Source organism: Dreissena polymorpha, chromosome 2 (genome assembly GCF_020536995.1).
Source record: "Dreissena polymorpha isolate Duluth1 chromosome 2, UMN_Dpol_1.0, whole genome shotgun sequence".
Classification (NCBI taxonomy): Eukaryota; Metazoa; Mollusca; class Bivalvia; order Myida; family Dreissenidae; genus Dreissena; species Dreissena polymorpha.
Genome location: NC_068356.1, coordinates 33,437,046 through 33,509,134, shown reverse-complemented (window position 1 = coordinate 33,509,134; position 72,089 = coordinate 33,437,046). Strand labels below are relative to the sequence as shown.

General features: G+C 33.3%; 1 long non-coding RNA gene across 2 annotated transcripts; it reads right to left on the bottom strand.

Moving 5' to 3' along the window:
- Nucleotides 1–38,361: 38,361 nt before the first annotated feature.
- Nucleotides 38,362–55,785, bottom strand: LOC127866527 (uncharacterized). 2 transcript variants are annotated; one of them, XR_008043025.1, is made up of 2 exons: nucleotides 55,348–55,785; nucleotides 38,362–39,131 (listed from the first exon to the last, which is right to left on the bottom strand). It is a non-coding gene; the product is annotated as an uncharacterized LOC127866527 (long non-coding RNA). The 2 variants fall into 2 exon arrangements; XR_008043026.1 differs by lacking the exon at nucleotides 55,348–55,785 and adding an exon at nucleotides 52,117–52,414.
- Nucleotides 55,786–72,089: the final 16,304 nt, after the last annotated feature.

Sequence of the window (72,089 nt, the reverse complement as noted above, 5' to 3'; positions counted from 1 at the left end):
TTTTTTCACTTTTATATTTGTTACATATGATTTTGATTTTTTTTTAATCAAATATAAAAAGCTTTATGTGTGTTCTTTAATATAAAAAAGCAATAATTATTACTGTTTGTATTGCTCTGGTCTCATGGCATTTCTCAGAAAAGCACCTATCGATTCGTCAAATGAGACTTCACCTGATGCTATCAATAATTACAATTAAATTTGAAACGCTAATATTATCATACTTTTTTAATACCTAAGCACACTTTTTATGTCTGTTATAGAAAATACTCGTCTTTGTTCACATTGAGTAAGTGTTGCGTCGTGAATTAACGATTGCCGTAAATAACCCATCGCAGATAACTGTTGAGTGTTTTACTATTAGTGACAGCTTATCATTTCTATAGAAGGGGGAAATTAAACGCCTTATAAATTCGGAATATGAGTTTTCTTTTCTGATGATAAATGCCACTTTGTAAAAATTAAAACCTAAAATGTCCAATAGATCTCGAACAACTCATTCTTCAATGATGTCAACGGCGATCGGAGCAAACGACACTTGTTCGCGTGTCTAAACTCGTCCGATTGTAACTGATACTCCCTGTTGTGGTTTTGCTTCTCCTATGTTACACATGTTATTATGTATTCAAGCACTGTCCACTACAAATGAATTGGTCATCAGTCTGATGTTGAAGCACGATTTATATAAATTCAGTGAGACGCTTTGATATTATTCAGCTGGTAATGGAGTGCTCTGAGTCAGAGTTGGTTTGACCGATTTCGGAGTTGACTCGAAGTTGAAACTCATTCGAACACAGCTCGTGTTTATTTTAGCGGCATTCAATCAACATTACAAAATTAATTGGGGTTAGTATAGCAAAGAAGAATGAAAAGTGCTTAACAATATCAAACCATGAATCAAAACCTTTAATACTACTCAGTTGTAAAAGCATTTAGCTTAATTTTCTAAATACATTATAAGAATTGTTATAATTTGCAATATAATGCAACAAGTTCAATTAAAACAAAACAATACATATAGGTTTTGATGTAAATCTATGTAATAGATTTGTTATTCAATTAAATAACTCTGTAATACCATGGGACCGTTAAGTAAAAATATTCTATTATACTACATATATATACAAGGGATACAACTGTGAAAATTCCTGCACACAACCATGGTGTAAACAATAGCGAAAGATTTGCTTCCAAATGCAATAAATACACCAATTAAACTGTATTACAACAGCCAAGACATTTATCTTTCAGAAAATAATACACTTGGCAATAAAGTACAAGCTTTTCATTGAACTAAGAGAGAAAGTTTCATTCAAAATGCTCAAAAATCCTTACTTGGACACAGGTGTGCACAGCTGAAAACTGAGAATTCCAGAAGTAATTTTCGTATTCCTTTGTTATAAAGCTCTTTTGCTGGTACATATTCCTTGGATAGTTTTTTTTCATAGTGAAATAGAACATAGTTACTATTTAGTGAGCATATTTTGCTAGAAATTCATATCAATCTGCTTCAATTTCACAATGACAATGTTTTACTTTCATTTTGGATAGTTCACATGTATTTCTAACATGCGATTTGATTGGTTGAAATTCCACTGCAGTAATAAATCCAGCCATTCACGTTCCACGTAACATTACCTGACAAATTGCATACAAATCCTTTAAGATGGTAGAAATGTAAACAAATTTAATATTTACGGTGTTTTACATATATGCAGTTACATGCAATTATGGAAAGTGTCTACTTTGATTAATAAAATGTCTATGGATAATAAAACAAGGTAAAATTTCCTCAACTTCTCTGTAATTATTAAATTATGAAACAAAATGTGTCAAAGTGGGTGTGCACACCTGTGTCGCATTTCGAAAATTTTACCGTTTTTCATGAAACTTTCGTTTCAAACACAACTATGAACACTTTTACTGCTATAAACGTAGTTATTATCTGATAGATAAATGTCTGAGCTGTTGTTATACAGTTTTTTTGGTGTAAGTATTGCTTTTGGAAGCGATTTTTTTGCTATTGTTCAGACCATGATGTTGTGCAGGAAATTTGACAGTTGTATCCCTTGTATATATTTATATAGTATAATAGAGTATTTTTTACCTAACGATCCCTGTGTGTAATACCACCCACTTCTGCTTGCGGCGAAACGAAGTAAAGGGAATGGCACGTTTCGTACGACCAGTCGTAAATTCGTAAACAGGAGATGGGCGTCGCCAAGATTTCCTCAAGTACATGAATGACAGGAAACACACCGTTCAATCAACTAACGCAACGTCTTTGGTTCATCCATCGGCTGAGGTACTGTATACATGTCGGTTAAAAGTGGAGTTTATTTGCCTATGCTTTATATTTTACCTATTGAATTAAGCAGGTGTGCGTGTGTTCTTTGAGAGCATAAGTAAGACGGACTTTGTGAACGTAATCCCTACACTCTTAGCTGCTTACTTTTAAAGAAATCCGTTAGAATGTGGTCAAAAATCAAACACAATTCACGACCTTCTCTGTCAAACTCTAATTACACAGGATTTAGACCAAAGATAATGGGAAATGAAAGGAAATGACTAATAACAGTTTACATACGTTTGTCATGCACCGGCCACGTGGTGCATGTTTTGTTAATGCAGTGTATGTTTATATACACGTTTAAGATGTTAGCTTGTGCTTCATGATTTGTATTTTCCCTTTACTGTCCAGCTCAGTGGTAACATTTGTTACCTCCGGGTAGGTGTTAGACTTAAAAAGCCCATTATTTCGTCATCAAGTGTAATGAAACAATCTTCGGTAGCATAATTAAAATCATTTCTTTAGCGCAAACTATATAACATAACATGTTCAATATATAGACACAATAAGATTGATATTAACTTCAATACAGTTTAAGCCAAAGAAAACGTATACAAGCAAATGAACGTTTTTAATATCGATAATTATTATTGTCGGCGACAGTATATCAATCAATGTTCACTCCTCATTTTACGGATATTATGCACTGCGCTGACAACATATTGCAACTTGTTAATATTTTCAGAAATTGCAAGTAAGACGACAAGGCTTGAAAACTTCAGATAAATGCGCGACGTAATTTGAAACATGTTTCATAGGAAAAACATTCACAACAAACAAACTATATTCACAAGGATTTGCTATTTTGAAAAGGCAATCTCGTGGTTACGTTATTACTGAACGCAATAAAATACTTTTGCTCGTGAATAATAACACATGTTCTTCAATTGACCACGTGCGAATTGTATATGGACCAACGTTAATCACAATAGCATGAACTGGATCAATACTGCTGCACATTATGTATCAATAGTTCAAACAGAAAAAAGGAAGAGACGTGTACTTCAAACAAAAAGATTTAAGAATAAATGGCAAATCAAGTTGTCGAGTATTTATTTCGCCAAAAGCAATAACTGTGTTATCTGATACTGAAGGATTACGATACAATAACATATAATGATGTACGTGGCGTGTAATAAAGCGTGTTGGAAAGACACGATAATGAAAGGAACTATTTGATTGTAAAAAGGCTTACGCTCCATGTACAAAACCTTACACAAACACGTAAGCTTAACTGATTGTGAAATCGCTATAGTTTCAATAAAAGGCGTCGTTCTTTTATCACATGGGTATAATTCCTTATATTTTCCAGGTAATTCCTATTTTCCGATGTTGATTTAAAAGGCATGTTTTGAATATTAGGTGATGTAATTTATGATTGTGAACTAATTTACCGTCAATTCTTTCAAAAAGGAATACATTTTACATCTTCATTCAATACCTATTGACGTTGAACAATAAACTGACCTCATTCATAAGCTAGCATCAAATGACAATTCAGTTATACTCAGACTGGGCTATCATTTTGTGTATTAATTTCAACAAAGGTACTACAAAATGTTATCATGGGTTGTCTTTAGTAAACTTTTGTATGTCATCCAAGAATACTGTCGTCATTGCATACTGCAAATGAATACAATATAGTATTTTGCTGAGAATAATACAATGCGAAATGATAAAGTTATGAATATTATTAAATAAAATAAATATGGAAGCGATTTGTAGTTATAATGATATTTATTGAAAGCAACACTAAATATCGCGTAAGTATAACTTTTACTACTCTTCCTTCTCTGTTAAGGCACGGTTTTAAGAACCAAACAAACGTTATCGGTTCAAATAAAAAGAAAAAACTGTATGTGTTAAGTTCAAATAAAATGCAAAAAGAATTTGAAACCATGAGGTCATATTCAAGTTTGCTGTCGTTATTTTGCAGTTGAATAAAGAATACCTAAACACGTGTAGGTGCCATTCTACAGGTGGGTGGGGATTCAACGACTGATTCATAAATAAGCACAATCATAGCTGCTCAGATGTTTCTGAAGAAAAAATCAACGATTAATCCGATACGACCAAAGATTTCGACCTTTTGTAGTTTACCGGTTATGGGTTTTTGTATGTTAAATAATAAACACTCATTTGCCTTCAATGATTGTTAGACTACGTTTTTGTCATAATGTTTTAACATAAATATTTATTGTTGAACGTATACAAAGATTGAATTTGAATTGCCTTTTCCCACAAAATATAACACAAACTTGTTTTTCCTAAATACATTTCAACGATAATTACCAGAATGAAATTTGAAATGCATTGTATACGTTTACAGACTTAATTAAACGTTTCATTACCCTCATCGTATAAACAATTGACATTATTTTATATTGCATATAACATACTAACTTTTGCGTCACGGGAGTAATCGTTTTGCACGATTTGCACGAATTTGGCTTACTCTTGTGCATACCATATTAATTCTTTGTTATATGTGTCCAGTTTGTCGTATTATAAAAAAATACACTTGATACGCATGCCTTCAAGGCCGACACGTTAGTCTTTCTAATGTTACATGCAGTGTCGTTTTGTAAATGTGGGATTGAGTAATAGATTAGGGAATGTTATACGTACCACTACTTGTTTCATTCATGACAGTAGATGATTGTATCAAGTGAAGCAAATATTCTGAATACAACTTTAAGAAACATTCCGCGACATAAATGTGCATTATAGTTAATGTTAACAAACAGGTCAGAACGTTCAAGACGCCCTCCGGAATATAATAATGCGAGAGTAAAACATTTGACATGCATGGATTTTAGTACAAATTTATTTAGTAAATATTCACTGGCTATTAAATCTGTACATGCTGATCCGGTGGAAACATTTCGTCAATACCGTACAACAACTTAAATACAAAGCAAGATCCAATCAACTAAAACTTTATTTTGTTCGTAACGCATGATCGGATCAACCGATGTTTTCTGTTTTGTCCTAACGCATCCGTCTAGAAGGAATTAAGAATAATGTGACTACAGCGAACATATCACAGGATAAATTCCTATTTCCATCAAGCGAATGTTAATTATGCAATTAATAAAAGGCAACAAAACAAGCTCGTGTACTCTGCAGTTCAGTCCACGAAACCAACAATAAAATAAACTTTGTTAAACCTGCGGTCACCGAATTGGAAATGTTAATGCAATGAATTGAAGTTTGAACAGGTTGAACTTTCACGCTTATCTCTTTCTTGTTGCTTTGCTTTTCATCACCCAACACCGATGAACCGTCTACAGACTGGTTATCAACGTGTTTAGTTTGATTAATATTATAATAATAACAGGCCGGTCAGACCTTAGTTAATCAAAATATCAAGACATTATTATTTTTATATTCAAATTCGAATTTCGTTCTTATGGGGAAGGCGATTTAAAACGCCTTCACCTAGTGGTTTCTGTATATCCAAAGTATTTTAGCATAAATAAACACCTGTTAATTTTCTCGTTGATATATCAACCTTTAATGATTAAATTTTAATAAATAAGAAATACACATAAAGAAAGTCATGTTGCAAATATCAACTTGTCTGACAGAGTGCATCACATCATGTTAACATTTAAGAAAAAAAAAACATATAACTGTTCTTCAATATATGATATGTTCTAATTTTGGTCTTCAATACAATAATTGATATAGACCGGTTATTTATAAAGAGAATTTTGTTATCATGGTCACCCTTGATAAACGACTGATTTGAAATGGAAGATGTCTTAAAACAATGTCTAACCATTCGGTATAACGGAATATCTATAAACCTATAGAACCATATAGCTATATAAAAAATAAACATTAAAATTAGTTATGTTATTGAGTAGAACTTAGCCATACCGTACAAATGAAAGGATTGTAGGGGGCAGAAAATGGGCAGGGTTAACTCTTTCGGCAAAAAATCGTTGGTTAACTTTGTAAATTGTTTGTCACTTTATTGTGCTGTTTCCACTTGAGTTACGACTTGAGTTACGAGTACTAAATTAATTGATTGGAATCATCTATTCAGCCTATTCTCTCTTATGTGTATTTTTTATTTAAAATGATGTTGATTTGTTTAAGTTATAGTTTAAGTTAAACTGTATGTTACTCTTTACAATCGTCAATATCCATATATAGGGTGTGTTTTTATTAATACAAACATATACGAATAGAAAAGTTACAAAAGGCGATGCATACACATGGAAAAAAAAACATCACAATTCCGCTTAAGTTAAAGCCTATTTAGTCAGCATGATCAGTATTGAATCATAAAATTCTTGCCCACCATAAAATTTCCATCATAGTTCACTTCTCTACTTTGAGCCGATGCAATCAGACTTCTTTATAAGACGTCATTTCAATTTCATGATGGGTGTTTCTACGGAAATTGTGCAATTCGCAGAAAAAATCCTCAAGGGGCTTCTCCACTTCACAGCGTGAATTAGTAAATGCCAATTCAGTATGAAATGCAAGGAAGTTTTAGACAATTGCACATTAGTCATCTAAATGTTGCACATGTAAGAAAACAAGAAGGTCATAAATTGCCTAATGACTCCCTTGACTAATGTTACTATTGTGACTTACTTGGACATAAATGGTGATGTACGTTATAATGTCCTTCCTGCAAAATATTGTTCATGACATGTTTATGTTGTAGCAAACTTATGACGTCCTAGTCGTTCTTTTATTGTTGTGTGTGTTTTTTTTTCACTTGTATAAGAGAAACTCTCCTTCAATCAGCTGATGATGTTGACCGTTTAAAACGTGATCATGACATCATACGAATAATGTTTAATTTTCTTAAATTCAAGAAAATAAGGGAAACTGTGAGTGATCACATGTGTGTGTCCTCATTTCAACGACGCGACCTATTTTTCTAGACCCAATTTAAACCAGAACGGACCTCAGATGATATATCATTTGGACAAATGGAAACCAATTTCCTCTAGGAAGTTCAGTGTTTGTAATAAACGGACTCCGAATGTCTTCCCTACGTTTTGTACTGAAAAACGTTTGATTTAACCAAGTTGTTAATTTAGCGTGCATTTGCTAGTATCGCATCAATAAAAGCCGTCTACAGGATGTTTTACATCAAGTACAGTACATTCAGATTATAATTTTCATGTTTGTTCATTTTGTCCAAAGAGTAAGACTGTTAATCTCATGTTCGACATTATTAAAATTAAACTAAACATAAAAAAAGATTTATTATCTCTAACAAAAAATGATAAAAGTCCGGGTTTCTTCTCGACGGTTTGTACAAAAAAAAATGGTTTAATTTACCACACTATTAAGTTTTTATCGTACCTTTACAAGCATCAAATCAATCAATGCAGCCGCCCGCTGTACTACAGTAACAATTGTAAATAGCATAAAATCCATGAATGTCCGTTGTACGGTAGCTATCTATGCAGCTTTATTCCATCAGAAAGGAATACATTTGTTTTGATTTCAAGTGAATAACGCGTTCAGATGAACTTATATATTATAACAGATGTATATACAAATCACTTTAAAAGTCAGATATATTAGGGAGTGTGTAATTTAAATTTTTGATACACCTACTTTGCTTTAATCCTTACTGCAATTTTATCATACCACCGCATTGATATCTGCCTGATATAACGTTGCCTGATATATTTTTTATATCATGGTCAACAGGAAGTTCTTATATCAGTCAATGTTCGGAGTTACGTGGGATTTGCATTAAAGTCAACAATTTCTATCAACATTATTCAGGTTCAATAAAACAAACAATTTGATACCAAGAACGCATATATTTTATTCTAGTTTAAAGTCATAAATCACAAAAACGTTTTTTTAATAACCACAGCCCGCACTACAAAGTTAAACGACATCATCAATGGGACAATAAGTCTTTAATATCGATATAGTCATTCACTCGCAATTGTTGCACAGAAAGTCAAGGAAAATGATAACTGTATGCTAATCCTCAACGTTTTAACAAACGATTTAACACGCTTATGTCCATATTGACATCATCATCAAAATGTCAATTTCAATACACATCTTCAAAATGGCGTCTTCAAATTATTCGATGAAGTGTGTTCTTCGATTAAATTTGTCGCTGCAGTCCATTCCTGATCTCCAATTCAAGACGTTAATAATTAAAGCGGGTGTACTCATGTGTAGTGCAAACAGCTTTTTTTCTCTATACGATGTTTAAAATAAGCGATTATTCGTGTCGTCTTTTCGAACGCCGTTGCTACATTTATGTCAACGTGTAAAAGCCGGATCAGCAAAAAGAGCGGGGATCCGTACATTTTAAATTTAAAAATGGATCGTTTTGCAGATTTTTAGAAACAGGTGGTATGATAAACAGAAAAACAGGTTACTGTCTCATCGTTTTGTAATATATCAGGCTCGGCACGAATAAAATAACGGCTCGGCAAGCCTCGCCGTTATATTATTCTAAGCCTTGCCTGATATATTACAAAACGATGGGACAGTAACCTGTTATTCTCTATATATAACATAAAACACGAAAACATCGCAATGCAATATAAGTAAAATTTCAACTAATGAATCAAAATCGGTTGGCAAACATTTGCAAACTTTGTGTTGTGTTAATAAGCAGAAAAAACGTAAAGAAATCTGACTTGCACTTTGTCTACGTTTATCGTGTGTCGATGACTATGTCTTACAGTTTGACATAATTCACCTAATTGTTTAAATGTAGCGAACATTTACTAGCATCATTAATTACGCACTTTAAATCTATTCTTCGGCATTAAAGACATAATACCAAAAACGCCAACCGATACATTCTTTTCTAAAAATTATCCGACATTTTGCTCCACGTGTTTTATTGCAAATCCTTAAAGAAGAAACAGAAGAGGAAGAAGAAGACAAAGAAGAAGCAAAAGAAGAGCGACACAGAAGGTGACAAATGGAACTTAGAAGTAAACTAAGAAATTTAGAAAAACAAGAGCTCCAGATGCCTCCCTTAAAACCCAGCCTTGACACAGGATTGTTTGCAACCACAATAGTAATTCTTATCAAATAATGTGACTTAGCCACTTAAATAAGTTTTTAGTTGACACAGAATAATGCACTACTGTATATAAATAGTAAATTGGTTGATAATATTTACGTATTATAACTAGTGATGTCACGATGGTCAAATAAAATCGAATAATCGTTGTTAGATGAGAAAGTCAGCGATAATCGATTCTCTTTCCGGAAAAATCGTTGTCACTAATTATGTAATAAATCATTGAAAAGATTGAAATTTATAAGATTCAGTCGGCAGTTATTGGTTAGCATATGCGTTCGTTTATTTCACAGATTAAAACCATTCCCTGTGTTCATATTGTTTTACATATCGACATATAGCGCAAAACAGTCGTAACAGACTTTTTGTAAACTTTTCAGTACGACAAAAAAAATAATTTATTAATTTTTATCAGTAATAAAAACATATTTTGCATGAATGTAGTTATTGTACGTTTATACAAAGTTCACTATATATTTTATTGGCATGATTGTAATCGGAGATATTTGTAAAATATCAAGATACGACTGTTTTGCGCTTAATATCTTGTAATGGTTCATTTTGTTTTTTTATGCAAAAGGTCTTATCTGAAAATCAGATCAATTTTTTTCTGTTCATATGTCTTAATATGAAGACTTTTATTCTGAATACTTAAAATATGTGTTTATTGAAATATTTTATAATAATGAAAGAAAATACAAAAATTTACATTTATTTGAATTTAAGTTGGATTACCTGGAGTACATGAAATGCATTTCATTGTGCTTGTATTTAACCAATAACTATAACTAATAAGTAGTATCACTTTATTTTACTTTTTATTATTTAAATGTATGCAGACAAACTAGTAACAGAAAAATGATCATTAAACAGTGACTGGGGGCCTGTACAGAATTATTAAGTAGATGACCAATACATAAGAAGAAAAAAGTTATTGTCATATCTTTAAATCTTTCATTAAGCATTTATTATTTGTATTGTGATTATTATAATTCAATAGAGTTCAAGTCAGAAGAAGTCTTATCAGCTTATTTTAATTTAAAAAAAATGAACTTTGTAATTAAAAGCAGGCCTATAACCCTCTTTCTGAATTCAAATACAAACTACAAAGTATTCAAATATATTTATTGTGATATACGAAAAATGTTAAGACAAAAACTAGTACAAAATCCTATTGATCTTTTTCCTACCTTTTGAGCATTATTTTTATAATTGTCTCAGTCTGACATGTTACACATTGATACCATTGTCTCAGTCTGACATGCTATGTACTGGTACCATTGTCAAAGTTTGGCATGATACATACCGGTACAATTGTCTTAGTCTGACATGCTAGTACCATTGCAACAGTCTCACATGCTACTTACTGGTATATTTGCTACAGTCTGACATGCCACGCACTGGTACCATGTCACAGTCTCAGATGCTTCGCATTGGTACCATTATCACCATCGGACATGCTACGTACTGGTATAATTGTCACAGTTTGACATGACATGTACTGGTACAATTGTCACAGTCTTACATTCCACGTAGTGGTACCATGTCACAGTCTCAGATGCCACCTACTGGTATCATTGTCACAATCTGACATACCACGTACTGGAATAATTATCACAGTCTGACATGCTACCTACTGGTACAATAGTCACAGTCTCACATGCTACCTACTGGTACCAGTGTCACAATCTGACATGCTACGTAATGGTATTATTGTCACAGTCTTACATGCTCCTTGCGAGTAAAATTGTCACAGTCTGACATGCTAAGTACTGGTATAATTACCACAGTCTACCATGCTATGCACTGGTACTATTGTCACAGTCTAACATGCTATGTACTAGTACCATTGTAACAGTGTGACATGCTAGGTACTGGTACCATTGTCACTGTCTGACATGCTATGTACTGGTACCATTGTCTTAGTGTAACATGCTACATACTGGTACCATTGTCACAGTCTCACATGCTACTTACTAGTATAATTGTCTCAATCTAACATGCTACATACTGGTATACTTGTCACAGTCTCACATGCTACGAACTGGTACCATTTTAAAAGACTTAAATGCTATGTAATGGTACCGTTGTAACAGTCTGACATGCTACATACTGGTTATATTGTCACAGTTTGACTAGCTGTGTACTGATTCAATTGTCACAGTCTGACATGCTACATACTGGTATAATTGTCACAGTCTGACAGGCTACGTAGTGGTACAATTGTCACAGTCTAACATGCTACGTACTGGTACCATTGAAATAGTTTGAAATGCCATGTACTGGTACCATTGTCACAGTCTCATAAGCTGCGTACTGGTATAATTGTCTCAATCTCACATGCTACATGCAGGAATAATTGTCACAGTCTAACATGCTATGTACTAGTACCATTGTAACAGTGTGACATGCTAGGTACTGGTACCATTGTCACTGTCTGACATGCTATGTACTGGTACCATTGTCTCAGTGTAACATGCTACATACTGGTACCATTGTCACAGTCTCACATGCTACTTACTAGTAAAATTGTCTCAATCTAACATGCTACATACTGGTATAACTGTCACAGTCTCACATGCTACGAACTGGTACCATTTTAAAAGACTTAAATGCTATGTAATGGTACCGTTGTAACAGTCTGACATGCTACATACTGGTTATATTGTCACAGTTTGACTAGCTATGTACTGGTTCAATTGTCACAATCTGACATGCTACATACTGGTATAATTGTCACAGTCTAACAGGCTACGTACTGGTAAAATTGTCACAGTCTCACATGCTACGTACTGGTACCATTGAAATAGTTTGAAATGCCATGTACTGGTACCATTGTCACAGTCTCATAAGCTGCGTACTGGTATAATTGTCTCAATCTCACATGCTACATGCAGGAATAATTGTCACAGTCTTACATGCTACGTACTGGTACCATTGAAACAGTCTGATGTGACACCTACTGGTACCATTGTAACAGTCTGACATGCTTGGTACTGGTACCATTGTCACAGTCTTACTTGCTACGTACTTGTATCATTGAAACAGTCAGACATGCTAGGTACTGGTACCATTGTTACAGTCTTACTTGCTACGTACTGGTATCATTGAAACAGTCTGACATGCTAGGTACTGGTATCATTGTCACTGTCTGACATGCCACGTACTGGTATCATTGAAACAGTCTGACATGCTAGGTGCTGGTACCATTGTCACAGTCTTACATGCTAAGTACTGGTATAATTGTCACAGTCTAACATGCTATGTACTGGTACCATTGTCACAGTCTAACATGCTATGTACTGGTACAATTGTAACTGTCTGACATGCCACGTACTGGTATCATTGAAACAGTCTGATATGCTACTCACTGGTACTATTGTCACAGTATCACATGCTAGGTACTGGAACAATCGTAACAGTCTGACATGCTACGTACTGGTACCATTGTCACAGTCTGAACTGTTACTTACTGGTATAATTGTCACAGTCTGAACTGCTAGGTACTGGAACCTTTGTCACAGTCTGAAATGCTCCGTACTTGTACCATTGTAACAGTCTGAAATGCTAAGTAATGGTATCGTTGTAACAGTCTGACTGGCTAATTGTGCTGGGACAATTGTCACAGTCTGACAAGCTACTTACTGGTACCATTGTCACAGTCTATCATGCTACATACTGGTATTATTGTCACAGTCTTACATGATACATACCGGTACCATTTTCACAGTCTGACATACTAGTACTACTACAATTGTAGCTTTTTTATTTATTTTTTATAAAGTACCAGAAGTGGCATTTTACAATTAGGAAAAAAACTACAAATTACCCAATTGCTGTAAAAAAACAATCAAAGAAAACTAAAAAAAAAAATTTAATTAGTTTTCCTATGCAGCTTTATGGTATGACAACTTGACAACATTTAATTATTTATTTTTAAGTTTTTGGGAGCAAAATATCAAATATACCAATTTCCCAATATGAAGACTTCACAACGTGAATTTTCCCAATTTCTGGGTTTTTCTCACACAATTTGGCTGGTATCAATACTTTTCCCAATAGGTAACACAAATCACGGCATTGTCTCAGTCTGTATGTACTGCTACCATGGTCTCAGTCTCACATTATAGGTACTGGTACCATTACACTATCATGTTTATATTCTTTTTCAGTTGCAAAACGGTTGCAACTGCAGATACGACCGTTTTGCAATGAAAATAATTTCATTTTCAGACACGACCTTTTGTCAAATGACGGTTTTAGGGGGTTTTTTTAAGCAGAATTTAGCTTAAATATTTTTTCAGATTATAAATATTGACATTATAGTACAAAATATGCAATAAAGTCATTTTTGTAAATTAAGTCAGTTACGACCGTTTTGCGCTAAGCCCACGATATAAGCCATTTATTGTGATATGGCTATCATTTTTCAACATTAACAATTATATTAATTTATGTTTTCGCAATATATTTCATGTCATTGTCCTTAAAGTCTCAATAACGCTCAAAATCAACGAAAATTTCGTTAAGTATTTCGTAAAATAAAGTTAACACCTTATCAATCAGTGTTTCTTATAGCAATAGCCAAAATTTCAACGCTAGATGTGGTATGATTACATAGATTTTTGTAGATACAAAATGCTCGTTTTTATTTATTTGTGGCCACAATTAATTCCCGCGAATATATCTATTCATACGACACACGAACAGTGTTCATGTGTCGTATGAATAGATATGCAAAACAGTAATAAAAACGAGCATTTTGTATCTACAAACATCTATTTTACCAGACCACATCCGGCGTTGAAATTTCGGCAATTGCCATAAGGAACAATGATTTTTTATTGGTTAAGTTTATTTTACGAACAATTGTACGAAATGTTCGTTGATTTTGAGTAGTAATGTTACTTTAACATGCCAATGCTCTGTGATATTATTTTTAATATTACACGAGTTATAATCGAGGATGTGTGTTTGATTTGATTCGATAATGTTTGTCTTATTGTGCATCACTTATTAAAAGTAATTATAACTGATGTTGCTCTTATATTTCTAACAAAGAATTTGACCCTCACGTGTGATCGTAATCATGCACTGCATGCCATGTTTTGAAATTTTACACTTGAAAATGTGTGGGTAACATAGATAACAACCGAAATTAATATTTAGTTTTAACCTTATTATTTAAGTTTGACTGTATCGAAAGACTTAGCCTTATTGAAACACTCTCGAGCCCGTTTGCTGGGAAGAACCAGTACTTGGTGTATTTAGAGGAGATAATGATAATGCTCCTTTAGGAGGAATCGATACCACGAACTTTCGATCGCAAGGCGAATACATCCACTACACCACTGCGACCTAAATTAATATTTGACACAAGGTTAACACTAAAAGGGATGTAAACATATGTAACATTTATTATCTCAAGACTATAATATCCGATTATCAAATATGCAAACCTGAGGCTCATCACTCAATCATTTGATGACATATCGAACGGAAACCAACTGAACAATTAATGTCGCAATGATCTGGACCTGTAAACTAGTGACACCAATTTAAATAGAGATTATCTACTTTTCAAGGCCAATGCATGTGAGAAGTATCAAGTCAATCGGTCAATTCGTTCACGCGCTTTTGATCGGAAACAATCTTCACTCTTAGTGTGACAGATAGTGACCCCAATTTTAATAGGGGTTATCTACTTTCAACGGCCAATGCACAAGGGAAGTATCAAATTAAACGGTGAATCCGTTGACAAGTTATTGATCAGAAACGATTTTCACACTAAGTGCGACAGTGACCTTGACGTAAGACCAAGTGACTCCAATTTAATATACTATCCAATTCCAATACACATGGTGTATATCAAGCAAATCGGTTTCTCGGTTCACAAGTAATTGATCGGAAACAATCTTCGATAATAGTGTGACAGTGACCTTTGACCTTGTGACATCAATTTTAATAGAGTTCATCAACAGGCAAAGGCTAATGCACTTGGGAAGTATCAAACCCAATCGGTAAATCCGCCCACAGGTTATTTATCGGAAACGAACTTGTCTACCGACAGACCGACATCATGCAAAACAATATACCCACTCTTCTTTGAAGCTGGGCCTATGAAAAGTGGATTAAAGAACAGGTCCACGACATTCATGAAAACCTGAAGAACAACAACAGCAAGAATTTTTTTCCAGCTGGGGGAAGATCTGACAAGCTTAAAAAAGGACAACCCACCACAAGCCAGATCTAAGATGGAAATGTATGGCGGAGGAACAAAATATCCTAAAGAGATGGAATGGTTCGCTCCGTGGACGCAATCACTCATCATCACCATCCCTAAGAAATTCAACTTACAGCTATGCCAGAACTATAGAATTATCAGCCACATCAACCACCCAAGCAAAGCCAAGCTTAAGATTTTGCTGAACAGATTGATGACGCAAGCGGAAAGCATCATCGTTGAAGAACCGGCAGGCTTTAGTAAGGGCGCAGTACTACAGAGCAGGTCTTCAACCTTAGGATAGTGTGCGAGAGGTACCTACAAAACTAACAAGATTTCCACCACGTATTCAATGCTGTTCAGTGGACATTTAGCAGGGTAGTGCATGTGCATTGTGGGCAACCATGAGGCGGCAGAACATCAACGCAAACTAACCCGAGTCATTAAACACCTCTATGGCAAAGCAATCAGTTCTGTCTTATCATAAGGGATTGGTTCAAAACCACAGTCGGAGTGAGACAATGCCGATTCTCTCTCTCGTCTCTTCAACATCTTCCTGGAAAAAATCATGACCGGCGCATTGGAAGACTACGAGGGGACAGTCAGCATTGGCGGCAGACCAATCATGAAATTAATTTTAGCCGATGACAAAGATGACCTAGCCGGAAGCGTAAATGAATAAAAAAATAACCCAGTGGAGCGACTGTACAATATACTCTCAGCCTTCGACATGCATAGCAGTGCAGAAAAGACCAAACAGATGACCAACACCACCAACGGCATCAACACTGACACTCAGGGTCATTGACGAAAAACTAGAAGCCGTCAACAGCTTCAAATACCTAGGAGCAATTGGCACACATGCAGAAAATATTTGCCACAGTCGCACAAAATGAAGACCACCTGGAAGAACAGAAACATAGTGCTCAGCTCTAAAATCAGACTGATGCGCGCACTAGTCAAGTCCATATTTGTGTACACATGCGAGTCATGGGCATTAACCGTGGAATTGGGGATAAGGGTACATGCCATTGAAATGCGATGCTTACAAAGACCTATCAAAATCTCATTAAAAAAAACACATAATCATAGAGGATGTCCAAAACAGAGTCAAGAAAGCCACCGGATCCCACGAAGATCTGCTGACAACTATCAAAATACGAAATCTTAATTGGTATGGGCATGTCTCACGATTATAAGGGCTCACCAAGACAGCGCTTCCAGCTACATTTCAGGAAGGGAAAAAGAAATAGGAGACAAAGGAAACGATGGTAAGATAACATCTCATTGCGGAATGGGCTGATACTTAGTGAGGCCTTGACACTGTCCAAAAGACGAGAAAAATGGAGAAGAGATGGTTGTTTAGTCTCCAGAGGTGCCTCAACGGTCGCCAAAGGTACGGACCAGGCGAAGAAGTAAGTGAGAAACAAGTTGTACTGTTGTTACTTTGCATTTTTTATAATGTGTTAATGTTCACCGCAATAATACAATAATAACGATGATACTTGAATAAGTACATTGAATGTTCAAAAAAAAAATTATTGTAAACAACAATGCATGGATAAAGTGATGTTTCCTAGTAGGGGTTCTGTCGGCTTATCATTTAAAGTAGCATTACTACTCAAAATCAACGAACATTTCGTACAATTGTTCGTAAAATAAACTTAACCAATTAAAAATCAGTGTTCCTTATGGCAATTGCCGAAATTTCAACGCCTGATGTGGTCTGGTGAAATAGATGTTTGTAGATACAAAATGCTCGTTTTTATTATTGTTTTGCATATCTATTCATACGACACATGAACACTGTTCGTGTGTCGTATGAATAGATAAATTCGCGGGAATTAATTGTGGCCACAAATAAATAAAAATGAGCATTTTGTATCTACAAAAATCTATGTAATCACACCACATCTAGCGTTGAAATTTTGGCTATTGCTATAAGGAACGCTGATTGTTAAGGTGTTTACTTTATTTTACGAAATACTTAACGAAATTTTCGTTGATTTTGAGTGTAATAGAGACTTTAAGCACTTTCAAACAACATACCCTTTGAAGCCATTTACGCCCTACAGTATCCGTGCAAAGTCGATGAGGGTAAAATTACAAGGATGACAATGAAGGTGTATGACATGTTTTGCTGCCATGGGAACAACATATGGTAAATCCGATAGGACCTGTTTAAAGCGGGTATATACGATCTTGTAAAATATTTATTTATTAATATAAAATGTGTAAAAACTTATTATACATATATTTCAATATAAACTAAAATAAAAGTTAAGAAGAACATGTGTCGAAAAATGCTAAATAAGCCAGATATTAAATTCTGAAATCGAAAAAGGCTGTACAGCCGAATTCGCCAGCATGTATATCATGCATGTACGATGTGAATCTAAATTTAGTTTAACGGTTCATTTGAAATTCCTGCAGCGATATCGATTCATACGACACACGAACACTTACTAAAAAGACGAATGCATCGGTTATTGTAGGAAAATAATTACGAATTATCTTCGTCACAATCGGCTCGGGGCGCTAATTTGTATTTGCTGTATTTTATAAATTTCGTCTTAAATGTATCATTTTTCTTGCATATTGTGTGTTATTATAACATATTTGTATCAATATTTTACAATTCAGCACATATAAAAATCGTTTATACCCGCTTTAAATGTTAACGATTTGATTAATGTTTTCTCAAATCGATTTGAGTTATATATGTGATTAATCCTTTTCTTGTTTATGCATAAAATGGTGGTAAGCTATATTGGTACTTTGATATCATAAAATAAATTATCATTACCGTTCGTTTATTGCTCTAGTTTGATTTCTGTTCTCAGACAACTTTTTATTGATTCTTCTTATGAACGTTCACCTGATGCAAGCAGAAAATAAATTAAATTCCTAAGCACACTTTATTAAATGCCACTACACGTTTTTACAGTGCTTGCTCCTGCTTAAGCATGTAAATGTTTCACAGCTCTTCAATAAGCCATCGCAGTAACTGTCAAGTAAAGCGCAAACCGTTGCGTGCTGTTCTATGAGTTACTTCAGACATATCTATAGAAAGAGAAAATATGTGTGTTTCATCAATACATACGCCACATGAATTCGGAATATGCGTTGTAAATCCGATGATATCAATGCCAAGTGTTGAAAATGAAAACTAAAATATTCCAACTATATAGCGAACTCCTGAGCTGTCGATAGCGACCAGTAGAACTTTCGACATCACGCTTTGTAGGTATCCTATTGTCATTATAATATGTTTGCCTCGTAAAGGGATTTGGGTTGAGGTAGTACTTGCATATAAACATGCTCAAAAATTAGCTTCCGGTTAATCTGGTAGTTGAACTATATTTGTTTTTATTTGATATATGATATATCAGTAACGATATAAACATTTAAACATGTTAAATGGGTACAGTATTTATATTTATTTTCATCAATTCTATTAATATGAACGGTTCATACAGTAAAACGATACAATACGTTGAAGAAGTATATGTGTTACCCAACGTGTGTCAGAACGGTGATAGACATCAGTTGAACTTTTGTGAACATGATTTAACGGACACCGATCTGACCACATAACGGACACCTCTGACCAAATAAAGAAAACCGATCTGACCTCATAACGGACACCGATCTGAGTCAATAACGGACACCGATCTCACCACATAACGGACACCTGTCTGATCACACAACGAACACCTATGTGACCACATAACGGACACTGATCTGACCACACATTGTACACTCTCAGAGAAGTACACACAAAAACTCAACTACAACACAGAGACATAAAGCAATCATTCAAGACCTTTACATTTTTATGATAAACACTTTCGTTCCGCCATTTTTTCTTCACAACACGTTTTATTGCAAACCACATACACATTTTTTGCCTAAGTATCGTAGTACACTAGTAAAATGTTAAATGTCATTGCTTACGGTGAAACTAATTCTCGATAACTTGCTTTGGCATTTTTGCTCAAACTTCTTTTAATTGTCAGACTATGTCTCTGCTTTTTTATTTGGAATCATTGACAATATTGTAAGTCCAGTATCTGTCAGGGTTATTGACGTTTAACCATTTCAACTATTCGCACTCATTAGTTTAACCATTTCAATTGTATATATGATCAATTGAACTATTCGCGCCGCGATAATGACTTTTAGAAAATAAGTATGTGGTTAATATGGTAGAGTGTTCTGATGTGCGTGTCTTTTTTAGATAAAAATTCAATTTCGTCGAGCATTTAGTTTTCAAGAATTTTCGTCTAACTTAACATTGAAGATTAGTAAGTTCTACTAGGTTGTTTCGAAGTGCAAAATATCTGTAAAACACAAAGCACCAATTATTAATCTAGCATGACAGCTTGTACACCAGTCTGTCATTGAAATGCCGATGTTAAAAGAAGAGGAGTGAACATTCATTGAAATATTGTTGCGACCAATAATGATTTTTGATATTTAAAATGTTAATACGCACTCTTCATAGGTCGTTTGCATGCATACGTTATGTTTAGCTTAAATGTGTAGTGAAGTAAATATAAATCGTAATGTGTCTATTTTTCGAAGTGTTATAGATTTTTTTGCGCGAAAGACATAATGTATACTACGGCAAAGACCCTCAATTTTATTACCATCAATGGCGCGATATTCCGCATTTTGAATCTTTACTTCGATCCAGAAACAAACACAAAGTAATTCACTGCGGTGAACAGTAAACACCTGTAAAGTATATACATATAAACAAATTGCGCGTACAAAACTTAGTTGTAACCGGTATATGACAAGAAACTCTCATTAGTCAAGACATCACTCTTAGTTGAAACAAAAGGCATGGCGTAAACGTATGTTATCATATCACAGTTCATTAAACTGGTTACTAATTCAATTTCAAATATTTACATCCGAACTTGTGGGTATTGTTTATTTTAGGAATTGCATATGTCATAATGCACTTCACAATATAGCTTAGATTGATAATGAAAATACATGTATTAAAAAAAACGTTTGTAAAACTAAGTAATACTGAAGAATGAGATTTATAGTTCGGTGTAGTTAAACGAAACTGTTCCTTCCTCGTTTCTATAATTACCTTAAAGTGTGTGCGACTGATGCTTCAATGCTGCTATACACAAGCAGTTGTCGAATTAGTTCGAATGTCCTTACGTTTGTTGAAGTCCAAAATCAGTCAAGAAAACTGTGTCCCAGGGCACTCCATTACCAGTTGAATATTATCAATGTGACTGCATGACGTATATACAATTGTAATTCAAAATCAGACTGGTGGCCAGTTCTTAGAGACATATTAACTTGTATAAGATTAGATTGAATAACAGAGAAGCAAATACCTCGAAAAGGAGTCCCCATTACAAATGAAACAGTTTAGACACGCGAACAAATTTAGTTTGTTCCAATCGAAGTAAACATAATGGCAAAAGGAATGTTTCGAGGTATTGGTTGGTACTTTAAGTGTTTAGCATGTGCTAATATTATAACGGACCAGAAGTAACGCAATTCAGAATCGTGCTGTATGGCTAGTTGATCTGAATAAATGCGTATATTATTCAGTGCAAAGGCGCTAATTTTAAAATATGCTTGAATTATCCGCTTCTATTATTTTGGACTGACTCTTTGTTTAGATGCACTATCACGCTGAATCTGGTTTAAAGAATGTTAGTTGTGGTTTATTGCGCCATGAATCCTGCTCTATTGACTTAACCATATCAAGCCCAGGCGGCTCATTGTGTGGGAGAAAGTTAAGCATACGTGTTTTTTTATTTCTAAATATATTGAATTAAAAACAGGTCATACTAGACTGTTGTAAATTTCAGGTTAATTTTTGACTTACTGAATACCACAAGAGTTTTTTGCGCATTATCATAACTCGAAATTTCATTGCAATATTCCTTTTTTTCTCAGATCATACCTCTTGACAATCTGTTCACATACAAAAATAAAATGCCGATTGATAAAGAAATGCAAAATTATTTTATAAAAACATAAAACTTAAAATGAACCCATATTATGTTAGAAAGATATACACTTATCATAAAACCCTAGTAAACTATACTAAATATGTCATTTTCCATTTGACTATCATACCTTGAACGAAAGCAAACCGTCATTTGATTGTCTGTAAACGAACATTGATGTTGTCATATATTGATATTTGTACAAAAAGGCACATATTTCATATGAGTGACAAATAAATAAAAGTTGTTATCTTGTTATTAATGTTTCATTCACTAATAACATGCCATCTGAATATTTAAATAAAAAATGATTTTATCTACATCTTGTGATTTTCGGTTGCAAATGAAACAGGATTTACGGACACAAAGATACATTCTTTATAGGTTTGAGTTGCGTAAGTATCAGTGTTATTCATGTGTCATAAATATAGCTATGCTGTTAAGTTCACTAGTTCGAGTAACAACAAACGTTAACAGTTTTAACACAAAATACACCTTTAAAAATATGTGCATTTGTTTGAATAAAATGCAACAAAAAATGTTAAACGATGTGTTCTTTCTCACATTTGCTGTCGTTTGCCTCCATTTCAAAAAAGTTCAACTATCAGACCTGTTTGAAACCAGTCTTGAAGTTTATGAAGATTTTACGTCTGAATCACAAATAAGCTTCTGTTCATTTTGGCTGTTTCCGATGCAAAGACCTAATGTTATCCGATGGCACCTTAGAGTTCAGCCATGTTTTAATTTGATTTATTTTTGTGTTATATAATATTAAGTACAAACTTAAGCCTAAAATGCGTAAAATACTTTGTTTTCGTCTAAATATTTTGAATCCAATAATAACGGTTGAATGTAATATTCGGTTCTATTGAACTGTTTCTATTTTAATTGTTTTATTCTACACAAAAAAGAATACAAAATTTATCTTTCAAATGACCTTTTAAAGATAAATACAACAATGAAATTTGAATTACATAAACAAAATCGTTAAATGTAATCAGTATACTTATTGTATACACAAAGTGCTTGGTCCTGCAAAATATACATTTTAAATAAAATATGTAAATTGCATAAAACACACTACTTTTCGCGTGGCGGGAGTCAACGTTTTGCATAGATTTGGCATATACCAGTACCTGTTGAACAAATGCAGATGTATTGTTTTTTATATCGAGGTTGTCGTAATGTGAATGAGCGTTAGGTGGCATCTTAATCTTAAAAAGCGGAAATTATATAATATGTTAGGATATCAAAAACTCACTTAACACATATACATCTGTAGAATAAGACATACGCGTTGGTTTTTCTAGTGTGACCTATTCGCCGTGTCTTTTTTAATTGGGATTCAAAACTGGATAAGAGAATGTAAAATGTACTTTTACTTATTTTATTTATTTCAGTTTGGTATTAAACTGTTACGCTTGTCGATTTTTTGAGCAAGTGATGTATGTCAATCGATTTCGATCAAGATGACAAATTAGATCAATGTTGCAATATAAAAAATAAAACGTTTGATTAAACACCCAGCGTGGTTGTTAAACGATACAAATGACATTCCATAAGCACAGTCACCCGAATCGCTCATTCCAAAACTGCAAATACAACTTATTTTGTTCTTGACATAATATTCGGATAATGTTAGAGCATGCGCGAACATATGTGTCAACACATTAATTTGACATACACGATAGTCACAAACAAATAAACAGAACTGTACCAATGACTTTTGTTGACAGTTTTAATTTTAATCTGTGTTTCGTTTACTCCGAACCAAAAGCTTACTCATATTTTCCCACACAACATGTTTCCTCAAAACGCGTGATTTCATATAAACAAGTTTGTCTCAATGTGGGATTATGGTATAGACCGACGCCTATATACATTGTATCGACAATATAACGCCAGTGAATGGAAACAGGTAAACAGAGATTTTCTCAGCCAGCTGTACATATCAGTTTATCACTGATTTGTATACATTGCTCTGTAATTATGGTGTTTTATTGTTGTGTTCCTAATTGCAAAGCTTCATGAATTGATGAAATTGTTTCAATGCACAAATTTCCAGATAGTGAAAAACAAAGAAAGGAAAGGTATTAATTATTTCTTTATCTTAAGACCAAATTTATGCGTAAGAAACACATATGTAGCATACTGCCGTTAAGGTTCAGAACATATATAAGCTATACATTTATGTTATGTTTTAATCAAACTAATATGCTTTAGGTTCAATATATGCCTGGGCAGGATCCAAAGATAAGGTCTGATTTAATTTAAATAATCTAAACCTTTAAGACATAAGTATCAGAGAAATTCATATGTTTATGAGTAGCACAGCCATGAGTAAAACTGCTTATTTTCTATGATCACAGGTAAATAGTAAATACCTAACCCAACACATTTTACTTTTATTTATTCGTGCTTTTTCCTCCATTTATATTACATGTGTAAAACTAGAGATTTTCTAAATTTATGACTTCATGACATTTGAAAAACACATAATTGCAAAGTAAAACAGTGACAATTGTCTGTAATTTTTACGGTTATTTGTCACTGTTGAAAAATGCAAATTATTGTTCTTAAATCACTGTTATTTCGTTAAAACCATAGAAAAGGAGTAAATAAATATTATTTGTATAGACTAGTGCATTAAATAAGGTGTGTCACAGGATGTTACAAATGCCTACAAAGTATATGCTTATATAATGTAAGGCAAGCACTTCATTTATAACTGAATAAGGAACTTCAAACACTTATCATAACATTTTTAACCTAAATTGTCTTTCAATGTTGCTTTTGTTTTTGTGTTTTTGTGTATATATTTTTTTTAAAGAAAACAATCTCTTTGAAGTTAACTGTAACCAAGATTGCATTTGAATATATCTTCAAATGTACAAATACAGTCAAAATGAGAGTCTGCACAGGCTAATCAGGGAAATTTCTTTCTGCCTAAACTGGATTTTGACTAAGAAGAGAAAAATTAAAAAGAAAAATTCCATAAAAGCAGAAAGTCCGTGATAAGCCTGTGCAGACTGAGCTAATTTTGGACAACATTTAATGGGCATGAATAAAGCCAAGTTTTCGCAGAATGACCTGCAATTATTTGCAATGACAAATCTGAAAAATACGAAAAACCTTTAAGTCAAACAAAAATCTTGAAATTTAGTATTAAGTATAGCATAAAATGGTTCATTAATTCATTTATAACCTTTTTAGCGTTTGTTATAGCAACTTGAAGCGGATATTGTAAATGTTGACCTTTTTAAAGATGTCAGGTTTTGCTGACAATTTAAGTTGTCTGTTAAAATAGTATCCTATTCACCTGGCAATACAAATATTCTAATGAATAGCATAATAGCATGAAAATGCGTTTTTAAATGCACTTTCGTTATATAATTATTCATATAATTGCATTTATTATAGTGAAACAAAATAAGAACAAGGGACAAAATTGTCACATTTTCAATTTAAAATTTACATTGTTACCCCCTTGTTTCAAATTAAATCCATTTTTACTCGTGGCGACATTGATTTCAAATTTATTTTTTTTAATCTGATTAAGGATAACAACTCAAAATGTGCATTGTTAGTTACTGATTGTTCATCATATTTACCCCCTCGCTTCAAATTCAATCTATCTTTAGTCGTGGCGACATTGACCTTGGAGATATCGACGTAATTCTTTCGCGCGACACACTGTCCAATGATGGTGAACAGTTGTGCCAAATGATTTTAAAATCTGACAATGAATGCCATAGTTATGGCCCGGACAAGCTCATTTATGGCCATTTTTGACCTTTGAACTCAAATTCTTCATGCATGTATGATTATGTGGTGTTAAGTGATTATTTATTACCGTTTCTTATAAGCATGGCCAATTGTTGATAATACATCTTAACCCCATTCAACAGTTGTAAACCACTACAGTGTAGTTATGTAGTGTATTGGAGAGATGATTCTCTCATGTTTACCTGTTTCGCTGGCGCGGGAACATTGTTGATACAGAGTATACCGAGTACAGCTTTAACAAACATTCCTCGACATAAATATTCATTCAAGTATACATTAACTACAAATGGTATAAGTCGCTATCCGAAATCAAAATACAATCCGAGAGAAAAAACTGCAATGTGACAAACATACACTTAATTACGACTTCATTAAGTCAAAATGGTGGGTATGTTTGTATTTACAATGACAATGACAATTCGTGAAAATGTGAAGCCCATGACACATCGCTTAAATTAAATCCTTAGTTGTCATAATATGTTAACTCTACGTATGTTGAAAGTACCGGAAAATTAGTATATATGGTTGACATATATAATACCTTGATATTTCCATGATATTTCCATAATGGTTCTTTTCTTTACCAGCTTCCATGCATATTTCATGTTTAGTGTTTCTACGGAAATTGTGCAATTCGCAAAACATAATTACAGTAGGGCTCCCCCATTTATCTCAGTAGGAAATTTGGGGCAGTTGCAGACAATTGCTCGGCATAACTCATCAAAAGTTTGCGCATATATGCGTGGACATTCCTTAAAAAAACAAGGAGGCCACAAGTAGCCAATGACAATTATGATAAATGTAACAAATGTAACAGACTTGAACACAATTGGCTTACATTATAATCTTCGTCATAATAACACATGATCAAAACACATAATTTTCATTTGGGAAAACTTATGATAAATTGTTAGTTTTTCTTCAGACATATAAGATAAACTGACCAATTTGTATAACTGATGACTATTTTTCTGGCGGATTATGTTCGCCGCTTTGAACGCACTCAAAACACCATATACATAATTATATATTGTCTTATAGACAAGAAATGTGTTTGTCGCAAGCACTTTGTCCCCTTCTGCGCCGCTTTGATTTTTTTTAACCTTTGACCTTGAAGGATGACCTTGACCTTTCACCACTCAAAAGGTGCAGCTTAATGAGATACACATGCATGCCAAGTATGAAGTTTCTATCTTCGATATTGCAAAAGTTATGGCAAAATGATAAAGTTGGAGCAAACAAACCAACAGGCAGACCAACAGACAGACAGGGCAAAAACAATATGTCCCCCACTATAGTGGTGGTGGACATAAAAATCGAGACGAAAGAAGAAAGTGTGGATGAAGTTGTTTCTCTCTTTTATCCAAGCGAACTTTTATACCAATTGAACCAGATTCTTCCACAGGCGGGATATCGTTTGTACAAATGGCACTCAATTTCCGCTCTGAATTTAAGTGTTTGCAATAAACGGAAAAGTTCGACGTTCTTCTTTACGATTTGTACTGAAAATGGTTCAATCTAACCACTTTTTGTTAATTTTAGCGTACATTTAGCAGCTACGAATCAATAATTGCCTTTCACCGGCTGTTTAAAGCGGGTATATACGATTTTTATATGTGCTGAATTGTAAAATATTGATACAAATATGTTATAATAACACACAATATGCAAGAAAAATGATACATTTAAGACGAATTTTATCAAATATAGCAAATACAAATTAGCGCCCTGAGCCGATTGTGACGAAGATAATTCGTAATTATTTTCCTACAATAACCGATGCATTCGTCTTTTTAGTAAGTGTTTGTGTGTCGTATGAATCGATATCGCTGCAGGAATTTCAAATGAACCGTTAAACTAAATTTAGATTCACATCGTACATGCATGATATACATGCTGGCGAATTCGGCTGTACAGCCTTTTTCGATTTCAGAATTAAATATCTGGCTTATTTAGCATTTTTCGACACATGTTCTTCTTAACTTTTATTTTAGTTCATATTGAAATATATGTATAATAAGTTTTTACACATTTTATATTAATAAATAAATATTTGACAAGATCGTATATACCCGCTTTAACATTAACTACGGCAAGTGCACATACAAAATTCCATGTTTATTCATTTTGTTCAAAGAATAATTATGCAACACTTGACATCTCCTCTTCGGCATTAATTACATAAAATTATAAGTTAGAACAGATTCATTCTTTCAATAAGTATTTAATAATAATTCGACTTCGGTCTCGTCGTTTTATACTGAAAAAGGTTCAATTTACCCAACTTTTATTTCGCACATTTATTAGCAGCAAATCAGTAAATGCTCTAAAAAGACTGTACTGCAGTTAGAACGGTAACTACAAACGAATAATTACGCAAAATGTAATATTTTCTTCGGCATTTTTGACACAACTATAAATAGAAACAGATTAATACATTCTAAATATACTTAAAGTACGGAATACGGATAGTGCCATCTATAATCTCGCCCTTCTTTCATCAATGGCGACACTAGACACACGAAGCGATACACGATACTTTTCGCGACAGTCGCCTCGACGCACGATATTTTTCGCGACAGTCGCGGCGACGTACGACAGTTTGCGCGACAGTCGCGGCGACACATGATATATTTAACACGACATATCGCCCTTGTGTCGGTAGCCCAGGTATTATGCGAATCTAACAGTATATGCTATGTTTATAGGTGTCTATCGCAACCGTAGTTTATTTTTGGTGTTTTCACTTCATCTACACTTATAATATTTGTTAAAGTGATATTATTGGCATCTTACAGTTTTTAAGTGTCTATCGCAACCGTTGTTTATTTTTGGTGTCTTCACTTCATAAACACTTATATTTGTTAAATGCAGCATCAACATACTTAAAAAATACCCCGGAAAGAGAAAAATAATGCATTGGAATATCAACCGTACTTTCGTTTTGACAACTGACGACAAAAATGATTCGATGTACGATGTGAATCTAAATTTAGTTTTAGTGCAGATTCGTTTACACGAACACTAACTCCGATTCTAATACAAAGACAGTTCCGCTCGGCTTTGTGGAATGTACAGTTATGTAAAATATCGAATATTATATGTTTTTTTATAAACAACTGGTAGCAAGATGAGTTGCAGATAATTGGTCAGTAACCACATTTTAACTAACTCTATTGACTCTATTTGTATTATACATTCTGTCACAAATGTGGATGCAGGAGCCATTTTGTTTTAATGACGATTTTCTTATCATGTCTCAGCTCCATATAAACATTTAAAATAGCAGGCACACGACGCACTTATTAAATAAGTTTTCTTTAAATTAAACTTGTAATTATGTCTATTTGCAAACTAATTTGATAACGCGTGTCTTTTCAAGAGACTTCATATGTCGTTTATCACGTGCATTTATTACATGAGCGAATATTGCTGTATCCGTAGAAATTTGATCTTTTCCTGCAGAGTCCAGAGTCGTAATATAGAGACAATAATGCGTGTACATCTCTGCATCAATGAAATCTTTTCAAGATACCAAGTAAGCATCGGAAATTATGCTTTTTCTATGAATGTTTGTACGTTTCGCGCATGTTAGCGTGTATTGAGTAAAAATCAAATAGCAAAATTATTTTCTTTAATATATTAACGTTAAAGAATCTCCATTTATGGTAAATCCAGGTTTGTGTCTGGACTTAATACCAGGCAGGTTAAGTTTTGAAGTTGTTCAAATTGTTCGTGTGCAATATTATACGAGAGATGCTCAAGAGAAAGCATATTATGTATTTGAGTGTTTAAAGTAAACATTACTACTCAAAATCAACGAAAATTTCGTACAATATTTCGTAAAACAACGCTAAACAATTAAAAATCATTGTTCCTTATGGCCATTGCCGAAATTTCAACACCTGATGTGGTTTGGTAAAATAGATGTTTGTGGATACAAAATGCTCATTTTTATAATGGTTTTAACATAGTACCTTTTAGTGTTCGTGTGTTGTATGAATAGATATATACGCAGGAAATTAGCATGGAATTGATTGTGGTCACAAATAAATTAAAACGAGCATTTTATATCTACAAAAATCTATGTAATCATACCACATCTAGCGTTGAAAGTGTGGCTATTGCTTTAAGGAACACTGATTGTTTAGGTGTAAACTTTATTTTAAGAAATACTTTACGAAATTTTCGTTGATTTTGAGCTTTATAGAGACTTAAAGTGTTATCAATTCTACAAGACTACTCATATGTTGTTATCCGGGCGATAATTTCCATTAAAAAACAACTAGCTGCATTTGTCTTGATCTCTTGATATTAAATAACGTATTAATTTATGTTTTAGTCCACTTGTTCTGCCATGGCTCGAGCGAAGCTAATTATAGCTTGGCTATCAACTCTTTGGCTCTCATTGATGAACGCTTTGGTGAACGCAAGCTTGTCTCTTTCGTATATGCACGGTATGCTGTCATGGCCCTCATTTGTAGTTCTCTCTTTGTTCAGCTACATAACCTTTATAACTCAAAAAAAGTTTTATTTATTTGACACAGTTTGATGCATAGTTCTGTGCTCGGTGCGTTTTATTTTCGTTGTATATGATGTTATTTTTAAGTGTAACACTATTGAGCATTTATTTATTCGCTATGAGTGACGAACCACGTTCTGTAATACAATTTATCTGCTATTGCTCCGGTTAAAGTTACATATTGTTTATCTTTATTGATAACAAAAGATAACAATAAATTGTATTGACATTGTAGTGCATTTGCTTAAGTTTAATATGTTGAAAAATATTTTAAATATATAATCATTCCCATTGATGAAAATGTGATTAAACAGGCAAGATAACGTCCATGTACTTATGGTTGCGGTTGTCTCAGATACCACCCCATGAAGTCGCCCATTAACAACTTAACACGATGCAATATCAATATCGGCAACAGCCAATGCTTGCACTGCCCAACTATATCTATGAATACTATACGGTTTGTTCCCCAAACAAACTCTCACATTTGGTTTGATTTATTCTACCGTATTTATAACAACGTTGTAAAGAAATAGAGCTACGTCGTTTACCGACGACGCAGTTTCATGTTACCACGACACGCGAGACGAGAAGCCTTAAAACAGAGAAGTATATATCACAGTGTATAAACCAATTGTATCATCCCCGGATATTGCGATGTGATTGCCATGCCGAAATGAATATTTGGCATACGTGCGTTGCTAGAAAGGTAAGTTATTTTCTTTTTTTGTCATTATGATTGTCTTCAAACAGTAACAAATATTCAGATTTGAATGAAGATTTCTCGGACACGATGTTATGCATTGTATATATTGAAATAAGAATTAATGCGTTAATGATCACCGAACATCTCGTCAAATTGTCATGATCTAGTTTTGAAATCGTTGTTGCACTGGCGTTTTAACAACTAACAAGAACTATTTATACATCAGATGTTAGATTAAGAATATGCACTTTCGATACGTACAACGAATTTTGTTAGGGATTCTTTCTTACATCAGAAATATGCATTTAAAGCGGGTATATACGATCTTGTCAAATATTTATTTATTAATATAAAATGTGTAAAAACTTATTATACATATATTTCAATATGAACTAAAATAAAAGTTAAGAAGAACATGTGTCGAAAAATGCTAAATAAGCCAGATATTTAATTCTGAAATCGAAAAAGGCTGTACAGCCGAATTCGCCAGCATGTATATCATGCATGTACGATGTGAATCTAAATTTAGTTTAACGGTTCATTTGAAATTCCTGCAGCGATATCGATTCATACGACACACAAACACTAACTAAAAAGACGAATGCATCGGTTATTGTAGGAAAATAATTACGAATTATCTTCGTCACAATCGGCTCAGGGCCCTAATTTGTATTTGCTGTATTTTATGAAATTCGTCTTAAATGTATCATTTTTCTTGCATATTGTGTGTTATTATAACATATTTGTATCAATATTTTACAATTCAGCACATATAAAAATCGTATATACCCGCTTTAATACTACACACGTGTGCTTCGACTTCTGTATCAATTATTGCATAAACTTAATCATTTGTATGATTATAGCGATAATTATGTATCAATTATTGACATTTTTTCAATATTTAAGTTAGCATGTCATTATTTCGTCCTCCTTAATGGTTAAAACACCTACAAACAGTTTCATTCAATTCGTTGATTACCTATGTTTAAATTGGGTATATACGATCTTGTCAAATATTTATTAATAAATATAAAATGTGTAAAAAAAACTTATTATACATATATTTCAATATAAACTAAAGTGAAAGTTAAGAAGAACATGTGTCGAAAAATGTGAAATAAGCCAGATATTTAATTCTGAAACCGAAAAAGGCTGTACAGCCGAATTCGCCAGCATGTATATCATGCATGTACGATGTGAATCTAAATTTAGTTTAACAGTCCATTTGAAATTCCTGCAGCGATATCGATTCATACGACACACGAACACTTACTAAAAAGACGAATACATCGGTTATTGTAGGAAAATATAACAGTATCCAGATTAAGTTTGCAAATCCAGATTATTTGCAAACTTATTTTTTTTATTTATTGAACAATTGTTATGAAATTTTGCATATTTGTAGGAGGCATTGTGTACATACATATAATTGAAAAAAAAGAGTTAAAATGTTTTTGGAAAGTAGAGTTATTTGATGATAAAGTTACCATCCCCCGTGGGATCCCAACGGGGTTTTGGTTCCCCCGTTAAGAATTGCAATTTTCCAACGGGAGATTTTTCCAGACGGGAGATTTTTACCTATATTTTACAAAAAATGCAATTTAAATGTTATGCTTTGTTTTCTGTTTAAATGTTTACAAATACACATGCTGAAGTCATAATTGTAAGAAATAAGTACTTAAATAAGAAAATAAAGTGTTTGTAGATTTTCTTCCCCCGTTGGAGTTTTACGGGAGCTCCCGTGAAACTCCCATTTCCATTAAACATCCGTGGGAGGTTTGACGGGGGACCCCGTCAATCCCCCATTGTCAATAAAATCCAACGGGTGTTTGACGGGGGACCCCCGTCTAACTCCCATTTAACAAGGACTCCAATGGGACTTTTACGGGGGGGGGGTAGGAATTACAATTCATTTAACAGTTAATACACATAGCAATATATTACATTGTATAAAGACACCAAACTTTATTAAATAATTGATGTTTTCTTTTTAAGGTGTCGGAATCAAATAATAATTTTAGAGTTTTCTTAAATCAGTACCAAAATTTACGTTGAATATAATGTTTTTTTGGTAAAAGATTAGACCCCGATATTTCTGTATAGATGAATATAAAACGTTCCGACCATAATTTTGCAACACTCACTGTATATATAAAGTGACTTGTCTCGAAAATATATTGCATTTACCTTTTGATAATCCAAACGTTGCTTTTATCCATTACTGTGATGATAATTTATATACAATCCAGGAAGACAATTACATTGGAAGCATAATTATTGTCATTCGGAATTGTATTTCTTTTGCTGTTTATTCCCGTGTAACAGTTTTGGAGGTTTTTTTTCCTAGAAATTTAGCTTGCAAACATTTTCGGTGCAATGTCGTACCTTAGTGTACCGGTTACATTCCACAAGTTGTTTTTTTACACAAAATGCCTGAATAGGGCAGTGTGTTAGGTTCATTGTTTTGTTATTGTAGTTGTTTGTTTTTTATCTTTCACAACACCGTGCACTGGGAGCGTTATTAGCAGAGACATGCGGGAGTCTTCTTGAAACATACTGTACTGGCTAGTTTCAAATATGGGACACAACACCACTTCTCCAATAGAATCGATGATGTTTAAATACATTTGAGTTATATTTGCAGTTTCAGTTATTAACTGTTTTGTTTTCTGATAAGGATATGATATCCCAGACGTTAGTTCCTGTGCTGTCTTTTTCCCTCTAAACAAACAGACATATAACACCAAGGACTTATATCACTTTTCATTATTGTGTATAAAATACAAAATACCACACACAACTGAAATATTTGATATAACCCATATAAGCAGTATGATTTCCTTTCTAAATGTAATAAAAACTTAATTTTCAATCATGAACTAGTAGTTTCAGGAAAACAGGAAACCAAGAAAAAATGTGAAACCAACAAAGGCATAGAATTGTGAAATATGCAAGCCAGAGTTCTCGACTTATGATTGTTGAACGCTGCACTTCTATACACCACAACCTACCTTTGTTCGAAGTTTGATGTAAATGGGTCTTATTGTAATTACGTTATGACCCGGACAATAAAAAAGTGAGATAAATAAAGTAATGAAGGGGCTATAGCTATAGTTCTTGTGCACTGAACTTCTCATCAGTGAGATCTATCCATATATGCATATATGAAGTTTCATGTGAATAGGTGATATAGTTAAAGACTAATACTCCGGACAAAGTACTGGAAGCTGCCCGACCCCAGGCATGACATAATCCCTTAATATGGACTCCATTGGTCATTGTCGACTCGGGTACTACTTACGTGTACCCCGGGTACTCTTAAGTATACTTACATGTACCCCGGGTACGGTAAATATACTAAATCGTACCCTGTCGATATTAGACTGTACTCGAGTTGTATTCCCGCCTAAAATCCTATGTCATTAAACGCGCTACCGATTATCTTAAACAAACTTCTATTTAAAAAAAACTGCCTCAACATGCTTTGTGAATATGAGTTTCGATAATATAGAGGCCATTTTACAGAAAATTGACATAAATGTGAATACATTGTATATTTAATTAAAAACAAGATGTGTTTGTGAAACACAATGTCCCCCTATATGACGTTTGACCTTGAAGGATGACCTTGACCTTTCACCACTCAAAATGTGCAGCTCCATGAGATACACATGCATGCCAAATATCAATTTGCTATCTTCGTGAAACACAATGTCCCCCTATATGACGTTTGACCTTGAAGGATGACCTTGACCTTGTGAAGGATGACCTTGACCTTTCACCACTCAAAATGTGAAGCTCCATGAGATACACATGCATGCCAAATATCAAGTTGCTATCTTCAATATTGCAAAAGTATTTATAAAATAAGCGATTTGGGCCTCATATATTTGACCTCTGACCTTGAAGGATGACCTTGACCTTTCACCACTCAAAATGTGCAGCTCCATGAGATACACATGCATGCCAAATATCAAGTTGCTATCTTCAATAATGCAAAAGTATTCATAAAATGAGCGATTTTGGCCACATATATTTGACCTCTGACCTTAAAGGATGACCTTGACCTTTCACCACTCAAAATGTGCAGCTTCATGAGATACACAAGCATGCCAAATATGAAGTTGCTATCTTCAATATAGCAAAAGTTATTGCAAAATGTTTAAGTTGGCGCAAACAGACAGACCAACAGACAGACCAATAGACAGGGCAAAAACAATATGTCCCCCACTACTATAGTGGGGGACATAAAAATAGCCGACAACGACCGATTCAGCTTTAAATTTCCCGCGTACGTTTTAGTATATTTACCGTACCCGGGGTACATGTAAGTATACTTAAGAGTACCCGGGGTACATGTAAGTAGTACCCGAGCCGACAATGACCAATCGAGCCTTAATATGCCCTGTATTTGACAGACATATAAGAGACAAATGGAAAGGATGAAAAAAACAACACAGCTGTAATTAGTTTTATCAGAGACATAGATAACAGAGATAGGCAGCTTGCCAAATATCGGCAAACTCTCGCGCATCCAGTGGTTTTGGCGAGATAGGTTTAAACGCGCAACTGTTTGACGGTTGCAACGGTAGTAAACACGCTTATCAACATTTCTATAACTCGCTTTCGCATTCCAGTTTTTGCGATTTGAAACAAATATGTTATGTATTATTAAAATGAGAATGTATGCCGTATTATCACTCAACGGTAATGTGTCAATTAAAATAAATCACATGCCGCATTGTTTTATTAAGCGATTTTATCTGGCTCCAGTTTGAAAAAAAAACAATGCTTACCGGTATATAAAGATGGCCTTTGTAATGAGATAAAGGAGCGATAAGAATCTTACGACAAACAACTAATAATAGGTTGTTTTAATTAGGTTTTTGTTTTTCATTTTAATTGCATTTTTCAAATTTGAATAATCCGAATGCCATTTACCTGTAGTATAATTTGAATAAAGCTCTGAACAAGTTTTTCTTCTTATGGAGAGAATCTGTTCTTGGTCTGCTCTAATATGCTGTTTGTGTTCTTTGCTCTCTTAAATTACCGCTCAATTCAATGCACAATTTTACCAATAATAAATAACATTACAACCTAGAGTATATGTATAGAAATCTTCAGACCTGTATACTGTGCCATTCTCCGATATTTAGCATATCGATCAAGTTATTAAGTGACTTTTCTGTTTTTCTTCAACATGTCTTAGGCGGATTTTGTGTCATGGGATGACGAGGATGAACATTGTGATAGTGAATTTGTTGAGGACATTAATCAGTCCGTTGTGTATGAGTGCCCAGAATGCAAAAAGTTAATGAAAAGAACATATGGATTCCATGTGTTGTTAAAAAGCACAATCAAAACGTTAAAAGTAAGCCCCCTTATGTACATAATGATAAACTAAATGAAATGTGTTCCGGCTTCTACAGAGGAGCTTATGCAACCATTTATGTGATACAGTCTCTAGGTAAACCTCTGTAGTAACAATTTTAGTCTGTGCAATAAAAGAATGCATGAACAAAGTTTTTACAATTTAATGATATTTCATCAAAACTTCATCATTCATAAACACATATCAATACACCTGGCATAAAAAAATAAGCAATTTAGTACACGTATTAAGCAAGTTGTTGATATTACAAAAATTAATAACATATCGGGAGAAAACAGCTAATATTCTGCAGAGATGCAGGCAACAAACATGTAAGCATAAGAGCCATTATCGTATGGGGCAGAAAATTCATAATCACATAAGAATTTTTCATCATGGAGATTGGACTATAAATGCGACTGAGAGTGTTAACATGTTTTTACCATAGTCATGTAAGGAAAAAAGCCCCGCCCCTTGGTGGCCATGTTTTTCATGATATCATTGGGACACTCTATAGAGTGTTAAAAAGGTTTTTCGAATCCCGGACAATCGCTCCTACGGACAATCGCTCCTACGCTAAATTTGACAAGGCGGACAGTCGCTCCTACGATGTTTTGACAGGGCGGACAGTCGCTCCTACGATGTTTTGACAGGGCGGAAAGTCGCTCCTACGATGTTTTGACAGGGCGGACAGTCGCTCCTACATTATTTTGCCAACCCGGACAATTACTCCTACATTATTTTGTCAACCCGGACAATCGCTCCTACATTATTTTTGACTCCACGGCAAAACATATTATTCGCTGATCAAAGGCTTACACCTTTAATTAACCAACAATTAAAATTGCCAACCTGTTAACAGAAAGCCAATTTAACATGAGCCGATCAATTTGATTTTAATTAATTAATTTACTTACTGACAAACTATGTTACAGTTTGTCGATTCTGTAAATATAAGGTAGTTATAAGGGCACTTTGGACAATGGTTCCTACATTATTCCTATCGGGTACATTCGTTCCGATATTACATTTATTGGAATAAGTGCCATTTTGCGAATGGAATAAACATAAAAACCGCATTAAATCAATAATTGCTATAACAAAAATGGTAGTATCAATTGATAATGACCACTTTGACACCTATGATGTGCAAACCGTGCATAAAGATTACAGAATGGCGTCACATTAAAGGGGCCTTTTCACAGATTTTGGCATGTTTTGAAGTTTGTCATTAAATGCTTTATATTGATAAATGTAAACATTAAATTTTAAAAGCTCCAGTAAAAAATCAAAAATAAAATTTAAAAAAGGAAAACAAAAGTAGCCCGCAGCAGGACTCTAAGTAAAAACGCATTAGCCAACTGAGCTATCCTGCCAAGGATACATAAGATGCGTATTTTATACCTTATATCATCGTAGTTTCACAAATTTAAACGACATCACTAGAACTTTCCAAATTATTCAATCGCTTCGCGTTGCAACGCTTAATAATTTTTAGGTTTTTAAATCGTCAAAAGATGCATATAATGACTATATTAGACCATGGCAAATGTTCAGTAATACTGTTTCCTCACAAATATCATAACTAAACCGAAAATTTGCGAATCTGAAACAACTTTTCTCAATTTTGTCAATTTACCAAACCGTCAAAAGATCCCTTTAAAGTGAATTAAGGTTAGTAAACAATTGGCTAGGTCATTGTTTTCACATTTGACCCATTGATTGATATGACACTGAACAATTTCTTAATCGGTATTTCTATGATTATTAAAATACTGAACGATTTTTGTATGTGTTGAATTGTAATATATTGATAAAATGTTATATGTATATGTTACAATAACACAAAATAGACAAGAACAATTATACATTGAATACAAAATTCATGAAATGCAACATGCCGGCGAATTCAAATGTACAGACATTTTCGATTTCAAATTTAAATATCTGGCTTATTTCGCATTTTTCGACACAAGTTGGCAATTTTAATTGTCGGTTAATCATAGGTGTTAGCCTTTGATCGGCGTACACTACATTTTGCCGTGGAGTCAAAATAATGTAGGAGCGACTGTCCGGGTTGACAAAATAATTTAGGAGTGATTGTCCGGGTTGGCAAAATAATGTAGGAGCGACTGTCCGCCCTGTCAAAACATCGTAGGAGCGACTGTCCGCCCTGTCAAAACATCATAGGAGCGACTGTCCGCCCTGTCAAAACACCGTAGGAGCGACCGTCCGCCCTGTCAAATTTAGCGTAGGAGCGATTGTCTGTAGGAGCAATTGTCCGGATACCAGGTTTTTCTATAGCTATATATAGACATATAAGGAAAAATGCCCCACCCCCTGGTGCCCATGTTTTTGAACCAACCGGAACCATTTTTGAACTTGCCCAAGATATCATTTTGACAAATCTTCTGACCAAGTTTCATGATGACGGACAATAAACCGGAACAATTTTTTAACTTGTCCAAGATTTCATTTGGAAAAATGTTCTGACCAAATTTCATGAAGTTTGGACAATTAATGTGGCCTCAAGATTGTTTACAAGGCAAATGTTGACGCCACACAACACGCACTCCACGACTGCCAAAAGGCGATCAAAAAAGCTCACCATTAGCACATTGTGCTCAGGTGAGCTAAAGGGCAAAAAGATAATCACTAGAAATTTGTTCCCACAAAAAATGGTTCTGGGCAACTTCCTAACCATGAACATGTTCAGTAGTGTGTCCTGCTTCATTAACACATACTTTCATCCTTAAATATGTTTTGCCATGCTTTGATCTGAATGTAAAAAAGCGAATGTCCAGGTCTCTAGCGTGCGTATTGACAATAAATTGCTTTGGATCACTTCGTTCAGTATGTAACACTCAATCCTGATAGGCACAGTGATCTCAACTTGACAGTCTCCAACGTCAGCTGAGTCTGGTTCTGTTGTTGACGATGACTAACCACACTGAGTTGCTTTGTCTTCATACAATGCAGTGTTGAGAGAAGTATCATCCTCAGTTCTCAGTTATGGATTCATCCTCATTGAGCAGGAAACCATCCTCAAGCGCTGTTGGGGATGATTCATCATGTCGAGATGGCTTGTGCTTCTTCTGCACCCCATAACTCAGTCACTCCCTCCTGGGCATGGCCAAACTGAAATTACAAATGAGCATATCAGATGAACACCAAATAATATGAAATGTATTATATGCTATTCTAAATTTAGATAAAACAAGAGATGTGTTCATCAGAAACACAATGCCCCCTACTGCGCCGCAATTTGACCTTTGACCTTGAAGAATGACCTTGACCTTGAACTTCCACCACTCAAAATGTGCGGATTCATGAGATACACATGCATGCCAAATATCAAGTTGCTATCTTCAATATTGCAAAAGTTATGGCCAACGTTAATTTTTTTTTCGGACGGACGGACAGACTGACATACTGACAGTTCAACTGCTATATGCCACCCTACCGGGGGCATAAAATATAAAGGCCTCATGGAATTTATAAAGAAGGCACATAAGCATGCAATTTATAATGTTTCATATGTGAATTCTTTTTCTTTCTATCAGCATTTTAACCATTTTAACCCAACAACATTCAGGCTGTTTAGTTGACTTGTTACTGCATAATGTAATAATGGCAATTTCTCCATAAGATATAACAGACTACTGCAGTTGACGGCCAGTTACCTTTAAAATAGGATTTATGTGTGTTACATGAATATTGTAACTTAAAAACTCTTCCATTATACAAAATTCCTTTTCTTGTAATAGAATGAGCTTCATTTTTATAAATTCATTGTCATATTTCAGCAAATGAACACAGAAAGACAATAAACAACCAATCCACCATTTACACCACACAATAACTGGTAATAAGACAAAATGCTGTCTTATTTCCAGGTATTGTGTGGTATTTAATATTACCTGAGCTAAGACACCTTATTAAATTATCTTCCTGTATTATAAATTGATCAACAAGCACCTGTTTTAAATTAAATTCTTAGATTTAATATTCCTTGATCAATGGATTAAAATTAAATTATTAATTAAATTCTTATCTTAATTATTAAATGACTCTTGTTTCAAAACTAAATTTATAAATTAAATCATATATTAAATGATCAATTTAATAAAACTTTCCTTTACTTATAAAACTGAAGCACTTTTTTAATTAAGCACATTCTTCGATGATTTTAACTACACAAAATAAACAAACCATTATTTATACTAATTTACACAAAGTAAGATTGTGAATGAGAATGAAGTCAAATTATAAATGTTTAAATTATTATAAAAAGTTGATTTAATTGGGGAGGGCTAATCTCTTATCTGGCACCATACTGTGTCTGCCATTATAACTTTGATATACATCAAATGATATACATCACCATTCGGTGGACGGACGGACTGACCGACATGTACAAAAAATCTACCCCCTCTTCTTTGAAGGGGGCATAAATATGGGAAACCATAAAACTATTGAAATCAGAAATTTGCTTATATATAAATGCATAATATATTATAGATTGATTATTAAATGAGGCATGTATTGATACGTCTTGCTAATTACAGCATTTAAACTTAGAGCAGATAATATAAAGATTTTTTAGAGAGTAAATTTTCCCCCCACAACTAAAATTTTGTACATAACATCTAACTGTATTTTTTTCTTTATCAATTGTGGATTTTAAAAATTCACTTAACTTTGTTAAAACAGAAAGAGCTTTCTCTTACATCATACATTCTCACAAGTCGTATATTTGTACAAAATGCATAAACATATTTTTGGTGTTATTTTGATGCATGTGTATTGTGTATTTATTATTATGGTAGTTTGATGTTTAGCTGTATATGCTTATGTCGCAAATAAACTCGCTGTTCTGTTCTGTTAATTTTATAATATTGGGATTTATTGTGCTCGAATCAAAGTCAGGGGAAGTCTACACTGTGTATTAGCAACCTGCTGTGTTGATCACTATCTTATTAGCTCAATACACAGGCACCTGGCTACTGTACTGGAAAAATTGGATTTACTGCCAAAATAACTGATTTCATTTATTGCTAAATTGTTGTGTACCTTAAAAAAACTTCAATAAATAGTAAACGCTCTACCATTGTCTTATATTTATACCGTTTGAAAAAGTTAATGACAATTATTGCAAGCGTCCGTTTTATTTACCATTATTATTTTAAATATGCGTTCAATGGCAAATAATACAGGTAAAATCATTATTTGATGTGGATATCAGTACAGTTAATAAATGTTAATAAATGTCTATATATTCTAAGCATAGCATACGCAATTGTATAATTCCGAACTAATATTATTTACTTAAATATGATCTAGCTAGAATCAACATCAACATGGATCAACATCACCGTTGTACTTTTTATTTAGTTTTCAGTAATCTGTCCTTGAAATAGAGGTAGCCTTATTAAAGACAGCGCTAAGTGTGAAAGTGGAGATTAAGAAATAAGATCTATTGCATCGCACTGGCCGTATAGCATGTAGTCTTAAATAAGACACATTTAAGACATGGATAAAATACAAATATGACACATATGAATCTTTCATTTCTTCAAAAAATAAGCACGTAGTCACATATAAATAAGACACATTTAAAACACAGAAACAATATGAATAAGACACATTTGAATCTTTCATTTCTTAAAAAAAGCATGTGAATCTTTAGAATACAATATAAAATAACATGTATTACTGACACATTATTCTCAAACAACATGTTTAATTAAAAAAATGTATCCGTACAATACTCAATATACTTTTACAATGAATTTAACAAGTTTTCTTTAATGACCGATTCATCAAAGAAACACAAATTCCCAACCATTAACAACATGTTCAATTAAAAAAAAAAATGTTTCCGTACAATACTCAATATCCTTAAAAAAATATTGCTCAAAAATCTGTTTTACTATATAACGTCTGGCATTTTTACCTATGGCATTTTTACCTGTGGCATTTTTACCAATTTACCTCTGGCATTTTTAACGCTGGCATTTTTACCTCTGGCATTTTTACCTATGGCATTTTTACCGCACACCATATAAATGGGTATCAAAAAGTAAATTTCAGTAGCGGGAAAGATATAATAGCAAATTCAATAAGTATACTGTATTGATATGACAGAAATTAAAATTCAAGTATGAAATGTGTCCACTTTATCAAATTCTAGTATTTAAATGGGTCCAGTTTATAAAACTTCTTGTATTGAAATGGGACCACATTCTCAATGTTGTCGTATACAAATGGGTATGCTTTAAAAAAAAATCTTGTATCACAGCAATTGCTAGGGATGGGGGGGCTACATCTTGTTCGGATTACAATAATTTTAATGTTTAAGTGGTCATTATTTTATGTTATTTTCTATTGATGCAAAGAAATACTTAAATTACTTCCCAAAATGTATAATATATTATAACATTATTATTTTTGTGCAAGCATTCCCCACACATTTGGCAACGTCAATATGGTGAAATAATCAAAAATAATATTTTCATGATATTGTTGAAAACACAATCAGAATCTTTTATTGACATACCATATATATATATCGCTCAAATCAGCCAATGAAATAAATGAAGTGTCTTTATTTGTGTCTAGCCGCAGGAAATTTTATTGGACAGTCTGTCTTACAAAGGTCAGGTAAGGTGAAAAGCTGGCTTAGACAGCTTCCACGAGAAAGTACAATTGAAACATATACATGTAACTGTTAAGCATGTGCTAATTATAGCAAAAAACAAAACCTGCATATTTAATTGGCTCTGGAGATAATCTGTCTACTGGGGTCGGTGATGTCCCCCAATAGCTTATCTTATCAGTTAATTTATAAACTGCAGTGTGATAGCTCTTATAATGAGGTGAAGCAAAATGTCTATGTCACAAAAGAATGTTACTTTCAGTTGCAACTGGGCAGACATGTGGTCAATTACACGAAAAAAAATCAATGAAATTAATGATTTTAACTTATTTTTTAACATGATTAATGTTTTTTTTCATTGATATATTATTAATTGGTAATCTCAACCAAAGTGATCAAATTGATTACAGATGTATTAATTCATCCATTTAATAATATTTGGGCTTCTAGACCCTTTATCAACCACTGTTCATCTATAAAAAAAAATCCTATTCTTATTACGGGTGTCACGATACGCTCCCCTTCATTACTATACGTATCGCGGTACAGTGTGTACAATACAATATGTACCGGGATACGTATTGTCAGATGGAAACAACATACAAACCATTTTAAACCATTTTTTCAATTTTATTTAAAGACCTCTACATACATTCATTTCTTTAATTTGTAAAAAATGTAATTTTATTTTAAATTCATGATTACAAAATTTGTCATTTAAAAATGTGATATGAGATGATATTGGGAGAATTTCCGTTAACATTGATCCAATTACTGTGCCACATATTTTATTGATTGCGCCAATGGAATCTTTCTTGCCGCGTATTGTTACAACATCCAAACATTAAAAGTTTACTTGGCGCGTTGGCGCATATGAAAAATGCTGTACCGTACCATACGCACTCGAAGGCGTATCATGCACTGTACTGAGAGGAGACTATTACCATATACCGTCCCACACAGTACCGTGACACCCTTAATTCTTATCCTATTAACTTGCACAAAAAAGAAAGATGCATAGTACTGCACGATTATTGCATTTGATGTTCATGGGCATTTGAAAAGTGCGGTCACTCATTCAACTTCTATCAGAAAGGAAAGAAAATGCCAGAGTCTCTCCACTGGTGCAGAAGTTGCATGAATTGCTTTTTCAAAATGTAACTTGTATACATGGGTTAACATGGTTCACTAAAATTCTCATGAAATCAATTATTTGACTGATTACTTAACTGTTCCCACACCTAATTAAGCTCCAACACTTATTTTTTGCATAAATGCAGATCATCAATGCAATAGACTGTATTCGGAACTCCACTAATCGTTAGGTACAATAAACTTTTTACCATTATGACCCTAGTGTCACATGAATATTCTGGTACCGTACTTGCTTAGTTTGAACAAGACTATTTCCAAGCAATATAAGTCCAATACCGATGAAACTCCACCATTTTCAGCAATATTTCTAGTCTATTTGTTGCCATACCAATCAGAATTATTGACATTGGAACACAATGAATTGACATGCATAATCTCCATGTTGCCTTCTATCCATGTTTCAAGTTTCATGAAAAAATATGTAGAACTTTTAAAATTATCGCAGGATCCACTATTTTCAGCAATATTTCTAATCTATTTGTTGCCATAGAAACCAGAATTCTTGACGTAGGAACAAAATGAAATGACGTGCATAATCTCCATATTGCCATCTATCCATATTTTCAAGTTTCATGAAAAAATATGAAGAACTTTTAAAGTTATCACAGGATCCAGAAAAGTGTGACTGACAGACAGAGCAAAAACCATAAGTCCCCTCCATTTTCACCTGTAGGGGGAATAACAATACGCATTCCCGTGGATCTAGGTCAATTTTATTTGTAACTCATGTAAATTAGCCGAAAAACCAGTTGTAGGCAAGTTCCAAATAAGAACTATTGTTCAGACTTAATCCCTTGAAATACCCCTTGGACCGAGAGCTATCAGAGATCTACACCACTTGAGTAATTAACTACATGATAAGTTGGCAAGTATCTGATGTTGTTAATGTGTCATTTGTCTTCATGAGTTGAAATTGAATCTGCTTTTTGGTCAAAAGTAATCATAATCATAAAATAATAATGAGTAATGACCTCTTGTAGTGGTAATCTATAAAATTATTATTTAAGTAAAACAAAAGCTATAATTAATGATCAATCCATGATTAATGAAAAAAGTAATCAATTAATAATCATGATGATAACAGATTAACAATTATGATTACCCCATGTCTGCTACTGGCAACTTATTGAAAATATAACCCCATTTCTCAGGTAAAAAGTTTTATCAACTCATCAAATAATTATGAAATGGTATTTGTACTAAATACTTCAGGTAAAAATGAAAGTTAGATTTAAAATTTGAGATTTGCACAACAGTAGATAGCAGCTTGTGCTTCAGTGATTGAGACACAAAGAAACTATTATCAAGCATGTGCAATACCCTTCATGTTTTGAAGCATATTTAATTTGCATGAAATGTACAACTCTTTTATCTTGAAATAATTAATGAGAAAATCAGAGCTTCCCTTGACATACTTTTTTGTATCTTCATCACACCCTAGAGTGAATTAAAAAGAGACAAAACAAAAACACAATTTCTGATAGAATATTGGAAATAGTGTCACAAAGCATTTGGAGATTCTCAGAATGTTCAAAAGAAATTGTAAATACATTTTAAATGTTTATTTATGGATTATGATGAACAATTTAATGATCAATATAAAAAGTGCTTATGAAATGCTGGGAACAAATTAAAATGAATGTTGCCCGATTGAAATCCCATTGTGTTTTTTCCAGAGACTATTTATCATCTTTGATGTGAGGTGTGAGCATTTAGAAGCCCTTAAATCAATTGAAAGTCTGTCACATTGAATCTTAAATTATGAGTCTGAATATTGAAATGTGTAAAAGGTCCCTTTTTTGGGCTGGACTTAATGACTGCCAACTTATGACATTGAACAACAAGTTTTACTGTAAAGTGTCAAATGAGCAGTACAACAATTGGCCCAGTGACACCCCATTTGCACAAATATTTGTTTGGTACTTTTTCAATCATTTTTGACCCAAGCATTATTACACCTTAGTAAACTCCTAACAACAAGTATCGTTGAAAACGATGGATGCTCCCCGATGATGCGCTTTGTCAATCTATGTTAATAACCACCTAAAATCTATTATTAGCCTCGGTGACCTTGACCCCAAATTACATCAAACGTCATCAAAAGGTAGGTCTATATATGTAAGGTACCTACATGCCAAATATGTAAGAGATCAGTAAAATATTGAAGGCGCTATGAAAAACTGTAACAAAAGTGTGACGGAAAAATATATAATTAGCCTCGGTGACCTTGACATTTACCCCAGTGACCTAAAAACTCATCAAAAGGTAGAGGTCCATGCAAGGTACCTACATGCCAAATATGAAAGAGATCGGTAAAGTAGTTAAGGCGGATGGCCCTATGAGAAACTGTAACAAAAGCGTGACGGAAAATCTATTATTAGCCTCGGTGACCTTGACCTTGAACCCAGTGGCCTCAAACCTCATCAAAAGGTAAAGGTCCATGCAAGGTACCTACATGCCAAATATGAAAGAGATCAGTAAAGTAGTGAAGGCCCTATAAGAAACTGTAACAAAAGCGTGACAGAAAATCTATTATTAGGCCTCTGTGACCTTGACCTTGAACCCAGTGACCTCAAACCACATCAAAAGGTAGAGGTCCATGCAAGGTACCTTAGACATGCCAAATATGAAAGAGATCCGTAAAGTAGTGAAGGCCCTATGAGAAACTGTAACAAAAGCGTGACAGAAAATCTATTATTAGCCTCGGTGACCTTGACCTTGAACCCAGTGACCTCAAACCTCATCAAAAGGTAGAGGTCCATGCAAGGTACCTACATGCCAAATATGAAAGAGATCGGTAAAGTGTTGAAGGCGCTATGAGAAACCGTAACAAAAGTGTGACGGAAAGAAGTAAGGAAGGAAGGAAGGACAAACTGGCCACTATATGCTCCGCCAAAATTTTATTTCGGGCAGCATAAAAATATAACACTTGTTTAACCCTTTCCCACACAAAAGCAAAGTGGAAGTGGCTATGTGCAAACAGTATAACTTCAGAACAGCCTGTGAATAAAACGCAGACTGTTCAGGTTTTATGCTGTTTGCTGCTCATCAGTATCTAAGGGTTGGAAATGAAGCCTTTAAAACTTGGATCTAGTAAGAAAGGTCTTGAATTAAATATAACTTTCTAAGTGACTACAAATGCGTCAAAATACTACTTAGTATCTAAGGGGTAAAGGGATAAACAAAAAGTAAGGATTTGTAGTAAAAAACTAAGAAGATTGCCAGTAATATTACAAACAAATAAAACTATGTATTTAAAACTGATAATATTGTCTTTGTGAAATTAATCTGCAGATTCAATAGCCCATTGTTCTCAATAATTAAATCAAATACAACTGATAGATTTACCATGCCAACACATTGTTTAAAACAATTATTATAATACTTGTTTTCCTCAATAAAAAAACAACTTATTTCGTATTCATTTAAAATTAATAAAAAACCCTCAAATCTCAAGATTGTTTGACCTGGAGATAATAAGATATTTGTGTGGAGTGTGTCCTTCAGCTTATCAGTTACTGTGTTACTGATTGTACCGGTAATCTAATAAACCGTGGGTGACTGTGCTCTCTAGGGGTCTAAGGTGACAAAATAAGATAAGACTGGATGCATGTATTTAAGAGGGCATAAGGCACTATTTGGATTTTTTATATTAATAAATGACATTAAATAAAAATGGAAACTAACAAACTAACAGCTCATAGATTATGGGCATTCAATAGTGGTGATATTATATTGTTAGTAAAAAACAACTGCATTAATTTATCAAAAAGAAACTTAACACATAAAATTGTCTATTTGGTATCTGAAAAATCTTTTCTTGCTGAAATTGTGATGTACACACCATCAATGCATTTGGTTACGTAATATCCCATATTTCTACGAATTCACTGATGGTATTGACACAACTTACATGTAACTGTAACAATAATAAATATTAATAATAATTATACTGCGAAAAAGTTTCCACCGTAGATTTTCATTTTCAAGTAATTGATCGCCTGATAATAAAGGCCAATTTGGTGCAGTCACACCAGCAACCAGTATTCGATTTCCATTCTGGGCATTTTAAAAGTGGATAACATTCATTAACCCTTTCAGTGCGGGAACCGAATTTTAAAGGCCTATGCAAAACGTGGTGTCTCATCAGGATCCAAACTGTTTGCTATTCTGATAGTATTCTTTGAAAAAAATCAAAGAAAATGCTAATTTTAGAAATTCAGCAGACGACATTTTAGCAGACGACAAATTTCCCAGCATGCAAAGGGTTAAGGGGGAAGGGGATATATTTTTGCCCAAATTTCAAGTTCCGAAAGGCAGCAAACAGTCAAATCCATTTCATCAAAACAGAAAGTGACACAAGAACTCCTATTTGTGTCAGTGTCATAACATAGCGCTAAGGCAACATGCATTGAAAATAAAACCAAAGACAAGGCCAGCTTCTTCACTTGTGAAACTATTGCCCTTGATCTTCCCCCCGGAAGCGAGACAATTCACCCCGAGGAGACAATTCACCCCCTAGACAATTCACCCCTGCTCCCTAGACAATTTTTTTGGATCTTTTGCTGTTTGTTTAGAATTTAGTAATTACAAATATCTGTTTTCTAAGGATAGTTATTTGTATTCTTTTTTATTTTTATGAAGTTCTAATAAAAGCATATTAAGATGTTCTCAGAATTTCTTTCTTTTTTTCATAAAATTACTTGCAATTGAAACATAACTGTGCTTTTTATCTATTGATGTTTGTTTTTGTTATTAACAATATTTTATTATAACACTGTATTATGTGAATTGGGAATAAGACATCAAACTGGGAATGGACATCATTTTGGTGATTTTCTCAAACAAAACTATTCATTTCATGATCTACATATATTTTTGTAATACATTATCTATAATTTAAGCTTAATAAGAAATTTTCCATGACTTTTTCATTAACAGTGATTGAATTTGTTTCATTTAAAGTGTATTTTGAAACCGTGTCCATGCGCGGCATGGACACAGTTTCATTTCATGAGGATTTTTTGTTTAAATTAATAAAAAATCAAGTTTTGAAGTAAAATCAATTTAAATGATGCTATTATACATGCAAGTATATGTTTTAATTATAATTTGTAAAACTAGATAAATGCAACATATAAAACTGCATATTATGCACTTTTGATAAAACACAATTTAATCCCAAATTGATGTCTTATTCCCAATTCACATAATACGGTGTTTTATTAACAATATCTTATTATTGTTTTTATGTCATTAAATAATTTATTATGTGTTTATGTTTTATTTAAGATTGATTTTATTCATTAAAACAGTTTATATTTGTAAAAAGTGTATGAATAAATAATAATGGTATTGGATACATTATTTGGAAATAATCTAATCGTTTTATTTGATAAGTTATGCAAGATTTCGAAATTTTTATAAAATTACTATATTTATTTTTAAATGGGAAATATAATAATAAAATATTTGTCACATAATCAGTCAACAAAGTAACAACACCTAAAAAACAACCTTTTTCACACCCATAAAGGTATCAATAAACAGATAATCTGTCAGGCATTTAGAGCTGATGAGGGTACTGATTATCTAATGGTAGATAAGGCTATTACTGATTGGGGTTGCTTAGAGATAAGGCTGTAGTATGGAATGAGTTAACATACTGTATGATTTAAGTGGACTTGAATTGAGTACAATTTTTGTAAAAAGTACATTACATTTCAAAACATTTTTAAGAGGAGCATACTAGTGGTATTATAGTAGATTTAATAAATCATGAGGTATTCGTGTATAAGTAGCATTTTAAAAAATTATAACATAAAATGGTGTGAATTTGATACTGGCTTTGAAATGAATACTGATAATTGCAGACTAAAATATGTTTCAATACACAACATTACAAAACACAACTTCTATCACTAATCCTTCAATGAGAGAAAATCCAACAACTTAATGGATAATAAGAATAAAAATAATAATTTTTTTAATGAAACACTTTTGTTTATAGGCAGTTAAATAAAAATAATAATCAAAATATCAGGTGAACAACAATGGAATTTTTTAATACAATACCAGGTCTTAGAATTGCCCAGCCCAACATAATTATTTGTCAATGTGTGTAACTGAAGTCTTTGTTTATCTGTGTTGACACTTTGATAAAGCCTTGTCAGGTGTGTGAATGCTTATCATGTACCATCATGTAACTCTAATGGAACTCAAAACTCCCCATTTTTCTCATGTAACTGCGGCGTGCGTCAGGGAGAAAATTTATCGCCCATCCTCTTTTCCCTTTTCCTAAATGACCTTGGGAATTACTAAGAATCTAAAGGCCACCATGGTATAGAACTTACAAATCCAGAAAACAATATTGCTACTTTTCTCAAAATAATTGTACTATTATATGCAGACGACACAGTCTTAATTGCTGAAAATGCCCAAACACTACAAAACTGTCTGAATGACTTTGCTGATTACTGTAAAACATGGAAGTTAAATATAAATAAGGATAAAACAAAAGTAATTATTTTCGGATCAAGGCAAAATAGAAACTTCTCTTTAAAAATAGACAACACGTCTCTAGAAATTGTTAACTCATACAAATATCTAGGTGTTTTTTTAGCAAAATCTGGTAGCTTCCTAACTGCAAAGAAACATCTTGCACAACAAGCAAGGAAAGCAATGCACCTACTCTATTCAAGAATAAATAACCTTAATTTACCAATATATCTGATATTAAAACTTTTTGATAACACTATCCTGCCAATATTAACATATTCAGCAGAGGTTTGGGGCTATGAAAGCATTGATTTACTAGAGAAAATACACAATGAATTTCTGAGAAAAATTTTCAATCTAAGAAAAAGCTCCCCACTTTATATGATATACGCAGAATTCGGAAGATACCCCATAGATCTCACTATAAAATGCAGAATGATTGCATACTGGAATAGATTAATAACTGGGAAACCGGATAAATTAGCATATCTCATATATAAATACATGTCAAACCTTCCTAACTTTGAATCTAAATGGATAAATTATGTAAAAAATATCTTCACACAAACTGGCAGAAATTACATATGGCTAAATCAAGATCAAATCCAAAATAAAAATATAAAGTACACTATAAAGGGCATATTACTTAATCAATACCAGCAAACCTGGCATACCTCACTTCAAAACTCAACAAAAGGCTTAAACTATTCAATATTTAAGGATAAGATTGAATTAGAGAAATATTTAATCACACTAACTAAATATGAATCATCTTTATTTATTAAACTTAGAACTGGTAATCACTTTTTCCCAAATGAGACAGGTAGATGGACCAATCAAGACATAAATGAGAGAACATGCCCTCATTGTACATGCAGAGATGTGGCGGATGAATTTCACTACATGCTTATATGTCCCTTTTTTAATGAACATAGAAGGAAGTTTATAAAAAATACTACTACTGTAGAACAAATACGCTAAAATTTAAAGAATTGTTGACAACAAGGTCCTTAAAGGATTAAAAAAAATTATGTAAATTCATAAAAGTATTATTTCAAACATTAACCCGCTGATAAGTTTAACTTGGTGTATATGTTAAATTATGTTTGTTATCTTTTATGTATTTCAACAATTAAACCTCCTAAGACTAATTCATATCCACAAAAAATATTACTTTAAACGCTAACACGTTGATAAATTTATTTATATAGAGAACAAAATCATGTCTAATGCAGTACTTTTTGCATTTCGTCTCAATCAATCAATTAATATTTTATAAGATGAATTAATCATCTTACATATTGGTATTACTACATCATAGTTCATGTTGAATACCTAACTTCATTCACTACGCATGTTTAAAATATTTTTACGCATGTTTTTTCAATCTGGCAACAAATATCAATGTCACAAATTTGAAATTACTGATTTACTCATAAATGTTGTTAGCAAATTGTGATTTATATTTTAAACACACCAATTAATCCCACTAGCCAAATTATATGCAATGTACATGTATGTTTGTATCTCAAGCTTATTGTTAACCTTGCTGGAATATGTTTTTTAATCAATGACACTTGACACTTATTACTTATTGCAGCACTTCTACTCATCCCCCCTCTCCATCACCCATCCATGCCTTTCACCATTGATTTCATGTGCCATGTGTAAACTTACACAACTTCACAAATACATGTACAGTAAAGTACTTTTTGTCATGCAATCTCACTACTGCAGGTCAAATCGACACAATTTAGTACATGATTATATAAAGCTACTTGCTGAAACAATAACATAAAGTCCTTTACTTACGAATCACATGGTCACTGACACAGGACAAACATGGGCATGGTTAATCTGGCCTGACACAACATCGGTCAATGTCACGTGAATGGGTCACTTCACATTTGATCATTACTTAATTTAAACACACCAATTAATCCCAAGTAGAATTACATTAACAGACAATTTCGGTCTACAAAATGTAAATCTATACGTCACTTTTGAAAGTTTAGTTAATATGCGATCTATAAATGAAACACTCTCCACGATTATTCTACAGAGGAAACAGTGAAAACACAAACAATACGCACATTTCTGACCTAATTCCAGGGTTAACACACAGATCAGCGAAGCGCTGCAGACAAAAATAAATTAACCAATCAAATTCACCAGGTTTTAAATAGAACCAAATGGAAAAACCATAACTATAGTCTGCATCAGTAATCCATGTAAACAAACAGGTTATTCAGGCCAAAGGAATAAAAAATGTTTATTTCTCAGGACAACATCATCATTCCCCCACTCAATTCAAATGTATGTCTCATATCTTTTTTCATCTCCACTTCTCTTTCTCTTTTCTATTTTCTATGTAAAGTTTAACACCATGTCACAATTGTTAATAACTCTTTGTAAAAGATGCATTGTCACTGTCAGGGCTCGAAATTAACACTCGCACACTCGCAAAATGCGAGTAAAAAATACTGAATGCGAGTCAAGTTTTAAGCCACTAGTATATTTTTGCAAGTAAATAGTGAAAAGAAATGAGTAGGTATAATGCTGCTCGACACATGATCACTAAATCTTAGGTCAATTTATAGAACGCCCAAGAACCCTTATGCGTAAGCGCGCACCTTGTATGTAGACTGGTATATACAGACACGCGGATGGTATTGGTACAAAGGAAGTGAAACAGTCGACTATTCACACATGTTCATTGAAGCGAAAAATAACTTGTCACTTTATTCCCACAGACGGAAATAACACAAAATATACATAATACAAAAGATAAAGCAAAGTTAACCGTTTAGTTAGAAAAAACAGATTTTAAATCCTTCTATGAAAACAGTGAATTAGTGGAAAAAATAACTTAAAATAAGACTAAAACTTGTTATAGATGAAGATGGTCAATCAACCTAATGTGGGCCCTTGTGGTACAAGGAACTGATATCTTTGTATGGTTGCAAAAATAAAATGTGTATACATGTTAAGTACTTTTATTTTGTTTAAATAGAACTAAACTAAAAACAAAGGGTTTTTTATGTTTCCATCAAAATTTGCGAGAATGTTTTTGATTTTGCGAGTTGGTATTAAAGCTGCTCGCAATTTTTTGCAAGTAGAAAAAAAAGTTAAATTCGAGCCCTGACTGTATACTCATGTGTCACTATATTTGTGATTTGAGCTTAATAAAGGTTATGTTGTTGTTGTTGTTGCTTGATTGTAATACCCATTAATAGCACGCTTCCAACCAGATTAAATTTCCTTTCTTTAATTAAGGTTTTCTTATCAATTAAACCATAATATTTTATTAAATTAATTATCCCATCTAACATGAATAAATAAGTAATTGTCATAATGTAAAATTCTAAGAATTAAATGAAACTAATTAATCAACTTCAATATTTGACAAAGTTCTCAAATAATAAAATAGCAGTTAACCTAATAATATTATTTCAGTCTTCACGATAGTTCATTTTATCCACTAGCCATTCGGGCTACTGGAATGGTAAAGACAAGAAGCCCAGCAGCAAAATTACTAGCCCAAAGTAAATTTGTTAAAATATACACCCTGATAAAGGGTTTCATCTTTCAATAGCAGTTAATCTATTAAAAGTAAAATTGTATCCAGGGTATGTTAACTGTAAAGCCTATTGCAAAAACAATTGCAACACAATATAACAAGTCAATGTAATTATGTCCTTTATTAATTATAAGTATTTAACATGTGATAAACAACTTCTTCGTTCATCTAATCATCACTGCAATCCTGGAGATCCTCTTAGTCAGAAACCATATCATGTAAAACAAGCAACCTGATAGTTATTTTCCAGAAGTTTACTTGACAAGTGAAGGCATAGATGGCATACTTTTATCATACATGTTGACTTTTTTCTTATGCTGTGTTTTTAAGCGTAGCTTATTAAACTCTGTCTTACAGAAGTAGCTTCTCCTTCATCACTGATTTTTTACCACTTTTCTTGAAATTCACGTTTCCGTGATTTTTCATAGTCATTTGTTGACTTACGATCAGAAGTGGGCAGTTTCTTGCCAGGCTTCACTCCAGCTAGGGACTTTCAACTTTGGAAATAAACACACAAACAAGGTTACAAAGTAAAACGATGTTTATTCGGGAAATGCAAGCCGCGTACGTCGATAAGTTTACTTCAGCAGAAAAACACATCAGCATGACGTGTGCCACTAGTAAATAACCAGTCTAAATTGTTCACCACGTGGCCTGTGTTATGACTCAAAAAGGACCGTTGAATGTATGGACCAATCGGAACGCGTTTAAATCTCGTATTTTAGGCGAAGCTGAACGAAGTTCTGTCGGAAATCTTCGCGAAGTACTCACAAAATAATGACTTTTATCACACTTAAAAATGAAACAATAATGATACACGGAATTTCTACTGGCCCGACGGGCGTACAATATGGCAATTTTAATAGGCCCGAGCTATAATTTACACGCCCAGGCCAACGGGCGTGCGCTTATTTCGCAGACTGTTATTTAAATCCAATGCACAAATATTATAAATACAAAATACTTAATTTGTTTCAATTTTATATGTTGTAACACAGTTTATAGGAAAATAACATTGGTTGGATTGCATTTGACAAAAAACACTATTTCATCTTTCATTTACATACTACATTTATTATCTTCACATCAAAATTGTGCTACAAAGTCAAAATTATAACCCCAAACATCTGTTCACAACTTATTTTTAAATATGACAAAAGCAAATGACAATGCAATATCATATAAAAAATATGGCAGTGAATTGTCTTGGGGGTGTTTTGTCCAAGGAAATCAAATTCTGGAGTGAATTGTCCAGGGGATGAATTGTCTTGGGGGTGAATTGTCTGACACCCTTTCCCCCACCCACCTACTTTTTAATGAAAAATTGAGAAATTTTACCCATTTCATGGCATGCAAAGTACATTCAAACAGAATGCAATTCTAGTTTTGGCTACATTACTCATTAATTTCAACCATGTGCTGTGCTTATTTACCTACAAGTCTTTAGATTTTTCACAATTTACCTTTAAAGTTCTGTTCTGTTTCTGCAGCGTGAAATATTGATCTTCGCAAAAACCTCCTTTTTGGAGATCCAAAATATCCTTGCAAGGGAGCTGTCGCTAGTTTCAATGTTGTTTTTTTTACAATATTTTGAGACATTCTTTCTTAAACCTAACACAAGAAATACCTTTTATAAATTCCTAATCGATTTTTAAAGACCATAGGTTACCCATACCCTAAAGATATGTAATTTTTCCCCCTTTCACTGATATGTGCTCGGTACGACTAAAGAGCGTATATGTCTATGTAGTGTATCGCAACCGTTGTTTATTTTTGGTGTTTTCACTTCATATACACTTATATTTGTTAATGCAGCATCAACATACTACAACAATATCCCGGAAAGAGAAAAATAATGCATTTGAATATCAACCGTAGTTTCGTTTTGACAACTGACGACATACAAGATTCGATTTACGAAGTGAATCTACTGTAAATCTAGTTTTAGTGCAGATTCGTTCATACGACACAAATACACTATTTTGTTTTACGGATCATTTCGGATTAGAGGACTGGGTGAGTCATGTAAAATATCGATTATAATATATACTTTTTATAAACAACTGGCAGCAAGATGAGTTGCAGATAATTCGTCAGTAACCACATTTAAACTAACTCTTTTGACCTGTTAATTATGTTCAGCTCAATTCAACAGTGAAACATGCCCATAATATCACTTTAATTGTTAATTTGGAATTGTAATAATAAACCATATGTCACCTAATCAGTCAAGAAAGTAACAATACCTGAAAACACCATATCCTATTTCCCACCCCTAAAATTACAATAAACAGCTAATCTGTCAGTCATTCAGAGCTGATGAGGGTACTGATAATCGAGGGGTAGATAAGGCTATTACTGATAGGGGTTGCCTAGAAATAAGGCTGTAGTATGGAATACTTAAATAAATATTGTAATTTGTCATGCTTTACAATTTAATATTTAATTAATTAATGTAGAACTGTAACTCATGTTCAAATTTTAATAATGCTGGGCAATTTTATTAAATTATTAATTAAATACACATTTGATTCTGTAAAATTGTATTATGACTGATTATTATTGTAAAATTAATAATCTTTGCGTACAAAAATGTTTCAATACATGTAGGTATGATAATCATATATACTCGGTTTATATGATACTAAGCTATACGTATTTGTACTCACGTTAACATTATTGTTATACGTTTTTTACTTATAATTGTGTGCGCAATAAGTTTTCCATAGGTAACGGGATCTTCATTAATAGTTTTATGACAAATATTAAATTCTTAATAATTCATAGTTCTATCAGTCTTTATGTCCTATTCATTAAATTACAATATTAGTGTACATATTGTAAATCTTTGATAATGTGTGTAAATATTGAAATAAATATTAAAATAAAAGTATATAGATGTATGTCTACTTGTGTACATATTGTACAGCTTTGATACTGTATGTAAATATTGAAATAAATATTAAAATAGAAGTATATAGATGAATGTCTACTTGTGTACATGATAAAGCTTTGACAATGTGTGTTTCAAATATTTTAATAAAAATAATAGTTTAAAAAATATATTTTAAAAAAGTACTTTTACTGTCTGTTATAATGTGCCGATAATGTAACCTGGTGTAAACACAATTTGTTAAAAAAAATGTGTTATTTTGTGAAAATATTGCAATAAAAAGTATTGAACTAAACTCTGAAAGTATTTCTCATTTGTGTTTATGCATAAATAACTCATTCAGAACCCATCAACACATCAATAGTTTCACTACCGTGCGAGTTGAATTTTAGGTACGAGTTGACTTCCGTGCGAGTTGACCAAACAACGTGCGAGTTGACTACCGTGCGAGTTGACTAAGGTACGAGTTGACTGTAAACCTTGTATTGTGGAGTCGTCGTGGTTGTTGGTTGTGTGTAGCCTAAAAACAATGTTCATATTCGCGAACATGACTTTAGAGTTCGAAACATGATAATGGCTAGAGAATTGATCTATTTATGTTAACAATCTTAATTATATTTTACATTGGGGTTTAATTTAAATGGGAGTTTGCCGGGGTCCCCCGTGAAAACTCCGTTGGAGTTTAATGGAAATGGGAGTTTCACGGGATCCCCTGTCAAAACCCCACGGGGGAAGAAAATCACTTTATTTTCTTATTAAAGTACATATTTCTTACAATTATAACTTAAACATGTGTATTTGTAAACATTGAAACAGAAAACAAAGCATAATATTTAAATTACATTTTTTGTAAAATATAGGTAAAATTCTCCCTTCTGGAAAAATCTTCCGTTGGAAAATTGCAATTCTTAACGGGGGAACCAAAACTCCGTTGGGATCCAACGGGGGATGGCAACTTTATCATCAAATAACTCTACTTTTCAAACATGCCCCCTACAAATATGCAAAATTTCATAACATTTGTTCAATAAATAAAAAAATAAGTTTGCAAATAATCTGGATTTGCAAACTTAATCTGGATACTGTTATATGTACGAATTATCTTCGTCACAATCGGCTCGGGGCGCTTATTTGTATTTGCTGCATTTTATGAAATTCGTCTTAAATGTATCATTTTTTCTTGCATATTGTGTGTTATTATAACATATTTGTATCAATATATTACAATTCAACACATATAAAAATCGTATAATCACAATAAATGATACAAAATCTGCAAAATCGGAATAGATTTTTCGCAATAATTGAAAAGGACTGCATATAATGTAATCGCAATAAATGATACAGCATCACTGCAATATATGATACAGTCATTTTAAAAACCATCTTGTGTATTTTAATCAATATCTTAGTATATTCTTAAATGCCAATATATTATATGTATCATAACAGTTATTTGACTTCAATTGCAAAATATAACAAACACAAATATGTATAGTTCGAAACAGATTTTAGACAAAAAAGGATATTTTTGCATAGAGCAACATCTGTTTTCCAGTTTTCTTCGGTGATTTTCAATGTTTTCATAAACAACATTTTCTTCGAAGCGGATTTACGTTCTCGAGGGAAACTTAATTCTCTACGACATCTAAAGTACAGAGTTTACTTACTTTTTTGCATTATTAATCCATTGATTTGTAATTCTCCCCAAAAAAATATTTTTGGAGGAGCATATAGTCGGCGCTTCGTCTGTCCGTGTGTGCGTCTGTCTGTCTGTCCGTCCGTGCACAATTTGTGTCCGGGCTATTTCTCAGCAACTTATGACCGGAATTCAATGAAACAGTATGGGAAGCTTCACTACCAAGAGGAGATGTGAAAATTATCAGTGGGTGTTGATCGGATGATTTTTCACAGAGTTATGGCCCTTCGAAATTTTCCATTAACTGTGCATATAGTGCAATTTTTGTCCGGGTTATTTCTCAGCAACTAATGACCGGAATTCAATGAAACTGTATGGGAAGCTTCACTACCAAGAGGAGATGTGCATATTATCAGCGGGTTCTCGTCGGATGACTTTTTACAGAGGCATGGTCCTTTGAAATTTTCCATTAACTGTGCATATAGTGCAATTCTTGTCCGGGCTATTTCTCAGCAACAAATGACCAGAATGCAATAAAACTTTATGGGAAACTTTACTACCAAGAGGAAATGTGCATATTATAATCGGGTTTTGGTCGGATGATTTTTCACAGAGTTATGGCCCTTTGAAATTTTCTATAAAAAATGTTAGTCCCCCCCCCCAACTACTGTGCCATCAAGACGTTTCCTTTTATCTGAATATATAATGCAATATTGTGACAAAAACCCTTTGGGGAGCATCACCCGTCTCCGACGGTTTCTTGTTTCACAATTAACAGCGGTATGTAAATATTGCCGTTACGCAAAGGCGATCACATAGCAACATCCGGGGATGATACAATTGGCCTATACACTGTGAGTATACCAAAGCAACGCAAGCCAAATATAAAGAATAATGATAACTATCTCGTATAGGCAATTTCACCGAAAAATGTAATATGTATTGACAATCTGTTTCCATTTTGCTGATGGTCATAAATAATCGTGTGGATAAACATTGGACTTCATTTAAATGCAATGTATTGTTATTATCGTATTACAAATTCACAAGAATAGTTGGAATACGTCATATTTTAAGTGATCAAATTCCTTTCATTAAAAAATTGTGCCAGAAAGACTGGCTCTTTGCGCATGTACCAATTCATAATGATACAAAGTCATTTTATGTTTCAACTACTATGAAGTAAATAAAGCACAAACAAATTCGCAATAACATGTATTTCATTCATATAACTTATGTTAAAAGAACTGCGTTGTTGTATTCCGTAGAAGATATAAAAAAAAATTAAGTTATAATGTTATCAGTTGTAACGTTTGGTAAAATACGATAACTTCGTATTGGTGCAATGAGTGAATATTTACTTAAGAGACAAGCAGAGGGTGATACAATGATGCTGAACACCCCTGAAGTCGGACAGAGTTGTTAACATAAGATAACATTGTGATACAAAACTAGGACATGATACACGTCTTAGAAGGGCGTTTAGATGTAACACAGTCGGTCATCAGAAACATGGCCGATACGACATTCGCATTAAGTACCGCTTTGTTTTATGGCGATCTGTAATGCCGAACGAACCTTTGTTAAGACCTTTAACAAGATATGCAATATCCGGAGAGCGGTTTTATCTCATTTATGTCAGTAAAACAGAGCTTTCCAATTTTCCTCTTTGAAGAATGAGGCTCATCAAAAATAGTTTATTACATTCACCGCGTTTTGTGCTGTAAGGCATCGTAACCTGGACCAAAATTATCTCTGAGCTGATTTCGCGTGAAATTTCTGTAATATATCTGAGTTAATGATCTATTCCGTCGACAAACGGGACATTGATCCGAGTAAAAGCTCGACAAAATTAACGTTGATTGCACATTCCTACTTTAAGGACAAAACCCTTTGATGACATACTGTTAATTGAGTTTGGGAGAATGAAGACGTATGTCTGGAAACCGAAAGTAAAATCTGCTCACTGACTACTGTGTTACACAATATAAAATTCGAACTAATATCTATCCATACAGCTTTTCGAATCCAACGGTGGATAACCTGTAAATTACACAGCCTGTTAGTATCTAAGTGTAGTTTGTGTCAGGCATCCGTGATCCAAAAGGCACATGTCTGTGGACCGTTATTAAAATGGGTTGTATTAAAAGTTGTCAAAAGTGTATATGAATATCACTATTTTCTCTATACTGGACAGCCCACCCAACTGTATCGCAATGGTGTTCCGAAAATAACTAAAATTTATGTTCGCAGCTGATTAGACCTGCGAGCTTTCAAAGACTTAATTTTGGTCCAAAAATGATATGCCAAGTGGACATCAAACGTTAGTGCGAACGTTGCTGCAACGTAATATTTAGGTCGCAACGTCGGCAACCATTACCGAACGTTGCCAAAACGTTGCATGCAAAACATTACCCGGACGTCCGGGTAATGTTTTGCATGCAACGTTGTGACAACGTAATATTTAGGTCGCAAAGTCGGCAACCATTACCGAACGTTGCCACAACGTTGCATACAAAACATTACCTAGACGTTTCATCAAACGTTGCAGTTTGGTTGTCACAATGGTGTATATAAAAGTTTCCCGACGTTTTTTTTCCAACATTGCTGCAACGTTGTATTTAGGTTGCATTCAAACGTTGCAGTTTGGTTGTCACAATGAAGTCTATGAAAGTTTTCCCGACGTTTTTTCCAACGTTGCTGCAACGTTGTATTTAGGTCGAAATAAAACGCAGTATTTTTAAAAAATATATTTTTTAATAATATGAAATTTAAAAAAAATATTTACTGCTAACCGCTCCTTTGAGTATTATCGGCAGATATGCACACTGTCGAGTCCGTTTCCTAGAAAGAAGCAGTACTTGGTGTCTAAAGAGGAGATAATAAAACGCCCCACGAGTAGAAATCGTAGCATCAATGAAAATATGACTTTTTGTAAATTTAAGAAATTCATTTTTTTTTAAATTTTACAGATCAGTTGCTTAAACTTAAAGATTAAATTTAACTCAAAATCGCCGGATAAAATATTTTGTTTAAGGTTCATGGGAGGGATAAAATTCATTAAAACTTCGCTTTGGTTTTTCTTCATTCAATGTGGTACATTATGGTATAACTATATATCATTTTAAAGATAAAGACGGAAAGAATAACATAAACACATTTTTGACATTCAATATTTCTGCGCTTTATTCATATTTTGGTTTAAAGCCAATACATTTTTACACTCATTTACAAAATCTCAATCTAAAGTTAGGAAGGATATGAACTACCTTAAGTTGAATAAATATAAAGCTATATACATATACAAGGTCAAGTTAGCAACATTTCACAGAAAATTATTGTCATAAAACAACAAATGAGTTTTTATTCAACTGCCTTTTTTGGATAAATTTCCTAAACAAAGTTCTAAACATAACTAAAACGTAAATCCTTTTAAAAAATCCAGATATGGTGGATAATAAGAGTCACAATTTTATTTCAAAGGCTTAACAATTTTGTTATTTACCTCTCAATTAAAGCGGGTATATACGATCTTGTCAAATATTTATTTATTAATATAAAATGTGTAAAAACTTATTATACATATATTTCAATATGAACTAAAATAAAAGTTAAGAAGAACATGTGTCGAAAAATGCTAAATAAGCCAGATATTTAATTCTGAAATCGAAAAAGGCTGTACAGCCGAATTCGCCAGCATGTATATCATGCATGTACGATGTGAATCTAAATTTAGTTTAACGGTTCATTTGAAATTCCTGCAGCGATATCGATTCATACGACACACAAACACTTACTAAAAAGACGAATGCATCGGTTATTGTAGGAAAATAATTACGAATTATCTTCGTCACAATCGGCTCAGGGCCCTAATTTGTATTTGCTATATTTGATAAAATTCGTCTTTAATGTATCATTTTTCTTGCATATTGTGTGTTATTATAACATATTTGTATCAATATTTTACAATTCAGCACATATAAAAATCGTATATACCCGCTTTAAATTGCAAATTTTAAACCATCTCAAATTGCAATAGATTGCAGACGACATATAAAATTGTAAAGGAATATAAAGAAATTGGCAAACCGATTGATTTTATATTTCGATTCCTTCTACCCATTTTGAAAGCGTAGCCTTTGCTGTGCTCCGTAGAAAAACGTGCAAAACAAATCGGTCGAAACCACGTGCAGTGGTGAGAAAACCGGGTATGTGTATACACATACCTGAGAAAACACATACTTATTTTGACAGTTGTGTCGCAACTAGTAAAACAACTATTAACATTAATCAGCAGGAGATCGCACTAAATAACAGAAATGACCACGTAGAGATATCATCACTTACACTTATTCTAAATATTTTGCAGCTGGAAATTGTCCCCCACACGTCTTTTTTAGTTTACGGAGTTACGTATCGATCTTTCTGTCAGTCTGTAAGCGTACTGTTTTATGCGCAATAATATAAGTACATGTGATTCGACAACAATTGTAAACATTGGTGAAATGCTTCTTACATAGTTATTTTTTGAGTGTTTATGAGGTCTGATCATGCAGTTTGCAAACATCAACGGAAAGTTTACAATCCAATGCATTTGTCATCGTCAACCGTTTGGAATGTCAATTAGGCGATGAGTGAGTTTTTAGCATGTTTCTTTCTATTTTATTTATTTAAAAATGGCTGCCCCCATGGTGATGAAATGACATGTGTTCTAGTTTTGATATTTCTAGATATGTAAACGTTTTTCACTTTTTAAGCGTAACTTGCCCTCGTCAATGTCGATATTATTCACTAGTGCTATACTTTTCCACCGAACTACGTTGAATAAACATAATTCAGATTTTTGAAAATAATGTATATTTTTGTGTTAAAATCGCTTGGTATTTTGATTGATTTTGTCGATTGTATGAGATGTTGCTGTACAAAATTGGTTGCAGTTTGAAGGAAAAACATCCTTTAAAGAATATATGTATACATTTCCAATGTGGCACTCTTCCTTTAGTCAAATTTGAGTTCAATGCTAGGGGTCCCACCTTTTTTAAAATGAAGCCTCTACATGAACCTTAAGTTGTGTTATGCATTACAATGGTAGAATCTAGTTTCAAAGTTTCAACAAAAAATAAATAGTCAACATTTTTGTCTGAATCTTTCAATTGTCACCGTGGTGTAGTGGATGAGGTGTCCGCCTAGCGATCGGGAGTTGGTGGGATCGATTCCCACTCGCGGAGCATTTAATTAACTCCTCTTGGTGGGATCGATTCCCACTCGTGGAGCATTTAATTAACTCCTCTATAGACATCAAATAATGGTTCTTTCTAAGAAACGAACTCGTAAGTGTCCATAACTGCCAATATTAATCGAAAAAGCGGTTGACAGTAAAAAAAAAATCATTTTATATTATTAAAAAATAGAATTTAAAAATACTGCGTTTCAATGCGACCTAAATACAACGTTGCAGCAACGTTGGGAAAAAAACGTCGCACAACGTTGGGAAAAAACGTCAGGAAAACTTTCATACAGACCATTGGTACAACCAAACGGCAACGTTCGAATGCAACCTAAATACAACGTTGAAGCAACGTTGGATGCCCACTGGGTGAATTCAGATATAAAAGTGTTTTAAAATATGAACATGACTTGTTACATTAATCTTTTGATGCAGTAGTTGTATTTTGAATTTGTATAATTATTGGGGGAAAAAGCAGTAATGTATATATAATATATATGCCGGTACTTAATTGAATGATTTTGATAGAGATGACAAGTTTTCAAAATAAGAAAAAATATTAATTTCCTGTTGTGTTATTTTGCATACCAGATTATTACCTTGCTTATTTTAAGTGTACCGCATGGGGTTTATCAAATTTACAATGTGAGGTATGCAGTTTGTGTTGTCGTTTAAATTGCATATTTTAACCTGAAACTCGTTTATCCCTACAGCTTAACTTATTTGTTCTATGTACGCCGTGTTTTTCTTATGTTAATATTGTTTTTATAAACGTTTGGGTTATACAACGTTTTATTATGCCGTAGAAGTTTTTGTTGCTGGAGTATTTTTTAACTGAATACGGTACCGTTACATCGTTTCGTGTATTATCAATATACGAGTTCAATCATATGCATGTCAATTGCATGAAACCGACTGATGATCTCCATTGAACTTACAGTCGTCATTTTAGTTAATCGCATGAATATGGAATAGGTGCAATCGTCAGATTAAGGTACTGCCGTATTGGAATAGTAACGCATGCCACACTTAAGAGTTTGTCATCGAAAAATAGGTCTACCTGTATGCATACTATTTGACTTGATGGATTTTTTTGCAAAACTAAGCTTGTTCATTTTATTTTTATGCTCCCCGAACAATTTTCGGGGAGCATATAGTTGCAAGTGTGTCCTTCCTTCCTTACTTACTTCCTTCCGTCACACTTTTATTACAGTTTCTCATAGCACCATCAATACTTTACCGATCTCTTTCATATTTAAGCATGTATGTACCTTGCATGGACCTCTACCTTTTGATGAGGTTTGAGGTCACTGGGGTCAAGGTCACCGAGGCTAAAAATAGATTTTTCCGTCACACTTTTGTTACAGTTTCTCATAACACCTTCAATACTTTACCGAATTCTTTCATATTTGGCATGTAGGTACCTTGCATGGACCCCTACCTTTTATTGAGGTTTAAAGTAACCGAGACTAATAATATATTTTTCCGTCACTTTTGTTACAGTTTCTCATACCACCTTCAATACTTTACCGATCTCTTTCATATTTGGCATGTAGGTACCTTGCATGGACCGCTACATTTTGATGAGGTGTGAGGTCACTGGGGTCATGGTCGCCGAGGCTAATAATATATTTTTCCATCACACTTTTGTTACAGTTTCTCATAGCACCTTCAATACTTTACCGATCTCTTTCATATTTTGGCATGTAGGTACCTTGGACCTCTACCTTTTGATGAGGTTTGAGGTCACTGGGGTCAAGGTCAAGGTCACCAAGGCTAATAATAGATTTTCCGTCACGCTTTTCTTACAGTTTCTCATAGGGCCTTCAATACTTTAACGATCTCTTACATATTTGCATCCATCAGTTTCACTGATATTCTTGTTGGCAACGTATTTATCATTATGGTGTTCTTTTCACAAGCGCAGTCGGGAGTTTATTGAAATTCAGATAACAAACGTGTAAAGTAGATTACTATTTTGAAATGCGGGATAAAATCCGTTTTGACATATGCAAATCAACGGAATTAATATTCGTTTAATCTATGTAAAATATAACGGTCGTTTATTTATATAGACGGGTAAATGTGAAATGACATGTTGCATTTCTATAATTTTATTGATAGATTAATGGTATACATTTCAATATCCCACAGCTGCAGTCTGTTAGTGACCAAAGAAATCGTCTTAAGTGAAATATACCGCGATGAAGGCGTGAAATTTTTTAAACCATGCTAAATATATTTATTGGCGTTATATATGTGTAAATATGTGTCAGAATCAAAATTAGATCTTTGGCGTGTGCTTCTGTTTGAACAGTCAATGACAACTTCGGGTCTGATCACTTTCAACAGTGTGTTACACTGGGTGTCTGTACCGCAAAGATAACCCCTGGGGTGGTATTCCAGAAGCATCTTAAGTTAAATTTTATTTTTATCCTTAAAGGGGCCTTTTCACAGATTTTTGGCATTTTTTAACTTATTCATTAAATGCTTTATATCGATAAATGTAAACATTGGATTGTAAAAGCTCCAGTAAAAAATCAAGAATAAACTTAAAAAAAGGAAAAGAACATTGCCCGGACCAGGTTTCGAACCAGTGACCCCTGGAGTCCTGCCAGAGTCCTGAAGTAAAAACGCTTTAGCCTACTGAGCTATTCCGCCGAGTACACACGCTGTACGTATTTTATACCTTATATAAGCAATCTTCGTAGTTTCACAAAATTTAACGACAAAAACAGAACTCTCCAAATTATTCAATCGTTTCGCGTTGCAACGCTTTATAATTTTTAGGTTTTAAAATCGTCAAAAGAAGCATATAATGGCTCTATTAGACCATGGTAAATGTTCAGTATTACTGTTTCCTCACAAATATCATTACTAAAACGAAAATTTGCGAATCTGAAACAACTTTTTTCAATTTTGTCAATTTACCAAAGCGTGAAAAGATCCCTTTAAAGCGGGTATATACGATCTTGTCAAATATTTATAAATTAATATAAAATGTGTAAAAAACTGATTATACATGTATTTCAATATAAACTAAAATAAAAGTTAAGAAGAACATGTGTCAAAAAATGCGAAATAAGCCAGATATTTAATTCTGAAATCGAAAAAGGCTGTACAACCGAATTCGCAAGCATGTATATCATGCATGTACGATGTGAATCTAAATTTAGTTTAACGGTTTATTTGAAATTCCTGCATCCATATCGATTTATACGACACACGAACACTTACTAAAAAGACGAATGCAACGGTTATTGTAGGAAAATATGTACGAATTATCTTCGTCACAATCGGCTCGGGGCGCTAATTTGTATTTGCTGCATATTATGAAATTCGTCTTAAATGCTACATTTTTCGTGCATATTGTGTGTTACTATAACATATTTGTATCAATATATTACATTTCAACACATATAAAAATCGTATAGTCTCGCTTTAAAGCGGGTATATACGATCTTGTCAAATATTTATTTATTAATATAAAATGTGTAAAAACTTATTATACATATATTTCAATATGAACTAAAATAAAAGTTAAGAAGAACATGTGTCGAAAAATGCTAAATAAGCCAGATATTTAATTCTGAAATCGAAAAAGGCTGTACAGCCGAATTCGCCAGCATGTATATCATGCATGTACGATGTGAATCTAAATTTAGTTTAACGGTTCATTTGAAATTCCTGCAGCGATATCGATTCATACGACACACAAACACTTACTAAAAAGACGAATGCATCGGTTATTGTAGGAAAATAATTACGAATTATCTTCGTCACAATCGGCTCAGGGCCCTAATTTGTATTTGCTATATTTGATAAAATTCGTCTTTAATGTATCATTTTTCTTGCATATTGTGTGTTATTATAACATATTTGTATCAATATTTTACAATTCAGCACATATAAAAATCGTATATACCCGCTTTAAAGTGATATTATGGGCATCGAACAGTTTATAGGTGTATATCGCAACCATTGTTTAGTTTTGGTGTTTTCACTTCATTTACACTTATATTTGTTAATGCAGCATCAACATACTAAAACAATTGCCCGGAAAGAGAAAAATAAGGCATTAATATCAACCGTACTTTCGTTTGACAACTGATCATGCATGTACGATTTGAACCTAAATTTAGTTTTAGTGCAGATTCGTTCATACGACACAAAGACACAATTTTGTTTTACGGATCATTTCGGCTTACAGGACTGGGTGGGTTAATTCTTTTCAGCTCAATTCAACAGTGAAAAATGCCCATAATATCACTTTAAATTGGGAATTTTCATTTCATACTGCAATAGTTAGGCATCAACAATTACATCAAAATAACATCATTATGTCAATGTTATTTGAGGAATACCAAAAAAACATGCATATCTTCATTTAGTAAAGAAATACAAAACATAGTCCTTTTGAAATTAAAGTGATATTATGGGCATCTAACAGTTTATATGTGTCTATCGCAACCATTGTTTATTTTTTGTGTTTTCACTTCATATACACTTATATGTGTTAATGCAGCATCAACATACTAAAGCAATATACCGGAAAGAGAAAAATTATGCATTTGAATATCAACCATACTTTCGTTTGACAACTGATCATGCATGTACGATTTGAACCTAAATTTAGTTTGAGAGCAGATTCGTTCATACGACACAAAGACACAATTTTGTTTTACGAATCATTTTGGATTACATGAATTGGGTGGGTCACGTAAGAAAATCGAATATAAAATATATTTTATAAACAATTGGTAGCAAGATGAGTTGCAGATAATTGATCAGTAACCACATTTTAACTTACTCTTTTGACCTGTTAATTCTTTTCAGCTCAATTCAACAGTGCAAAATGCCCATAATATCACTTTAAGTGAAAATATTTAAGAAATGACTTAAGATTTTTCTGGAATACGACCCCTGTCCACTCGCTTGACCGTCATCAAACCCTCACTAGAGCACTAAGTATATCACAACACCACAATGGCATCACTTTCCATGGCGGATTTTAGTAACGCCGTCTCCTCTGGTCAGGCCTGGTTGAGTTCTGAATGCAAATGCGGCAAGCGAAAAAAATAACAATTTTGAGCTAAGCAAAACATGATTATCGTTTAACTGAGTCAATATTGTCAAAGGGACACATCTGTTTCTATTGCGCTACCCATAGAGCAAAGTACGTTTCACAACTTTTCACAGTTACCACTCCATGTCCCCTTTTTTCACGCAGTATGAAGAGTTATGACTCATATGAGCAGCGCTTGGTTTGTGGAGAGGGAATGCGCCATTATAACGCCTTTTTGTCTAACATAATTATGTATCAAAGAGAAGTACTTCACTTACAATTAAAGGTAAACTAATTGTTTGTATTGTATATACGCTGGTATGAATCTTCTGGTATCAGGGATTACATTTTATCTTGAGATATTGTTTGTAATGGTCGATTAAAAATGATATAATAATAGTGTGAGACAACATAATGCACTGATGATGATTTAATTTGTATGCCAGATCTTTGGACAGTTGACAATTATCCTAAAATAACAAGTCATTATAAAATTAATTCATTAGATATTTTTTTTATAAATATTCCGAAAAAGAGTTAAAAAGTGATGCCGGAATTTAAATTTGTGAGAACGGTCTCTGTTAAGTGTTTGACACATCTTGTCTTCAAAATGACTAAATGTATCCGATTGTGCATTACGAACCAGAAGTCTTTAAAAATAACATATTTAATTTCAAAAGTAAATGGTATGATTTAATATTTTTTCAAAATAACAGTAAGTACTTGAAATAATATTAGAAATACTACCATAATACTATTGTGTACTCTGTAGCCCTCATTAGACATTGTGCGCTTGTAACGCTAATCGATGACAAAGTTTTGAAAAGAATCGTTTGAGCGGTCAAGCTCTTTTCCATACCGGAAATGAAACAATATGGAATAAATATTATTAAGGTGGATGTTAACCCGGATAGTGATAGACAGGAAGTTTCCGTCGTACTTTTATTTATTATGCGAGTTATTAATACGTTCAATTAACCCTGATAATGACGGAACTGAAAGAAGTAGAATATAAATTGTAATAATAAACATATATTATTTCTGTTGACCGACTTATCTGAACTATGTTGGATTTGTGGACTTTAGTTTGGATGATTCATATTTTACAAATAAAAACACTTAATTTTTAAAACTTGACTGCTAATAATACCGAAAACTAATATGTGAAAAATAAAAAGATTTGGGTATCGGTCTTGTTTTGATTTTTGTTGTAATTATGTAACATTCACTTTTGCATTTAAACGGATAATTTTCTGCTTGACTCAAAACTTAATACGATCACTTGATACAAGTTAAAACTGCAACAATTACGGTAGTTTTTAAGCTTAAGTTCACGCATTTATTCTGAAAGTAACAAACATTACAAGTATAATGCATTAACTTATAAATGTTTACAAATAGTGTTTTTATAATTTGTATACGGCCGATGTAATAGATAAAATCTTACTATATAAGCAACATATTTAAAATATTAAATAACACATATTCTTAATTAACTCTCAAGTTTTATCGTATAAGTATGTTCTCATCATAGCACATAATAATACAGTAGAAGAACCGCACTATTTTTGGTCCAAAATTATAAAATGTAGGACTACCCACATTATTTTACAAATAATGCAATGCCGCTGACTAATCTATCGCAAAGCAATTCACGCAAGTTTCGAATACATATCATAGTTTTAAAAGGTATGCACACAGATTTTAACAACTACTAGCTCGACATTCCTAAAACTCTGAAATATGTATCCACAGTATTGCAAGAGTGGTTATGTACATGATCAAATTGTTTTCCATCTTGCTTGATTTTCATGTTATAATTTTAGCGGAGATGCTGATAATAAAGATTTTACATCATATATTGACATAAATCCAATTCTGGTCGAAATAATTCTGCATTGGTAAAACACAATTCGGAATGTCATTGAAAACAAGGATGGGCACATCAACGCATCCACATGTTAACATTTCAGCGGTCATAAGGTTGGATTTTTCTCAAATTTATATTCTTGTATATGCTTAACGAAAAGCTTTTTGGATGAGATGGGAAGGAATGTTGCGAACCATATATCCTCCTTCTGTAATCTTACGAAATGAGTCTTACTTCACAACATACTAAAACAAAACGTATTTCTTTTATCAATCGTCACAAACAGACAAATGATAAGGACTTTTGACAATATTTATTTTGCCTTAAGCTGCTACATACAATGATACGTAGCCGTAAGATTGTTCAAATATGAAGTTGCAAAGAATTGTTACCGACATATGATGGACATATTTTTTAGGCCGTCTAATGCGAAAAACAGCACTGACGCTCGTTGTTTCTAGAATAGGGTTATTTTTAGGCTTAGCGTCATTTGATTTACGTAAGAATACCATTCTAAATAAATTAAGTCTGAGAAAGCTGTATTCTGAAAAAGGTTAAAACAGAATGTGTATATTTTGCATTTGACGGGGAACCGGTGCGCGTCTGGACGTCTGGCAATATTTAATGCATGAATATATTTCTCTAAGACCATGTAAATGAAATGCATTTATCGTGATAGTATGAATTACAAATAATGAATCGTTTGAACACAAAGATTATGCACATTTACTGCGAGTCGTATGTCTTTTTTCAAATGCAAATGAAAACAATACGTTATCGACGGCGGAGTTACATTCTGGTTGAAGAATATGCCTGAAATTTAGTCTTAAATAACGAAATTAGCATCAGACAACACTCAGCATGTAACTTCGGAATTGTTGGCTACATGTAATCTCATCGCATCGGACATCGGTGAGGGGCTGACATAAGTAATCACACAAGCCCTCTGCACCATATCAAGAACAGTCATCACAACTGCAGTCATGCATCAACAGCTTAATTCTGAATTTTGCATTGTTTATGTCCGAGGCATGGTGCATAACGCTTTTAATCGCAGAAATGGGATAAATCAATATAGTTCAGACGTTTATCTCATCAACAAAATTTAGCAGAACCGTTAAGACATTGTACCGTAAACTAGTCGACAATGATTGACATGAAATGAAACAGCAACCGAACCGCTCCATGACAAATATCATACACTACGCAGAAACTATAAATTTGTCTTAATGCTGCTGTCTATAAATGTTAACATTTGTGCACTCTGGCAAATAAGAATAAAACGATATCCAATATTGTACAAACAAACGGATTGATTTCGATTTCGTAGTTCACAATATATTTAACAATGTATTTTGTAAAACGAACATTTCCATCATTTTATTTTAATGTTACCAAATATAGTTCTCATTTTTAAAATGAAAAATAATGATACACATTGTTGCAGTAAGTTACATAATGTAAGGTCTCAAAATTCCAAGGTAAATCTAGATTTGTTTTCTAAACGCGTT